Below are 72,089 nucleotides of genomic sequence, written 5' to 3'. Positions count from 1 at the left end.
ATTTAAGGCGATTCCCTTTGTGGTGCCAATAAATGAGCAGTGTCAAGGAGACCACAAGAACAGAATGAAACTGCGTCGAAAACCAGGTGGTTTGACAGCCGGCAGCGAGAATTGTGAAGGCCGTTGTGTGTGCAGTGGTCTTTGTGTCAAGTATATATATCTGCATGCAAAGCATTGGAGAAGCAAAGGAGCTCACTATTCTTTTGTTCTCGCTACACCTTCTTGGAGAAGGGTAGGTTTCTGGCAACTTCCAATGAACCAAGAAACAAAATCAAACTGCCATGCAAAACTTACTACTAGAGCATTGTTTCTCATACTGGATTTTGAGAAAGGTTTCGCTTCCTTCTAGTGCCAGAAATGCCTACTGAAAATTGACTTCATCATTCTCAGCAATACACACCTACCAATTTCAGCTAAAAACTCTCAAATGATCAAAAATGATTTGAAAACTAAGCCAAGCTAGAAACAATCGCCACAAGAAAAGCATAGGAACAAATTTTAACATTTATTCCTGTGCTCAGACTCGAAGCCATGATCGATGGATTCTTGACATGTAGAGAATATATTTGACGCTGAGCTCAGGCCTGGGTACCTTACATATTTCTGCCAATGGTATTTCTTACGTCGCTATGAAACACCCTGATGGCGCAGTGATCACGAATGAAAAAGTGTTACACAACAAAGTAGCAATTGATTCCCAGAAAATTACACCAAAATCCGAATGCTGATGGGCCCATTATCGTGTGATCGTTGTGAAGAATGATTCTTGAATATTTATGTGCCCCACACTGCATCCTAGACTAAAAACGCAGCGCCCGCCAACATTACCATGAACCATCACGTTGGCATGCCTCACTTTTGCTTATTGCACCATCTCTCTTGATATAATCCTTGCCAGTCATCTGGACCGCCCACCGCACTCTGACCCTCACCAGTATAACTTCGTGATCCTAGTAGATTTACGACAATGCTGAGGCGTGCTGCCGGCTACTTCTTTCATCACCTAAGCGACGTCTGACCACCACTTACGCGACACAGCCTCATCATCGGAAGCCACAAACCGCGCATCATTTGCCCACAACTGACCGGCTTTACAACCTACCAACAATACCGTCGGCCCAAAAGCATCCATGAGATCAGCACTCATTTGGATGGCTTCGAGAGGAGTTTGTCGAATAGTCCCGTAAAAATACTCAACATTTCCAGCCTGCCGGTAAACAATATTTCCCATTTGTTTACCGCTACTGCGATGAAGCTCCCGGCCTCTGGTTTCGCGTTCACGTATAATAGTTCTTAACCGTAGAAACACACTTCAAATGGAAGGAGAAGTGTGTCCCTGCTAAAGTGGCTGCACATCGCTCTTCAGAAAAACCTCGCCATCCTCGTAAATACGTGCCCTATTTGAAGATAGCTGCATCCTCGCCTTCTGAGGAAGCTCCGGACGTCCTCCCACCGTCTGAGGCTCCTGAAAACCGTGTATGAGTGCAGCTCAGCTGGGCACTGGCGCTAGGCTTAGTGCCTCCGCTGCCAGGCTGGCGTAGGTGGCTCTGCCGGCGTCTCTCGTGGCAGCACCTGCCAAGCAGTCGACACCTGCTCCGCGGCGCCAGGTCCAGCTTTGTGCTCCCGGTTCGTCAGCAGATGAACCCCTCCTGCCTTCCCGAAATGCCGGACTGCTCGTTTGTGTACTGCCACCAGGGCACATGGCCATCAACTCTACACCATCGGATGGGCCTCAAACCGCACGGCATGATGAACCGGGAATTCCAATGAACTTATCGGCACCTATACCATTACAAAAGTGCCCTCGTGCAACTTACAAGCGTTCTCAAACGACAGCCAACCGATACCATCTTCGGCAAGCGATGGCGTCAAAGGTAAGCGCACTTGTCTTACGATCGAGAACTCGGTGGAGCCTACACCCAGATCGTCTTCTTACAAAGTGACTATTAAATCACTGGCCAACAAAATCCTCACGGATATAGTAAACAAGATTTTACAAGCCAACTTGGACGCTTTCTTCGGAACCAAAGGTTTTCGGGGGTTCACATCCAGGACAAAGTCCAACACCATTGCATTGGGGTTTCCGACTCTGCCGTAGAACGGCTGCAAACGATCACCAGTATTTCACTTACAAGCGCAATCTCAGTGCCAGTACAAGTATATTTAGTTGAACGCTCCGACTTGCAGCGCTGCGTCGTCTACAACGTCGATATCACTGAGGATCAAACTGCCCTCCAGCGTCAGCTGTACTGTCCCACGCACCGTGTCATCCAGGCCCGACGCATGGGAAAGGCGCGCTTTTGCATAGTCACCTTGCAAGGCCCTCTGACACTACCAGCCCGTCTGTACTATTATGGCCGTATTTTACAGCCTCGGCCATATAAACAGAGTGCAGTATGTTGCTTTAACTGCGCCCGTACTGGGCACATGTGCAAATCCTGCCCCTTCACTGCTGCCGGTGGAAGTACATTGGAAGAGAAAGTGGCTTATCGATGCGGTCTTTGTAAATCACACGACCACGAGATGACATCTCCAAACTGCCCGACAAAACAAAAGACAACACAAATGGCTCGTCGTCGTATGACTAAGCATCGGCCAATACATGACAGCATAACTTGATTGCAGACATCCAATCGGTTCGCAGCTCTCCAGTGGTATGACAACGAGTGGCCGGAGATCCCTGAGCACACCTCGCATGATCCTTCAGGTCAGCAGCCTTCTAACGATACTGTGCGAAAAAACGCATCCGAAAACAGCCAAAAAAGCAGCGCAGTGTGCCGGAACTACCGCAGGACGATATGGCCGCAGTCGACGAACAAATCGCACGTCTCTTAGCGGAGGTCACCAAGCTCCGGCAACACCGTGAACTGCTCGCTCGACGTCGACGGGCAGCGGAATCATCCGCCACATCTGTCAATGGCGCAGCAACATCGCCTTCCTGCTGCCTCTTCCCAGATTACCGCAATGCCACTGGACAACTCTGCGACTTCTTTGCTCCGGTTTATGGTTAACCAGTTGTCCAACCTGACGTCCGTGATTCCACAGCGCTTAGGCTAGTAACTAAAAATTGCAAGTTCCTGTCGTGCTGGTCTGCTGCAGTGGCACTGCAGAAGCATTTCCACGAAGGTGGGAGAGCTCAAGACCCGACTACAAATTCACAAGCTCCAGGTATGGGTCATGTTGCTACAGGAAAAAAACGCCTTGCCATCGATTCCAGGCTTCAGTGCCTACATGTCTCCTTCAATGATAGACCGTCGTGTACAAACTGCTGCTCCCTCGGGAAAGGCGGCGGTGTATATGGACTCACGTTTTCCGCATGTACGCCTTGCTCTCGAAAACTGGTGCACATCGTATCAAGAGGTAGTGGCAGTGGCTGCGAAATTTAAGAAGGGAAATGTTGTGGTCGTTTCATTTTATGTTAGACCATCCGGTGGTGTTTCCTCCTGCATTAATCTTGGCTGGTTAGCAAGTGTCCGTCGGCAGTATCCCGGGTGTCCGATTTTAGTCGGAGGCGACTTTAACGCCCCTCACCAGGATTGGGGGTGCCCCATTTCGAGCCCTCGTGGCAGGCGTGTGCAGGACGCCTTCACGGATGCCTAATTTGTGCTGCTCAACTATCCTGGGACAGCAACACAGCCAGTGCGTTAAACTCGCAGTGCTTCCTATGTTCCAGACCTGACGTGGTGGTCGGGTCCGGGTGCTCCGTCCTGGCACATAGAGCCAGACTACTGGGGAAGTGATCACCATCCTATAATCATCAGCCTTCACACCTCACATTTACGACACTTACGCTACAAATGTTCTGTAATCAACTGGGACAGTTTTCGCTCCTGTATGGACAATCTCTTCTCAGACTCTTCGCCAATCGTTGTTGTGTGCATACAAACAGCGCTCAACAGTGCTACAACTACCACCTGGACTGATTTTGGTCGACCGGCACCAGACCTCGACCTTCTTAACTTGTGGGCGGCACGCCGTCAAGCCAAGCTGGCTGCTACGCGAGACCCTTCTTCGTCGCGGGCACGCACGCGATTGCACTATCTTACAGCTAAGGCACGCAAATACGAACGCGACCTCTCTCGACGGCAGTGGCATGCATGGTGCAAAGTTTTCTGCAAAATTCTCGAATGCCTCTCTCTGGCGAACATTCCGTACAATGGAACGCGGTCGCCGTTCGACCGACGCAGCAGCAACCGTATGCTTCGCGGCTAACTTGTCGCCGGAAGACTTCGCCAAAGAAGCTGCGCGAAAGGTTTCCCAAATTACGATGTTGTGCCTTCTTCAACCTCTAGTTTAAATATGGCAGGCATTCCAGCGCATGTATATCAAATGCCGTCTGATGTCGACGTAGATAGAATTGCGTGTCCATTCTCTATGCCTGAGTTGCTGGCTGGAATAGAAGCGAAACAGAAAACAGCGCCTGGACCGGACAATATTCAGTACGAGGTGTACAAGAACCTGAGTAGCGCTGCACTCCCTCCACTACTAGAAACCATAAACAAAGTATGGTTGGATGGCGTAGTGCCCCAGAGCTGGAAATCCGCTTTCGTGATTCCTATCCCGAAACCAGCAAAGCCTCTGACGGACCTTGCCAACTTGCGACCTATGTCCTTAACTCCTACGCTGGTCAAGCAGGCGGAGAAAATGCTAGCCACACGATTGTCACGGTGGCTAGAGCAGCACGGTTTTTTATCACCCAGCACAAATCGGCTTCCGTACATATAATGGTACAAACTACGGGTTGGCTGTCTCAGCATCTGCAGTTTTGTCATCTAACCGCAGCCGCAGTGCGCGTACTGTTTTAGCAATGGACGTTGAAAAGTCATATGACAATATCAGTCATGCAGCCATTTTCAACTCCAATGACATGCTTCATCTCCCTCCTAGAGTGCGTAGTTTTGTCGAATCGTTTTTGGAAGGCAGAAAATTTGCAATACGCCTGAGCGGCGAAGCGGTCGGATCATTTGTTTCTCTCTGCGGCGTGCCCCACAGATCAGTTTTTTCGCCGACGTTATTTAATATTGCCTTCATCCCACTGGCTTGGCGCTTGCATGACATCAGTGACATAAAATTTCTTCAGTACGCTGACCACATCATGGTGTGGAGTACTCACCAAGAGCTCCGCACTCAGGAGGCTGCCCTTCAATCTGCCTTGGATGTTACCTGTAATTACGCATCATCCATCGGACTTCAACTATCCGTGCATAAAACAACTTACACGTCAGTCGCTAACCGCTGGGTACGCCGTACACTTGCTGTTAGTCCAATCCGTCTTTGTCTATCAGGCACCCCACTACAGGAAAGTCGGAGTGTAAAAATCCTTGGCTTAACGATTCACCAATCAGGATCAGCGACCGCATGGCTTTCTCAGGCAAAAAGGTAAGCTATTCAGACTTTGGATTTGATTAGAAGAATTGCTCCTAAATCTGGTGGCGCAGACTTGTTCGTTGCACGGCAATTGGAGGGGGCAGTTATGCAGCCACGTATTGTTTATCAATCCCAGTTTCAACATCTTACAAGAGCCCAATGGCATCGCCTTGAAGCCGTGAATCGAGAGGCTATGAGAACCAATACATGCCTTCCACGCATCACAGCGGTCATAGCATTACAAGGGAATGCGCAGCTCAATACCATTGATCAGCTGGTGCAGCAGCGCCGTGAGCGCGCAGCCTTAAGGCCAGTCTATCGCACTCCACGCATGCACTGAGGGCTTATGTAAACTCGCACTCCATTCTTCAGCCGCCAACGCGAGTTCTTCCCCCATGGAAATTTATACAGCTCAACGACAACAAGTCCACAGATAATCGCCGGCCAACATCTGCTAATTCGGCATCGTTGCTTCGCAAGAAATTTGAGGAACAAGGTGCTCGCCTGCCTGAAGGATCCATTGTTGTCTACGTAGACGCAAGCATACAAGACTCCAAAGCAACAACAGCTATCTACTGCCCGTGCAGACCTGCCCTGAATCAAACCTCTTGGTTTCAGCTTACGGAACCCCCTTCGTCCTTTTGAGCTGAGCTCGTTGCAGTTCAAGGAGCACTCTGCTCCGTGGCCGACATAACTATGCTCCCTGCGGCCCGCGTTGTCATCCGCACTGACACTCTTCAAGTTGTCCGATTGCTACGGCGTGTTAGCCGCTGTCCAACGATATATCAGGATATCCACCGGCTCGCGGCACGCATTCCGCAGCCAGAACGTATTGAGTGGGTCCCACGGGATCTGGTGACCTATCAAAGACAGGCAGACTTAGCGACTCGCCTTGCAAATACAAACTCATCACCGCCTGGGCTCCTACATTTGGACAATTTTACCCTCCTTTCATCAAGAAAGGAACTCCTCCGGCGCTGCACACGTGCTCTCATCCCTCCGTGTGCGGTAACCCTCCCTCGCGGTCTTACCCGTGCAGAGGAGGTTGCGTTGAGGAGGATCCGGGTCGGGGTTGCCCTCACACCAGCCGTCACTCGGAAGTGGCCTCAGTACCGAGATTTGTTTCCTCGGCCAGAGTGTCCGATATGTGAACACGAGGACATTGAAGCCGACATACATCACTTACTTTGGGACTGCCCAGCTCTCAAGCCTACTAGGATCCGGCACCTGATGTTAGCAGGTCTTTCACCAAGCAACCCTGCTTCATACATTGCCTGGACGCAGGGACCATACCATCGTTTTCTACTGCACTTCATAAAATCAGCTAACCTTTTTCCATTCATTTAATCTCTACTACATCATTCATAACACCTTCACTCATCATTGATGCCCTGGGGCAATAAATTTCGCTTAAAAAAACAAAAAAATTGTATTTGGTTCCTATAGCAGCAAATACGAGGGTGGTTAGAGTAGAAGAAGAAGGATATTTATAAAGCGGAGAAATGCCAAATCTGAGGGTAATTACCACCTCAACTACCCAGGGGGCGGTTACTGTGGGAGGAGGATGGTATCATAAGAGCAAAGAACGTGTAAACGAAGGGCGGCTGGAAGCGGTACCAACCGCAGGATGACGTAGATGGAAGAGGGTTAGTATAGAAAGAGCAGAAGAGCGTCGCATTCTGCATCTGTGGGAGCTGCTGACAAAAAGGCGCCTGAGGAGAGGCTCAGTGGCGGAGGCACCACGCGTCTGAGGCGGACAGGAGCGGGTTGTTTGAACTCATATTTTCTGGTGCTTAGTGAACACAAGGGACAAGAACACAAATACACAGGACGTATTGATGTTGATGTTTATTTGCAAAAAACTGTTACATAATAAAACCTGTCCGCACAAACATTGGTGCTTTTTGCGAAACAGGACAGTACAGCAAAGTGGCAAGAGGCGATATACTACACATTTAAAACGCACGCATAACTATATTCTCACAGCACTTGAGACAATTGCTGAATAAAAACAAACAAACAACCATAGATAAAGAAAACACACAGCCAATTTTAGAATAGATGTTCAGTAGTTTTACAAGTGGCTTTCACAAACTTGCAGTTTGGCGAAAAGGATACCCAGATTTATTTAAATTTTTTTCACCTTATGTCCAGTCTACAGAACGCTGAATAGTTAAGAACATAACGCGCAGTCACAACACGCGCAAAGGTTTAAATTATTAGGCTCTGAACCCATTGCTGAACTGGACTCCTTGCCTTCCATACAGACACTCGTGCAACTTCTACAGGCAAGTGATTAAAATAGAATGGAATGTAAGATGCTCTGGTCCTTTTCCGTATCAAGACACGCTTTGTAAAACAATCATTCCACTACGCGTAAGTCGCGTTGTATAGACTAATTTTTAAAGAAAAAGAGAAGTTTTTGTTTACAGCTATCGACACAAGAAACATATATATGTAAATAGAAAAAGCCTAATCTTTTCATTATTCCTGTTAAAGTGTTACTTGTTCCCAGCAATTCTTTGCAGTATCCTCATATAGACATTCAGCCTAGATCTAGAGGTCCAACTCTACACTGTTGTCTGTGGAAACTAAAAAGAGTGCCCTGTTACTGCACATAACTTCACGTTCCTACACAGTCGCTGAGTGGATATATCATGAAATAAAAATACTTTAACAGTTATCGTTCACTTACGCACTTCTGCTACCGCAATACAAAGCAAACATCACTTGAATGTAGAAAGCACAAGCTGTCCTGAACATCGCGTTCATCACCATTAGCCTCACTACACCCACAGCAGGGCAATAACCCTTTCTATATCTCTCTAATTCATCTTTTTCTACGCCAGATGCGGCCAGCCTATCGCCGAAAACTTTATTTCTTCCGCCGACGTAACTTCCTGCCCCGCTTCTACGTTTCTCCTGAAATCCAGTCCATTACTCTCAAGGACCAGCGGTTATCTCGTCTTCGCAATCATTCCCTGCCCTCGCGCATTTCTTCCTCTCCTCTTGATTTCAAATAGCATGTCGTCTACCCGCGTTTGTTTCCTGAGCCACTCTGCGTTCTTCCTGTGTCTTAACGTCACGCCCATTATTTTCCTTTCCGTAGCTCGATGCGTTGACCTCATTAACGTGATAGCGTTAAAGGCCCCGTAACTCAGAATATACGGCGTCGGCGTTGTCGGCGTTGTGAGCGAAAAATCACGAGCATGACTCTGACAGGTGGTCCTGCAGAGACCATCCTAGGAGGCAGGAGGGTCACCTATAGTCTGTAATACATGAAAACTAAAAACAAAGCAACTTAGAGGCAGAGACGAAGAACAGACGGACACAACAGCGCTGTTTTTAACTCACTCTCACTGGTGCTTCAACTTGTAGCTGTCTGAAAGCTATACAACCTGTTTATAGGGTTTATAGGGGTGGGCTATGTTACGCACATTTCTTTATCTCTTCTTTCATACTGTGAATACGGTATATTGCCGACTGCCCTATACGCAAGCCTGGCTGATCATTTCGCTTATTGAAGTGTAAGCGGTAACGTTGTCATGACCCTATAAACGAGTACGTTAGTAACAGCCTTATCGGCAGCGTACTGTAAGATAACCGATTTGTAATTATTCACTTCCTTGACGTCTGCGTTCTTATGGATTACGATGATGTTAACGTTCTTTCAAGCTTATGGTATGTTTGAGGTCATAATGAATTGCGTTTATAGGGGGGCTAGTTTTTGTAGCACAGTCTCCCCTCCGCCCTTCAACTGATCTGCTGTTACCTGATCCTCACCAGCTGCGTTTTCTCTTTCGATTGCTCCTAAGGCATTATTTATTTCCTCTCCCTTTACTGGCAGGATGTGCTGTAGCAGTGTGATACTGCCTATCTCATTTACGTCTTTATTACATTGGCCATCGTACAGAATTGTGTACAATTCTTCAGCTACTTGAACTATGTTATCCATGTAGATGATGACATTGTCCTGTTTGGCTCTACACGCATATATTTGATTTTTCCTTGGCCTAGTTCTCTCGTAATAACTTTTCGGCTACCTTCGCTATTTAACGAGTGCTCGATTACCTCCATCACAAACTTTCTTATGTAGGTTAATTTGGGCTCATGGATTAACCTTGATACTTCTGCCAGTTATAATCCGTCTGTGGGGTTTCTCACTTTTATGCCTTGGCGTTTCTTAATCTGATATTTCGCCTTCCGAGAGAGCTTCCCGGTATCCTGTCTAACCATGCTACCGCGAGGATCTACTGCGCACTCCGTAATGACAGCTGTGAAGTTATCGTTCATGGCTTGAACATTAGCTTCATCGTTTTCAGTTAAAGCGGAATATCTGTTCCGAAGCAATATATTCCAGTCTTCTAATTTCTTTTTTACCGCTAAATCACCAAATGGCTTCCCCTTTAGTGGTTTCCTTCGTTCTGTCTTCATGTCTAGGCCAATTAAATCATTATCATACCGTGCTCGCTTCAACGCCCCTTTCCAAGGACCTCCACAATTTGCACGATCCCAGGTCCACCGAAGAGCATGAAGTCCATACACTTTTAGCCTCATGTTTTAGGTTTTTCTTCGTCTACTTCCTGTTTTCTGAGCCAGATATATTTTGCACCCTCTGCTGCGCCACAGGTCTAACTGCTACCTTAGTCAGTTGGTCTGCAGCTCTGGGCCGAAGCTGGTCTGGTGAAGGTTAACTAGCTTAGTCGTATAGGAGGCCGTAGCCAAGTAATAAGCCACGGTGGCCAAATCCTGTTCTGGTGAGGAAGTGCGTTGCCGGTTCTGGTCAGCGAGATCAGACTGCACCTCAGCCATGGTGCGGTGAGTGTGCTTTTTTTACAAACCATACTCACCATCCCTGCCCAACTATGCGAATGAGCCCTCTCTTCTCTGCTGCTCACTTCTCTGATTGCTCAACCTTTTACGGTTGTCGGTGACATTCAGTAAAATCTTGGCTCTCCGACCCGTTGTGGGGGTGCGATACTAACAGTGAACACTTACTGTATTTGCAGAGAACTCGAGATCGAAGCTGCGAATTTCCCTCAAAGGAGGCCGTCCAGCCAATGGATTCAGGCGATTGCCATGACGTCGGGGCCGGCTACATTGCACTCACGGCTAACTGTTTGAGCAATGTTTGCGTTCTCGCATATAGCTTGTAATGAGTGCTATTTCCAGCAACAATTAACATGTTTGGGCCTCAAGTGATGTGCGCGCTGGAGTTCCACACAGAAAGTAGGGACTTATTTAGAACGAGATTAACGTGTTTGAAAAGAACAAGCAATGCAAGTGCGAATGAATGGATGATGCTCCGGCAGATCAGCTTAAAGCACACACCGGAGCCTGTGCGAGAGATAGAATTACTAGCAATGCAAGAGTGGGGCAAGTTGTTGCTTCGCGCAGAAAATAACAAAGCAACAAAGTAATTTTTATTCCCACAGAGTTCGTATGCGACGCGCATTTATTGCGTGCAGTTATCGACACCCGACAGCGGATAGGGAAGTTGAGAAATGCGAGAGACTGCCTGAGCAACTCGTTGTCGCAATACCGTCTCCCTCGACGTCCTTTATCCTCGCTGCTGCGTGCCAGCACAGTGCTGCAAGCATTCAAAGGAACGGCCGGTAACTATATTGATGCTTGGACTCGTGACGTCGTAGAGTGACATCCTCGTTGAACTCACCGTCTTCTATGTGCGATGTCTTCACTTGTTCACGCACTACGGCCGCTTTTAACAACGCATTGTGTACCATCCAGAATCAGCGCAGAAACATACACAGACGGGTTTTCGCCCAATGGCGCAAGTAAGGCTTGCGCCTTCGTAAGGCGTAAACCCGTCTGTGTGTGTGGGAGCGCTGATTTTGGATGGTGCCAGTAAAAGACGGCGCCTTCATGCACCAGGCAGGCGGCTGTTCATTTAATGATTGGTGGCACGAGGTTGGTCGGAAAAGGCAAACTGGATCGCACAGGTCCTACCAGGGGCAGCAAATGCTCTCTCAGGGCGCTGCAATTTGGAGGTTTTACTTAATGATTGACTGCCTCAGGTTGCTCAGGACCATCTGGATAGCACAAGTCCCACCGGTGGCAGCCCCTGCTATCAAAGGGCACTGCGCACGCCTCAGCTGCTGCACCACTGCGCCCGGAGTGGGATGAGGCTACCAGGAATCTATGAATGTTAAGAAGAAAAAGACCAGTTCTGTATATATGGGCATTAACCACTTAGACATCGCAGCATACACCTAAGACGGAGCGTGGGCCGGGGAACGGCGGGGACTGTCTTCCCGAAGTGAGAGCGCAGATGAAAACCGGTGCGGCGGCCTCGCGGCGGCGGCCATGTAGAGACATGCACAGGTAGAATTGCCAGCTGCGTAGCATCGAGTAGCATCGCGGCGCTACGCGCGGTGGTTGCGTGTACAAAGTGAGAGGCGGACTTACGCCTTCTTACTTGTAAGCAGCCTTAAGCGTCTCTGCCAACTTTATTTCATAGGCCACCCAAGCGAGCTGCCTTCATCGATGCTTAGTGGTTCTTTGCTTGAAGTGGGTATTGATTTGTGTTCGCAAGTTGAGATGCCGTACACGCTACAAATGTATATTTTGATAGTGTCGAAATATAGGGCAAATTTCAATGCTCCTGCATGCGTGCAATCCCGTTAAGGGAGTGTGATATCTGGTAATACCGGACGAGAAAGGTCGGTATACCACGTCTACGAAGACACTAATGACAAGGAGACGGCTTCATTTGTGTATAACAAAAATAGGTGCTCCAGAGTTCGCGTATAAAACGTTAACGGCGAGCCATGTGCGTGCTGTGAACCATGTTACATCACGAAATCTGCATGCATACATCTTAGCTATAATCACGAGAGGTAGTACACCAGCATGTTGTGCCAAGTTTTCTAACATGCTGCATTTTCTTCTGCAAGACCATTCAGGACTGCGCTCTGATAATCTAACATAAAGCCTGTCTCCGGCATGATAACGTCAAGAGTATTGTGTGTTTCAGATGTGACCTACTAGCTTCATACACATGTGCAAGCTTTGTAGCAGTTCTGCAACCTTGCGTGACAAAGAAGCCCTGCCGATACCATTCTGAGCATGAGGTGAATGATTGGTCGTACGGATGGCATGCTTTTGACAGTTTTGTTTTTGCTAAAAATGGTTGACCCTTTTTACACCGCCTTCTTAAGTCGGACTTGTCAAAAAAATGTGAAAGATTATTTCCCCATGCTTAAAGTTGGTCGGTCAATTTCTGTAGTGTTCAGAGTAATGCAGCGACCATGTGTGGATAAAAACGTTGATTTCATTCCCACTCGGTCAATTAAGACGCAGAAAGTGAACGAATAAAAAGTATTGGTCATGCTAACAGTATTTCAATAAATATCGCACAGGGAAAGCTATATCCAGCACAAATATTTCTGACTGCACAACGGTGATTCTCAAATCTTATCGCTTGCGGTTCATATGCATTGTAACCCCAACCATGCGTACACGACGTCACATTGTCAGGGCATATGGTTCGTTTATAAGCAATGCAAAGGAGCACTAAAACCACCCATGAAACTGTAAACTTGTTTAAGGCGAGAAAAATCCTCCTCCGAGCTTATGAAGGCCTTTTGGCCTTTAAGGTTGCCTGGAGCTCTCGACACTTGCTGAATAGCTTACCATGTGTAGCTAATGCTTCTGACCACGGCTGCACATAATTGTGGTCTGTATGCATCCCCTTCGTTCTAATCAAGTTAAAGCTAAGGATGTGCTCTCTTAATTGAAGGTAAGAATAAAGGGCATGCTGTTCGAAGTTTACCTATGACATGCAAGGGATGCAAACGAGTTCAGAAGCAAAATAATGCGAAAGTGTAGAGGCATGTTCTCGTAGCAAAGGTGTGCCGAATATTTGTCGTTTAATCATGATTCACATTTTTTTTCTGGCCAGCTCACACAGGCGAGGATATTCCGCCGCCAAGAATAGGCTACCTACAATCTAGACATTGGAACCATGCTTCAGTGGAAGTGAAATGCAAACTTGCCTCGGTACCGTGTGAAATTCATGCAAAGCAAAGACATACGGTAGTTGAAGTCAGTCTGCTTCCCATACGCCACCTCTCGCAGCAACAGTTCTGCTATAAGGTAATAAACCTCCATAAAATGCGGTAAGAACTTGTTAACCCACAGACGAACTTGGTCGGGCCAGGAGTCAAAGCACAGACCTGCATAACAGCGCCTCTCCTCAACCAGAACAAACACGAATGGGCAATTCAAAAGTCAGATGAAGGATAATCGTCTTCTTTGCCTCAAAGAGTGCGGTCCAAAGGTAGCTTGTGCCGACCGCACACTAGAAGGACTGAATTTTATGTCTAAGTACTTTTTAGGGAAAGGGTTTATTGTGGGAAATAAGCCTGAGCCCGCCAATAGCTGTATTTTCTCCTGCAAATATGTGCCGACACAAAAGCTCTTGCAATAAGGGACTTTCTGGCGAAGCACTACGCGCATTGCCTCGGCCTTTCTAACGTTGCGACTTGGCATCACCCAAATTTTTTAACATCTCTCGGAAGAAACATTGTCTGAAAAGACACCATTATATGACGATGAAGAGATTGCTAACGTATAGATGTGTAGACACTTTTAAACAAATGGCAATCGAAATACAGAACTTAATCGAACAACAGTGATGTCAAAAACAGGTCAGACAGCTATTTGGCCTGTCCACCTCACGGGACAATATGTGGAGGGTTTCTTTTAGAGCAGCCATGATTAGGATCATCTCTCAGCGCTAGTCAGATCTTTATGATATGATACATGTTCTTAGTTTTTTTAAGACATACGTCTCATTTCCTTTTAATTGCAGCTACTATTTTTTTTCACCTCATATAACGAATACCGCCCTATGGTTTCAATTCAGCAAAGGAACGAAAGAACCTGGTTAGTATTGCATTGCTATGTTTTTTTAATGCGCTAATTAGTGACAAACACGAAACGACGCCAAGGGCACCACGTCCGGTAGCTGTCTGTTTTCGTCCTTCTCTCCAGTCAGCTTATTCATGGAAGAAAGCTGTTGGAATTCATAGAAATTTCTACACAAAGGAAATACCAAGAAACTGTTCCATTTTAATGCAATGCAAAATAATTTCGCAGCGTCTTCGCATTCCATTTCGCAAAAGCTACGGATAAGGCTGCTTTATTGCTTTCTCGAACAATGACTTTTATCCGCAGTCAGACGAGGTTGTCGGCCGCGGATGCCTCATTCATTTATGTTCATCACATCGATTCGTGCCCTGTCAGTGCTGCGTAAAATTTTTTTACAGGAGTACTTGCATCGCACTTTGCCTTCTTCCAGCGGCTCAGCTAGAACGCAATGCCGTGGCCCGACAGGAGATCGACGGTAATTATGCGATAAGGCTATTGAAAATGCCTCTTAAAAAAGCCCCGTGAGCAGTGCTGCACAATTGTGTATTTATTTCATTCCTCAGAAATTTTTTCTATATTTGAAATGACATAACTCTTGTCCATAGGAGCCATATATATGATTAGTTTGCCTCAAAATTAGCGTAACATAAACACATTGTTTACCGTACTTTTCGCATATTTTTCTCCCTTTCTACATTTATATCACTAGAGCTGCGCTGCATATTTCAACTCTCCATACTTTAACATCAAATATGTCCTGGAGAAACCATGCACTGCAGAAAGCTCCATAGGCGATCCATGGCTACATCAACGTGTGGTACCGAGATGTCGTGGAAGTTTCAAAGGTTGCTGTTGGATGATCCATAAGTTGTCTTACCACATATTCAACCTCTCAGAGCCAGGAACACTCTAATCTAGCTGCCGAAAGTAGAGCAATCCTTTTACAGCGAGAGCAATATATGAAACGCCTTCCTCCGCTGACCACGCGCAGCTGTTCCCTGAGATTAGCGAATCATCGCGTGTACGCGAGCCGGGCCTCGGGCAACATTTGTTGTTATCGAGTGTGATGCGTGCTCTTAAGGTTCTGCTCAGTGCTCCGAAATCCCCCTCGGGCCCACTGCTCGTGTCTGTGTAGGTGTATTAAGTATAAGCACGCAAAGCCATGTTTGCATTGATAAAGTCAAGTAACGAAGGAGCTTGATCTTTCGCAGCATAATCTCCCCGAAACAAAAGCGCACTACTCTACAAAAGCGGCAACCACCCGGTTGGCAGGCGTCACACCAGCTCGTCTTCCGGGCCACCACAACATGAACGCCACGATTTAGTTCCACGCGACACTGACTAGGACGTTTCAATATGGCTTGTAGCGTGGTGTTGCATTAGTTGTGTTTACAGCACGGGTTCACTGATGCTTGCGAAAGCGCTGTTGTGTAGACTGATGTGAACTCTGTAATATAAAGTACGGGCTTGCGCTGGCGCAACCTTTGTCTTCATTTTACTGAGACAGAAAAATCTTATGACAATACGCGAAAGGCTGGACATTGGATGAAGCTTCCTTTCGCAAAGCAGTGCAGTCCAATATGAGTCGGCAGTCATGATGAACTTGTTGAAAACTTCGATAAAAGTCCAGTGTTTTGTTTGACAAACATACCCACGGTAACAACTCCACGGTTGACAAACGTGAACTACTGCCCACACTTATATATATATATATATATATATATATATATATATATATATATATATATATATATATATATATATATATATATATATATATATATATATATGTGTGTGTGTGTGTGTTGCTGTCGGCGATAGCGACAAATGAAGATTTGAGAAAAGACGCACAATACGTCGCCGAATATGATACACCGTAGACACAATTGCTGCCAGGTACAATTACCCCAGAAAAATCTGACCGGCTTTCGCGTGGGAACCAAAACATAGAGCGCACCTCGTTAGCTTGTAATAATAGTTACAATTTCGAAACGCTAAAAAACAGTGCGGCATAATATTGGGCACTGCAAGTCGAAACAGCTCAGAAATTTTCACTACATGTGAAGCTCTTCGGTCTTCAAACCTTGATCTCCAATCTTATGCCCTGTGCTACTGGCCTCAACCATGGGCAGCTTTAAGAGTATGGGCCTAGGAAGGCCCACCGCTTTTTTTCTATTTACTTCATTTGTGGTGCTGTTCTTTACCTTCGCTCCTAGAACTTTCGTTTCAATTGGTAATAAATAAATAGCGCCATAGAAACCCCAAGAACTGGCAGTCGCTGTCCCCAACACTGGACACTTTTGATCGCCGTCAACAATGCGATGTCAACGAGGTTGAGTGCTGAGCATAGCTCACATTTTTGCGCAGACGACACAAGGGAATGCATCCAGCTCACGATCGATTATTTCGCAGCAGCCAGAGCAAAGGCACTCGTTCTGAATGTATGACAATAAGAACCGGTTCTTGAATGCAACGCGCTGCCTCAGTCGATTGCGAAAACCTGCGAGACGCAGTGGCAGGCGTAACGGAGAACGCCGCTTTAGTCCATAGTTCAGAAAAGGCGGGCGTGAATTGAGAAACTCATTTCAAAATAGAGAGGAGGTGTTTTCATCGACAAGGCGTACGACAGGACAATCTATTGAGCTTGTTTAATTAAGGCCAATCAAGCATCTTTATCTCATGGCGCGGGAGTGACATAGCTTTAGGAGCAATATTTTTTGGACATCATCGTCAAAATGTTATATTGAAAATCTTTTGGTGCGTTAGTAGTGTATGAAATGCAGCGACATTTCATGGTACACTGTGCACGAAAATAGCAGAGCCGGCACTTTTATTTTACAGCGAAGAAAAGCTGCGTGAAACATTTGTGAACAATTGGAGGACGCTTAAAATTCGCCTTTACTAGTGGAGCGCTAAATCGTATTGTAGCGCTGCGAAGGTATTACTCAAGTATGCATCAGTACAAAAGAACACTTCATGATGTCAAACATCACAGCACATTCATCAGGTCCGCTTTTATTCCGTTAAAACCAACCAGTCTTCGTAGTGTAATTCAAAAAGTACTGATGGCGAAAAACTGCGCTCAATGGAGGGATATAACCCATGACTTTGGAAAATTTATCTAGAACTTTGTAAAATCGCCTACAATTCGCAATGCCGGTTCTCATTAGCACTCATCAAACAGGTGGTTTAAGAGGCCGCTCAATTCAAAATAGTGTACACGTTGCGCGTACAATTCACCAAACTTGCTCCTACTCTAATGATCAGCTTCTTTTGCTTCAGATCAATCTTGCGAAGGCGTTTGACCATGTTCGCCATTTATTCCTGTTTTCCCTTTTAGAGCGAGCAAATCTTGGGTCTACTGTACTTAAAGGGGTGCAGCTTCGCAACAGCAATTGTTCCGCTCGCTTAATTGTAAACGGTCACTTATAAATCCCTGTGCCAATGCGCTGTTTTGTGATAGAAGGCTGTCCGATGTCTCCTCTGATTTTTTCCCTTTAAGTGGATTCGCATTATTTAAGTCTTGTGAGTAACAGTAATATTCGTGGCTTCTCTGTTTTGGGCTATGAAATCAAAGTGGTTGCATATGATGACAATCTTGCTTTTTCTGTCTTGTCAAGCACAGCATTGATCAAGTTGTAACGAGAATGTATCAATTTGGCATCTTCTCTTGCGCTCAGATGAATCGCTCCAAAATTTCTGGCCTGTGGTTCGGTTTATGGAGCTCAATACCGCTCCGTTATGCAGGACCCGATTGGTCGTGTGTGCCGCCTAAATATCTTGGCGTTCCACTTCATGCATTTATGTCTAGTGCACATTATTGAAAGCTGCGAGTTCCGGTCATCGAGCGTTATCCTCAAAGTTTTGTGCCACATCGAGTTTCAATTTTCTGCAGTGCTCAGGCCCGCTGCACCTTTCTCGCAACAAAAATTAATTGCGTGTTGTAGGCCTTGCTCTGCTCTAGACGTTAAATCCAGCGTTTTAATCATATATAACGGGCTTTTATTGGGGCATCCAATTTCGAGCCGATGATATGTGATCTTTTCAGGCATGTTTGCGCCGGAGGATTGGGCTTAGTTCACCTGTACGTAAGACAGTTGCCCGTTTTTTCTTTCTTTTCCGATTGTCCCCATCTGATCATTATAACATTCTTGCAGATTAAATTCATGTCTCTGTTTTCCAACTTTGTGGTTTCTTCAAATTTTACTTCGCACCCCTATTTACTGGGCTTTATGCAGAAAGTTTTTGCATCTGGGGTTATTGACATTACGATTTTCTAACGAGTACTTATTTTCTGTTTCGCGTAAGAGTCTGTACAAATATTTTGTAGCGATCCTCTTTTCGCCGCGGTTGTATCGTTCTGAGTAATTTGGCCTCAAGGGACATGATGTGTTAACGCGAGTGTGCAAGATGCCGATTCCTCCTTTCACAGAAACGTTCTTCTACAAATTAAACACCGAAGCTCTACCTCTTAACACGTGGCTCCCTAGGAAAAACGGTTTTGTGCCTTCTGTTCACCTGAAACCATTGAACAGTGTTTTGTTAACTGCAAGGACGCTATTTTGTTTTGGGATGTGTTGCAGAGGATGCTAAGCAAAACTTTGTTTTAAATTCCTACACCGTTTGTTACATTGCGGCTACTCAAGCTGAATATGAACGACATGACATGTTTTTCCTGATAAGCCTTCATCGGCGGTGAAAAACGCGCATGCAGAACCGCAACGATGAACCTCTTTTTTCATCCAGAAGCCATTTCAGTAGAATGATGCTCCAACTCAGGGGCATTTATGATGAGAGCAACTTTCTACCGGACTGGTTTCCGCTGGTGATGCGGTGTCTAATTTTGCCGCCCTTTTAGCTGTCGTGTTTTTTGTCTAGCCAGCGGAGTGCCGTCACTATCTGTGTGCTTTGTAAATAATCTCTATATATCCCTTTTCGGTACATAAATAGCCTCTGTAGTAAATGCTATCTTGGAAAAAGAAAGTCTTCGTGGCCTATGAGTTGCGTGCCTCCCCGGCATTCAGATGTCATCGGTTCGAGTCACAATAGCGGCTATTTTTATTTATTTACTTTCACATTCTGATTTTTCTATATTCAGGAATTTTACCGACTTACGCAGAACAATAGCCGGCGCCGAATTTTCGGCAAAACGAGCTCCTTACGCTGTCGCGCATTATAAAATTTTTATTCTCGATCTCCACGTGAGGTTCACAAGAAGGGCTGTCGGCCTGATTGAAAGGCAGTAAGAAGTAGTAAACTTAACGCTCAGTGTCAAGAGCTGCAGATACCGGATAAACGCAGTGACAGCCGGGGTGACGAATGCATAATGAAGGCCAGGATGCAAGAAATACAGACGTGGATAGCGCAACTGAAAAAAAATACAAGAAATCTCACTTGTTTTATTTTCAACAAGAGGCACACCAAGAATATGTATGTGGCGAGCTTGGAAAAAAGCCCGGCGCGCTAATCATCAATCATAGCTGGTGCAAACGATCTAGCTTCATTTTTAATTTTTTTTCTGTCACGAAAATGACGTTCAAAGATTAATCTTACTTTTAATGTGTAACTCTGGAGACCAGAACTATGGTGTTTTTTTTTAAAGAAAGAGCGTAGTGAGGAGATGAGACCAACACCACTCTACAAAGCGAATTTCACTGAATTGTATGCAGAAAGAGAGAAAATGCCTTGATTAAAAAATTTGTCACAGACAAAACCGCTTGAGTACAATATGATCCAAGTCAAGGCAGCAGCCAATGGTAGGCTCACTAGAGAGTCCGGTGGCTCAACAAAGTGCTGTCTGCGCCGATCAGTTCCGGCGTCAAAGCGTGGTTCTAAGCCGAGTGTTGCCTTTTACCGCTACACCGTCTAGACACAATTAAAAATGGAAAGAGAACTAGCTGGCTGGCAACGCCCAAAGACCCAAGATACGAACTACGACCTTCGGACAATACGCACTATTAATGCAGCGGTCGTGACACTGGGTGTTGAGGAAGCTTTATATTTGTTGTGTTTCTGGCAACTCGAGCCTCCAGCCGCGACAAATGCGCGACTTGCGTCTCGCAGTTCGACCTCCAACTGCGCTCTGGGCTGCACGAGTGTGAATTCGCGACACCGCGGACGCATGGTGCCAGCTTCTTCTCTCGACTGCTGTTCTGCATCAAGCGACATCCGACCTCCGGCTCATGCTCCGCAGACCCATCTCCGGGATCGCCAAAGTGCTCGTCATTTTTCCGCATTCGATAGGCTCCCCCCCCCCCCCCCGCCCCCTTATCGACGGCTCATAACGCCTCCCCGAAATCAACGCTCACTTCACTTGCTTCGGCACGAACTCGTCGGACAATCCCATCAATATGCTTCACGTTTGCTTCCTGCATGCCGCTAAACAATGTTTACCCTCGTTTTTATAGCGGTTGCATTGGCAACAGCTCGGAGTTAGCTACTGTGGAAGGACTAAGGAACGCCGAGAGCAAACAAACGAGTATCCTCAGGGTGGTGGGCACTGAGGCCATCCGGAGGATTGTGACCACGGAAAGAGGACGCTTCGTGTGCGGCGACTGCTGGAAAGCGGAGTGCTCGAGGACAGGCTCAGGAACAATGGCGCCATGAGCCTGGGGTAGGCTGGAGCGTCTTGTTTGTCGAAAAATGTCTGTGTGTGGAAACCTAGAACCTGCAGCTACACATATATGGAAGTCTGCAAAATCTTTTCTTGGATATATCATGAAATGAAGACCTCTACAGCTGATGCTGAATGTCGAGTTCCTCAGAGGTAACCGTCCAGCGAGTCATTTTTTCCAATGCATACTCACCACGTTGGCCCAACTTTACGACTAGGCGCACGCTCCTTTGTTGATCTGTGAAGCGGCTGAGTAATTATGTGAGGTGCCTCAAAGAAGCCGGCCCGCTAATTTCTAAAGCTGAGGGTTTTTGAGATTTAAGACGTCGGCAGGCGGCAGAATATTTCCAGCGTCAACGAACATCAGAAAAAAGGTGAATAAAGTTATCGAGCTAGCCGTTTGACTCATATCTGATAAACCAATTTTTTAAATATCACAATTGGAAAAGTGGTAGAAATGAGATGTTTGTAGCTTGTCGTCAGTAATTATTGCACCGGTTTTGAGGAATTCGAAAACGCGATTACCCTCGGCGCTGTGGCCTGACATCTTTTGTCTACATCGTGCCTAAATTCATATGCTTTGGAAAGGCATGCAGGCAAACCAATGCCTCTAATGCACGTAACTATTCGATATAGTCAAATTTTTTTGAGCCACATCGTCAATGGTAATGGCTTTTTGGAAATAATAAAACCTTTTATGGCTATTAGTGACGTCCAGCTACAAGTATTTATTTGCAATCAGCTTTATAATAGTAAAGAGGTCAAACATTAATTATATCAAATTACTTAAAGGCTCACTGGCAAGATTCTGCTACAGACGCCATATTTATAACACAAAAGCCTACTTTTCAAAATCAATCGCGGGCTTCTGTGAAACATACTTTGCCTTTGTTGTCTTACTTTCTTCTCGCTTTCAAGGGGTCATGCGAGCTCTGAGCATTGTTTGTGAAGGTATGAATTTTTGTTTTATGGTACACACTTTAGTACCTTTCGCGTTGGTTATACAGAGTTTTTGCTAATTTGTCAGTGCTTAATTACTGATGAGTCAGACTTGTCGTTTAATGGTTTTACCCGCATAACGTGTGGTTATTTCGCACTTGTGCATTTCTCATTTTCATTCTTCGTTTGCTCGAGGTGACGTGATTATTGCGTTGAATATTTATTTTCTGGTTCTGGTGCGAATGTTGTGGTGCGAGCTCGTGTGAGTTGCGCACAAACATCAGTTTCTTTTTAAAGCTTTGTGAAAGGCGGGCTCTTTGTGAGGTGCGCCATCACAAACAAAGCGCCAGTGCGATGCGTCAAAAGCGTTGAAGCAAACATTCATGCACAAATTGCGGAACTGACATGCCTCTTATATACTGAGCTCTTCTGAGGATACGAATGCGATCATGGGATGACAAAAAATTAATATATATGCACATGGGTCTCTCAAAATAAAGTCATGCGTCCCCGAATGTCAAGCTGAATTTTTTTTTTGTTTTCTTGAGTAGTATGTATCATGTTGAGCAGTGTCAGAGCACTCTCCTACAAAAGCGAAAAGCGCAGACCAATTTTCCTCTTGCAACCGTGCAATGAGGTTTCCAGAAACATTTGAAAATTTTACAATGCCTACTGGCTTCATTCGTTTGAAGTCAACAATTTTGCATCCGGCAAGTGATGTCGGCGGTTAGTGATGCCTCTGTCCTTTTCTTCAATGATGCCATATTTACCACCACTTTTACAACAGCTAGAGGCGATGTTGTTGAGAACTCAGTAATAAGCTGGCGAGGCACTCAAGAAGTGTTGCTTGTTGGGCGAGTTGGTGATCCATGAAAATAGAGCAGCGCGTAACAAAACCGGACACAAAGGAGAGACACGGAGAGCCTTTGGCAGAAATTGGTAACTGTTCAATGGCTAAGGCGTTCGTCTACTGAGCCGGAGTACCCGGGTTCGAACCCGACCGCGGCGGCCGCGTTTCGATGGAAGCGAAACCCAGGTGGTCGAAATTAATCCGAAGTCCTCTACTACGGTACCTCCTTTTCTTTCTCTACCTCCTTTATTCCTTCTCTTAACGCGCGGGTCGCGTGACTACCGAGATATGTGAGACAGTTACTGCGCCATTTCCTTTCCTCAAATAACAACGAATTTCACTTCGGCGAAATGGTGCCTTTCGTGGGTTACGAAGGCGAAATAACTGCTCACACGAGAAGGTCTTAAGCCCGGAATACATGGAGCGTTTTTGAGGCGATTTTCTCCAGAGGGCGCAGACACCCGGCGTCGAGAAAAACGACCGCCGCCGCCGATCAGGAGCGGCTAGATTTTGACGCGGCGCGCGCGCGTGTGACGCTACCGGAAGTGCCTGCCGGACTCACTTCCGTCTGTCTTCGGTGGCAGCGGCCAGCCGTCTCACCGTCCCTTGACCACCGCGCGCGTGCGCTGGGGGGGCAGCACCATGGCGACGTCGGCTAAAGCATCGCACGTGGAATTTAACGATAAGCTTGCAGGCGCAATACAAAAGCGTCCCATATTGTGGGACAGCATATAAGCATTGTTCGCTCATTTAGTGGCGGCCAAAACGTTTTTGCCTTGTCTGGCCACACTGCGGCGGCGTTCGCCGCTCGTACGCCTCATGTAGCCTGGCCGGCGTCCTACCGGCGCGTTTTTTTTTTTTTTACGCTCGATAATCGCAGGAGAAAAACGCCCCATGTAGCCCCCGCTTTAAAGCGTACTTTTCAACAAAGTGGCAGGGCTATGTAATTCATATTTTTTTAATACAACGAAATTACAAGAAGTAAACAAGGAGACGGATTAAATCTGCCTAAGTTAGAATGATGGAATGGAAGCGCCACGTTTTTAAGCGTTTGAAGTTCCCTAGAGGCACTGCTTATTTATCTTTGTTTAAGGGTTTTGGTAACAACTTACCCATCGAATTAAGGGAGTGAAACAGAGATAGCAGCGGCGAGCCTACTCGACAACCACAACCATTTTGTTATTTGTGTGTGAAATGTAATCAGGTTTTCCACATATGCGTGACAGTTTCGGCTGAGTACAAAACGGCGTTTAGTATTAAAATAGATGCAGTACAGGCTGCCGAGTAACTGGAAATATTACTTTCGCAAAGCCCTCCCCGGGACGTCAAAACGTAGAAGATTTGTATGTCCCATTGTTCACAAAGTCGTGTTCTGTGCAATAAATTAAGCTAGTTAAGCGAAAACTGACGCCAACCAATATATTAACTTTGCCAAACGTTTCGGGACGAACTCGTCCCTTTTTCAGGGGTTACTAAAGTGTGCCAGCAGCAGTGGGGTGCCGCTTTCGCTGTCCCTTTGTTAGCACGTGGTGCGGTGCACTAACGTAGGCGGAGGGGGGCGTTCGTGGTGTCCTATTCATCGCCGTCTTTGTGAGCCGGATGTGCCATGGCTCCACATGTCGGATCTTTAACAGGTTTGGATCCACGGCCAAGACGCTCACCTCATCGAAGACTATTCGGTGGTCGGCCCACTCGCAGTGTTAGGCGAGGGCGTTTGATTCTGAATTCATTAGCCGAAGGTCACTTTTTGTGTTGCCTTATTCTTGGGTGGAGGTTTTGCCGCCACTAATTTCAATTTGAAACTTAGAGAAAAAGGACAGAAATTTTTTATCTGATCCTTGAGAAGGCTGGCTAGGACGACCGTAAAACCATGCCAATACCCCTTCGTATAAATGTGTCATTAGGAAAAGTTCGGCAAAAACATAACTAGGTGACAGTAACTTTAAAATTTTCTTGCAATTTTTATTTCAACGGACGTTGTTTTTCTGCTTTTCGTTGATCTCTGAGGCTTTCAAATTATGTAATCTGACAAGCACTCTATCGCTAGCGGAACTTTATATTTTGGCCCCGCATGCTGTCTTAAGACCTTGAGACTTCCTCTAAAAAAACAATCTAGGGTGAAGAATTTACTGTCAAGGAAACACTTTTTTTCCTTGGCCTAATTCGTTCGTAGTAGCTTGCAATCGTGGTTCATGATTTACTCCTTTTCTTTTTCCCAGTTTCTGCCACACATTCATCGATTTTTATATTGACTGAAAAACGTTCTTTATGAAAGTCTCTCACGCGCACAAATACCACGCTCTCTCTGCGGGTATGTGGCCGCACAGTTGTCATGGCGGCCAGACGGATGGCGATTCTGTCGTCGCCGACTTCCATAAAGCTTGGTGCTAGGGCCTTCTGCCACAAATTCCTCGAGCTTTGCTCAGAGGAGAGAGACGCTCTGCTGTCGTGGGTGACTAGCAGGACCCAATCACCGAACGTGGCCAGGCTCAGGGCAAGCAGGAACTTCTGCGCGCTTCCATCTACGAAGCTCTGAATATTCATGGCATTTTATATTCAGCGCTCACGTCGTGTGTCTGCCCTCTTGTGTGTCCTCGTTTCTTCGCATTACGTTTCATAAAATGCTATTTCATGGCATTCCCAGACGATGTGCATTGCGGTCGCCGGACTACGGCAGCGACGGCACATCCCTTCGTCGGGGTCTTTCCTGTAAAAATTTTCTTTTAATGATGGACATAGCGTAGTGTCTGAGTACCTCTCAGTAGGCCCTGCGGCACAGGAGGAATAGTGCGCACCTCCGTGATCGAGCGTTCTTCAGTAAGCTCTTTTGATAGGCCCGTGTAGTTTTTTACCCTTTTAGCAACAGTAGCTCTGACTTCATTTGCGCCCTCCATGCGTTTATTGTAAGGTCTTCATCAAAGTGTAAGAAGTAGCTGGGGTGCGAGGGCGGCGGCGCAGGGCACACCGAGGTAAAGCTCTGCTTCTAAAGAGCGCCGACAGATGGTGCGAACAACTGCGCCGCTTAAGGTGCCTGGATGCCCGCTCGCCTACAGGTGTGCGCATGTCGGTTTCGAACGGCGGCGGCGTGGCGTTTGTTTCTAGTCGGCGGCGTCGGTGGCGCGGCGCCTGGTATGCATCGGCGGCGGCGCAAGGCCATTTTTCGACGGCGGCGGCGGCGCCGGTGGCGTGGAAGGCTAAACCACAAATTTAAAACGCTATTTCCCTGGAGCCCTCTTTGCTAATCTGGTTGAAATTTTAGGGCTTTTCGTGCAAAAGCCTCAGAACACAAAATACAGAGGGGTTGACGGGTGAGAGAAATGCAAAATTTTCGGTAAAACTTTTGTTTTTTTAGTCACCACATTAAGAGAATTAGGCACACAGCTCAAGCGCGCATGTTGATTGTGTTTATAGATTTCTTGCTTACGAACGTGCAGAACCTTTCTTTTTTTTTCTGCGCTTTGGTCACAATTGTTTTCTTTTTTTTTGTCCATCGGTTACACAGCCTAATGACATAGCCCTGCTTGTATCTTAATGCATAAACCTGGTTTTTACCTATGCCTAGTTTCCTCTTCACTGTTTTAGGCTACCTCCATTCTTTATAGCATGCTCGATTCTCTCCATATTAAACTTCCTTATGTCGGCTACCTTGCGCTTATTAAGTATGATAGCTCCTTTAGTTCTATTCGATCGGTAGGGTTAGATGCCCTCATGTTTTGGCGCTTCTTAATCAGATCTTTCGTTACCTGAGATAGCTTCCCGGTATCCTTTCGAACTGTCCTACAGCCTACTTCTACTGCGCACTCCGTAAATTTTGATGTCAGATTATCGTGCATTGAATGATCATCAAGATCATCTTCCTCAGTTAAAGCCGAATATCTGTTTTGCAGCGCTATCCTAAACTCCTGTGCTTTCCCTCTTACGGCTAACTCGTTAATGGTCTTCTTCTTCACTAGCTTCTTCCGTTCCCTCTTCAGGTCTAAGCTAATTCTAGACCTTACCATTCTGTGGTAGCTACAACGCACCTTTCCGAGGACGGCCACATCCTGAATGATGCCAGGTTTAGCGCATAGTATAAAGTCTATTTCAATTTTAATCTCACCATTGGGGCCCTTCCAGGTAAACTTCCTGTTTTCTCGTTTGCGGAAGAAGGTATTCATGATCCGTAAATTATTTCTATCCGCGAATTCGACTAATAACTCTCCCCTGCTATTTCTAGAGCCTATTCCATAGTCACCTCATGGATAAGATAGTTAACGTAGCCGAAGAGTTCTACACAGACCTGTACAGTAGCCAATGTAATCAGAGCGTTAATGAGAAAGACAGCAGTGCACAGCAATGCGTCATCCGGCCAGTAACGAAAGATGAAGTAAAGAAAGCCTTAGAAGCAATGAAAAGGGGAAAAGCAGCTGGGGAGGATCAGGTAACAGCAGATCTCTTGAAGGATGAAGGGGACATCGTGCTAGAAAAACTAGCCACCCTGTATACGCAACGCCTTATGACCTCCACTGTACCAAAAGCTTGGAGGAACGCAAACATTATCTTAATTCATAAGAAGGGAGACAGACGCCAAGGACTTGAAAAATTACAGACCGATCAGCTTACTATCCGTTGCCTACAAAGTATTTACTAAGGTAATCGCTAATAGAGTCAGGGCAACGTTAGACTTTAATCAACCAAATGATCAGGCAGGCTTTCGTAAAGGATATTCCACAATAGATCATATTCACACTATCAATCAGGTGATAGAGAAATGCACAGAATATAACCAACCTCTATATATAGCTTTCATTGATTACGAGAAAGCATTCGACTCAGTGGAAACCTCAGCAGTCATACAGGCATTGCGTAATCAGGGGGTAGAAGAGCCTTATGTCAAAATACTGGAAGATATATATAGCACCTGCACAGCTACTATAGTCCTCCATAAAGTCAGCAATAAAATTCCATTAAGGAAGGGTGTCAGGCAAGGAGACACGATCTCGCCAATGCTGTTCACCGCATGTTTACAGGAGGTATTTCGAGGCCTGAATTGGGAACAGTTGGGAATAAGAATAAATGAAGAATACCTAAATAATCTGCGATTTGCTGATGACATTGCCTTGTTGAGTCACTCAGGAGGTGAACTGCAAATCATGATCAATGAGTTAGACAGGAAGAGCAGATCGATGGGTCTAAAAATTAAAATGCAGAAAACCAAGGTAATGTTCAACAGCCTAGCAGGTGAACAAGAGTTCACAATTGGCAGCGAGAGCCTAGGAATTGTGACGGAATACATCCACTTAGGGCAGGTAGTGACAGCTGATACGGATCATGAGGGGGAGATAACTAGAAGGATAAGAATGGGGTGGAGCGCTTATGGCAAACTCTCGCAGATCATGAGTGGCAGTTTACCAATTTCCCTCAAGAGGAAAGTGTACAACAGCATAATCTTACCGGTACTCACGTACGGGGCAGAAACGTGGAGGCTAACGAAAAGAGTTCAGCTTAAGTTAAGGACAACGCAGCTAGCCATGGAAAGAAAAATGATAGGTGTAACGTTAAGAGATCGGAAGCGGGCAGAGTGGGTGAGGGAACAAACACGGGTTAATGACATCGTAGTAGAAATCAAAAGAACGAAATGGGCTTGGGCAGGGCATGTAATGCGAAGGCAAGATAACGCTGGTCCTTAAGGGTAACGGAGTGGATTCGAAGAGAAAATAAGCGGAGCAGGGGGCGGCAGGAGGTTAGATGGGATTAAGAAGTTTGCAACCAAAGGGTGGATGCAGCTGGCAAAGGATAGGGCTAATTGGAGAGACATGGGAGAGGCCTTTGCCCTGCAGTGGGTGTAGTAAAGCTGGTGATGGTGATGATGATGATGATGATGACACAGCCTAAAGGTATTTTTCCATTGCGCAGAGTCAGTGAGTTCGCTTTGAATTGTTAAGCCGGCACCGACGCACATGACACTCGATTTGTTAATCGTACTAACACTTGTTCTAAATGAGATTGTGGTTATACATTATTCTTTACGTAAAAATAAACAGACGTCTTCTATGACCAACTTTTGCTTGGTTCTGCCCTTTACCTGTCCACCAATCAGTAGATGTTACAACACAAACATTTCCGTCTGGACAGTTTGTGAAATCACTTGTTCTGAATATTAATCACAATTTGTTTAAAGTAACTGTTGTTATAAGGGCCTTTTCCTGGGATAAAAAAGAAATAAAATACTTTGTTTTGCAGCAGGTGAACATTTTTCTAGCTGAGATATGTTACGATGCGTTGACGCCGTTTTGGGACATATCGCTGATTTCACCCGCAGCCGCAGTGCCCACGACCCTCAAGTCGCGATTCAGACGTTCCGAAACCCTTGTCTCTTCTTGTTGGGCCATGTTGCGCTTTCGACGAAGTTTCGGAATGCCACGTTGCGTTGTATAGTGACGATACGCATGCGTAGACGCGCGGAGAGCACGGTTGCTTTTGTTTGTTTTGTGTTCATTCATTGCAACACTTTTCACACATTGACTCCTTGTCGTGAGTATATGCCTGAGGGAGGGAAAAGAATCAAACAAGAGAAAACCAAAACTCAAACGCAGCTTGATTTGCGGGGAAAAAGATATTCATATTTAGGGGGTGCGCCATCGCGCCAAGAGAAAACGTCGGCGGCGGCGGCGCGCCGATCAGTTTGCGTCGGCGGTGGCGGCGCAGCGAGGGCAGTCGGCGGCGGCGCGCTGATGTCTCGGCGCACACCTCTACGTTAGCCTCCGCTTACAGGGTGGGGACACCCTTTATACCAAAGAGTTTCTTTCTATTAACTAGAGGGAAAGCTGGCGCCCTGCCTATGGGAGTTTACATGGAGCTTCCTCGGGACCACCTGTACCACCATGGGCGCTGTAAGCATCATGGGGCGGAGAGCTACCGACTGCAGAACTACAACTTTTGGTCACAAATAATGAAAAAACAAACGTTGTTCGATAATCAACAATGTCATAGCATTCACCATCCTATCTATAAATTGCAACAAACTAGGAGAAAAGCATGTAAATGCAATAATTGCCCAAAATAAGGGATGGCTTGCGCTCCTATTGGCCAAGCATTGCAGAGCAGAAAAGCCAATATTTCGTGCTTAACAGGCGCACTTTCATAAAAGAAATATGTTTTTGAAAGAAATGTTGGCTCTTCAATATTTTAAAAGGTTTTTCCACAGCATTTCAGAAAACAAAAACCTTTTATTGGCGTCGTGTGCTGTTCCGTTCTCGCTACTATGGCTTTTGCGCACTGCTTCCACGCCGAAGTCGTCTGCGCGAGGAGCGCGCCGTGGATACGGAATCGGACATTTCTGTAACACCACTCTGTGTTCCTGAAAAAACCTTCTGTCCAGCACCAAATAGCTCATCGCCCCATGATGCTTTGCGCGCCCATGGAGGTTCAGGTTCAGCTCCGCTAGCTTTCTCTCTAGTTAATAGTAAGAAACTCTACGCATTGTACTACCACGTGCCACCGTTTTCCCCTCGCAGTGCCATGTTGGGTACCAAGCGTCAGTTGCGTGCAGTGCGCTATGCCTCTTGCGCGGTTTCTGTGGGGTCGCATGGCGATTGTATTAATGCCACTGATCTGGAAATAGACAGTACATACTGTTTTACTCATGGCAGTAGCGATTTTGCAGTTCTCAGCGTATTTTTTGCATGATGCACTCGCTCCGACTACACGATGATCGAAAATTTATGACGGACTGCACTTTAAAAGAACAGCAGTTAATTGTGATCCTTGCTGGTGATAATATGGACTATATTAGTGTCACCGAACTCCATACAATTAGGCTGATTTTGTTGTTTTGAACGTAAAGACTGTTCACAATGCCCCAAGTTTCTCTTGTATACAAGTAGCACGGAGGATGCACCTCCTGCCATTTATTGGCAGTTACTTGGCAGCAGGAGACAGTGAAGAACGCATCTCTTGACGCACCTTTCTTGTTGCCACAGAAAAATGCCCCGGAATCTAGCTGATCTGCATCTGTGCAAGCTCCACGTGGCTGCGCCCGGAATCGTGATATCAGCCTTCGCTGACGTCACGGCACTGCAACACCACCAGGGGCTCGGCCTACAAATACGGGACGTTCTCATGGGCAAGGCCACTTGGCAGCAGGGGACAGCGAAGAACGCACCTCTTGACGCACCTTTCTGTTTGCCACAGGTTGGAAACTGTTTTTTATTTGTAATTTTTTTTTGCTGTCTTGCTGCTGCCATAATTGAGTGTTCTGTGTGTTTGTGCGTGAGAGCTTGATAACAAGAGCAAGCTAAGCGATTGCAAAGAGCAGCTAAAGAAAGAAATGAAAAAATTCAAAAAACAGATTGAGGAGCAGCTGAAAACGGAGCTGAAAGAAGTGAAAGAGAGCTCTGCATTTATAAACGAACAGTATGAGCAGACGAAAAACCAAAATGAGCTGCTAGAGAAGGAAAATAAAGCACTGAAGAAAGAAAACGATGCTTTGAAAAGTGAGTACCGAAATGCAAAGAAACAACTTGATGACCATGAGACCACTACCCTCTCAAGTGAACAGTACTCTCAAAAACCGCAACTTAGAAATTAAAGGGATTAAGGAAGAAAAAGATTAGAATATTGTCGCATTACTAATTCACATTGGCACTGCTTTGAATGAGCCCGTGACTGCAAATGATGTTGAAGTCTGCCGCAGGGTTAAAACTCGAAATGGAAATGCAGTTCCTAGCATAATTGTGCAATTCAAGCACCGATCAAAACGTGACTCAGTGCTCCAGAGGGCAAAAAAGGTTAGGCTTTCCACTACTGACATTGGGTGGTCAGATGCAAACCCTATATATCTAAATGAACATCTTTGCCCGACGCTGAAGAAGCTGATGTTTAAAGCTGTCGAAAAAAAGAAAGCCTGTGGTTGGAAATTTGTGTGGGCAAGGGACGGAAATATTTTCGCCCGCCTAGAAGAAGCGTCAACAGCAATCCACATCAGAAATGACCGCATCAATATGCAGCCTAGATCTTTGCCGTCATCAGGAATGGCGATGGAACCTCATGAAGTAAATCACATTACTGTCTCTTAGAGGATAAACGGAATTAAGTGCTTTCACCTGAATATATGATCAGTGTGCAATAAACAAGATTTACTTAATATTCTACTAGAAAAATTTAACTTCGATTTTGATGTAACAATACTTACAGAAACTTGGCTGTATTCAGAGTATGATAATATCACTGATGACAGGTACAATACATTTTGTCTGAATCGAACTCGGAAAGGTGGTGGCCGTCTGTTGTTACACGTAAAACAATGTATAGAGTGTGATGTGCTTGATCAGTTTTCTATTGTTTCCGATGATGTAGAGTGCCTTACTGCCATAAGTCAAAGGTATCTTATAGCTGTCATGTATCGTCCTCCTAATGAAGTAGTTGACTCTTTTCTTAGTCACCTTGAAGGCATCCTTAATTATGCCAGCAATAACAACCTCGACTTGTTTTTGGGTGGTGATTTCAATATTGACCTGATGGCTAAATCCAACACTCAGCAGCTCTTAGAAACCACACTCCTATCACACTCCTGTCACAATGTTATCAAAGACGCTACAAACGACGTCGCTACAAACAAAAACAACGTCGTGTACCTTGTTGGACGCTTTTGTCACAAACATACCTGAACACGAAGTTTTCGGTGGGCTTATCACGTCTGCCATAAGTGACCACTTTCCTGTTTTCTTACTCTGTAAAAAAACGCTAAGGAAACATAGGGACGGAGCCGATATAATTAAAGCATTTTAAGCGATTAATGAAAAAACATTGAACACATTTCGCAGAAACCTTTGTGCAGTAAACTGGGAACCAGTGTATAGCTCCCCGACCGCTGATGGTGCTTATGAAGTATTTTTGAGATTGTTCATTGATGCATACTCAAGTTCATTTCCAATGAAAACTTGCAAAAAAGAAGAAAAGTTCGAAAACCTAACCTAGGATCGATAACGATTGTTTGCAACTAATAAGAAAAAAAGAAAGGCTATTTACTAGGTTCTTGAACACTCGCAATCTGAAAGAATGGGAAATTTTTAAAAGGCCTAGAAACAAAACAAATGCCAGGCTACGGAAGCCAAAACAGGTTTATTTATGCAACTACTTTGAAGTTGGTAGTGCCCCAAAATCTGAACATATATGGAAAAAAATTGATGTGCTGCTAAATAGAGCTCCTGTGAAGGCAAATATTAATGAAATCATATTGAACAATAAAGTCATTAAGGGAGCTATGCTACAGAGTAATTTAGTACCTTTTTTGTAAACTAGGTCACCAGCACACATTCCTCGGAGGCAACAAATGAAATGATTAGAAATCCACAAAGTCTTTACATTGACCCTACAAGCGAGACTGAGGTCTGTGCCGTGTACCATTCACTGGAAAACAGCTTTGCTTGTGATATTGATAATATCCAAATCAGACCGGTAAAATATGCACTAGACCTGATTTTGTCGCCGCTCACATACTTATACAATATTTCTCTCTCAACAGGCACTTTCCCCAGGAAGATGCAAATCGCTAAGGTAGTCGCTATATATAAAAAAGGGGACAAAAATAATTTGTCAAACTATCGGCCAATTTCCATCTTGCCAGTTTTCTCGAAAGGGCTAGAAAAACTCATTCACGCACGAATTACCAAGTTTCCAACTAAACATTATTTAATCAATCCCACTCAGTTTGGGTTTAGAAATGCAAGGTCCACAGAATATGGTCTTTTGGCTCAAAAAGAAATAATTTTGACAGCAATAGAAGAAAAATATGTAATTTCAGGTGTCTATATAGACTTATCGAAGGCAGTCGATAGCATAAACCATGTTACTTTGTTAAAAAAAAACACTGGAAGTATATAGAATACGTGGAATACCTCTCGAACTCTTAAAGTCTTACCTCGAAAACAGAACGCAGTGCGTTTCCATGCAGGAAATTTTATCCACTTGCCAAACAATCAAAGCAGGTGTCCCCCAAGGAAGCATACTTGGCCCCCTATTATTTAACTTGTACATAAATGATGTTACGAGTATTAGTTGCAACGCAGAATATGTAACATATGCAGACGATACGAGAATATTTTTTCGCAGTCGTTCCTATCAATCTCTTCAACCCGAAAGAAACAACACTCTTGAAAAACTGGCCACCTGGAGCGCAATAAATTCTTTACAGATTAATGTTAATAAAACAAAGGTTATTATTTTCACTACCAGACAAGCAGCCAGCGCTCCAGAGATGACGTTCACCTTAGGCGACGCAGATATAGAAATCGTAGATTCTGTCAAATGTCTTGGTGTCCACTTTCACAAAAATAAGTACTGGGACACGCACGTTGACCACGTGACCACACAGATAGCAAAAGCTGCTGGGGTCATAACTAAATATAAATCGTACTTCCTGACGGCTGTTAAATTACACATTTACAATTCACTTTTCATTTCACATGTTAACTGCTGTCTTTTAGTGTGGGGCAAAACAACAATTGGTAATTTAATCGCATACATGTCCTACAGAAACGTGCGATCCACAGCATAGCAAATGTTCATTATCGTGAACACACGCCCGAAATTTTCATTAAATTTGACATTCTTTCCATTCATCATGCCTACTCATTCTACCTTTCAAAGCGATATAAGCATGACTCGCATGAAATTCTCCGTACACTTGCAAACTGGACCCCTCAAACATGACACTACAATACACGCACTAATCTAGTTTGGAAAATTCCTTACTCACGTTTAAAACTTTCTGAACAAATGCTCCGTCATGCCCTACCGACCCTACTAAACCACCTTCATTGTCAGGGAATAAACATAAGCACCACAAACAACAATATACTTTGGTCCTTCTTTGTAACTCGAGAGTGAGCGTGTATTGAATCATTTCATGTATTTAGAAATTCTGTTTCCATTGTAAATTTGGTGTGCTACCATGGCTGCCTTGTATATATTGACTTTTATTTGTGGCTCGAAAATGAGTGTATATTATTTTGTATTGCATATTATATGTACTGACTGTCACACTTTCTAATGTATAAAGATGTATATTTCTAAATCTTCCACTGTATATGCCTTGTATAGCCTCTAGCCACTGTATAGCCTCTACCACCTTGTATGCAAACTCTGATTTACCTAAAAGCAGTGAACACAACTGCACTGCAGTATAGGCGGTTTTATGAAGCGCGATTATATCTAGTGAAGGTGGAACCAGCCTGTTGTCTAGGCTGGTAACAATGGATGCACTGGTATGCGCAGTCGCATCCACGGAGCAGGACGCAGGTGTCTCAGATCGGTGTTTCGAAGCGTCTGCATTAATCTTTTTGCGCTATGAAGCATCTTGCCAGAGAGGTGAAGCTTCAGGCAGCACTGAAGCCATTCGTTCAGAAAATTACTGAAACCTTAGCGAATGATGGAGCCAGATATGCCTCCACCGCCGTGCCGACGACCCGCATTAGGAAGTACAATCTGACTGAATTGCGTGTAACTTAGACATGCCGGGCAAAGCAGCGGTGGTGTACCGCCGACCGCGACGACTTTCAAGCGAGTGACGCAAGGCAGCCCCGTATCTACCTTTTATGGTAGTTAACTGAGTTCTCTAAATGACTAGGATAACAGTGCGGGAAATTGGTAGCTAGCGAATGTAGTGAGATAATTACGTCAGTTTCAAGTACACTTTTAGTCGCAAGACATTTTCTTCGTACACCAAGTATGCATACGCTCAAAGTTACTGTTTAAATCGCTAAGGCGTGAAGTTCCCATGCATTCCATGCTAGTTCCCATGAAAGGTAGAGCATGAGCGAAAGTTGCCATTATGAACTATTAATTTCTAGCACATCTGATGTCTCAAATTCTTGAATATTTGTAGAAAGGAGTGCTGTTCACATAGCCGCATTCACACGTACTATCGGAAGAAAAACTTTACAGGATGCGTGTTTACCGCGTTTAGCATTTACGCTTTCACCCCGCATCAGGCTTCAGTCAATTTTTTACCCAAATGCCTTTAGGGTTAATGACTTAAGGTAAAGGCCTTTGGAATGAATGCCTTTTTGGTAAGTGCTTTCCGGGTGAAGTATTAAGGTAGAAGGTCTTTAAGGTAAACGCTGCCTCACGATATTCAGCGCTTAGCCATTCTAAACTGTCTGCTAATTTTTGCTCGCTAGTAACTGGCAACCACTAAGCAGTACGGATTTAATTCTTTAGGCACACCCAAGGAAAATGTCCTGATTATACCGTTCGAACTGTCGATGTGAGAGTGACATAGCCGAAAAGAGATTATGCTCAGCAGAAACCGCACTATTTCAATGACAGTGAATTTATGGTTGTCAGAGCCTTAGCATTTAGAAAAGCCTGATTTCCATCCCTGCACGCTTTGTTTAGTGTTTAGGGCTTTAATATGGCAATATTAAAAAAGATTAGCGTGATCGTTTCTTTGAATTCGTTAGACCAAGGCGTTGCCTGCCTTTTTTTACCGCTACAAGAGTTTTTATAAGCAAAAGTGGTTTGTTTAGGCAGATATATTACAAAAAAATATGCACTGCAATAAATTATCTGACACTCAAAAAGGTACTGAATATTGTGAACAATATGGAGAGCACCGATAGCGTCCGTGTATTTCTTAATTAGGGACATCGTTTTGAGTTACGAAGCAAAACAAAGGAATATGCCTCTTGCAGAGGATAGGCTAAATCGAATACGTTCGCAGCGTGAAACAACCTGGAGTCAAACAATCTTTTATGATGAGCGGAAGAGACATGGTTTCACGAATATAATGCCTGATACATATTTATGGACCTTTTTACACATTTATTTGATAGGTATTTCGCACTTCTGGTAACACGAATGAGGTGATGAGATGAAGGGAGAAAATTAAGGTATATCTGTGTGCGTTCTGGTAACAAAATAATATATCTAGAATTGCAAAAGTGCGCTTTCTTATTTTCATGAGCGGAATATATTATGCTCTGGTTTGTCAAAAATCATAAGCACACGGCCGCTTTTCATCTTATTACGGTGCAGTGATGTTTCTTCACTTTTTAGAAAACAAAGTAAAGCCTGCATCATTCGGCACTAAAGTTTTACGGCGTAGCAGCCGGCAAGTTAGTTGACTGCCAGAATAGACGGTTGTTAGCCTCAAAAACATATTGCACATAGCAGTGACAAGAGGCAGCGGCCCTGACTAGAGAACTAAGAGGGAGGTCGCCGTCGCGCACAAAATAACTGTTCAATTGGCGAGCCTTTATCTCAGACAATGGAACCACTCGGTGGCGGGGAGAACAACTGCACTCAGCGGTCATGGCACAGCAGAAAGGTGCTGTTCTCAGCTGCGCTCAATAAAAAATCACAGTAAAATTTTTAGTTAAAGCTCCTGAAATGCAGACAGAATTGCAGAATATTTTAGGAGGTGTCAATCTAAGAATAAAAACATTGTTAGAAAAGTAGAGATTTTTTTGTAACCATGAATTTTATTCTTTTAAGTATCAAGGTGGTTCCTTTGAGAGTAGTACACTTCTGCATTTACTCAGAGATGGAGACTGCTTCCAGTCTTTATAGTGGATCTGAAACGTTCTGTTGGAATACGCTTTAGCACGTCTATTGCACTCTTCTGGATATTATCCAGAGTACGAAAGTTATGCCCTTTCTAGTGGGTTTTCAATCGAGAGAAAATTAAAAAATGACACAAAGAGTGATATCCGGTGAATATAGAGGCTAAAAAATCACAGGAAAACTATTTCGTCTCAAAATATCATTGATGGACATTGCCATGAGAAAGAGTGCATTGTCGTGGTGAAGCATTCATGTCCATGCAATATGTGGTCGCACACGTGCCACCTGATTCTTGAATCTTTCTAGGGCTGCACAATAAGAAGTTCTAGAGTTTGTCCTGGAGGCACAAATTCCTTGGGAACGATCGCCCAGTAACGTATGTTGGCACGCTAGTTGGTTTTGTGTTTTTTTATTGCGACTGTGTGCCTGCTGGCATAAAATATTGTTTACAAAAATTGAAGAACATGAATTTATAACATCGAGGTACCCCCACGTTCATACTTTCTGTGCCTATCGTTGCTGTCAATTATCGCAATGCGTTCTCGTGTCAACGTAGAAATTCAAACTCTGCCGCGTATAAGTTGGTCGCAGCATCGCTTAGACACAGCGCTGTTTTTTCTATATCTGTTAGCACTTACACGTGCTACCAAGCACGACTGAGGCTGGGGAGCGCTAAATTCGACACAAATTGAAAACACCACATAGGAACACCGCGAGACACGAGGGTTTGTGTCTCGTATTGTTCCTATGCGGTGTTGTCCCTTTGTCTTGAATTTATCGCTCCCCAGTCTCATTATGCACGACTAACTAGCCCCCTACAAAGCTTTACTAACATGTACGACCAAATTAGCATATTTATCTTGAATAACTTCAAGCTTTTCGCCGTGGTCCCCAAAACGGTAGATGATGCATCGCCCCGTTTGCCCTGTATAGGATAGCCTACAGGAGAGAGGTATCTCTTATATCACTCCTTCCACGCAGCGGACGTAGGCTGGCTGATACTTTATCGTGCAGTAGTGGTTTTGAACCCCACAAATCCTGGGTAAAGGTTTCGGCAACCTGTTAGGAGCTGAACCCCCCCCCCCCCCCTTCCCCGACGATTCTCAAACTGTCAAATTAAAATGCATAATTTTTATTTTTGATTTCCTCTTTCTCGCTTTCCTTGGACGGAGGGAGTTTGTAGCACGCCCCTCCTTACTTTAGCGTTTTTGCTGGGAATTCTACTGAAGAATTTACGATTTGTCGCCTATTATAACTTGACTAAATAATTCTTGCTCTCTTTTAAGGCACTCTGGAAGAATCGGCTCAGTCGTGGGGTTCTTTGGAACCATATTTGCGCACATTTTTCTCACACCTACATATTCTGTTCAAATTTAACTCATGAGTCGTCGTTCTCACCGTCAGTCGACAATCTACCTTAACAAGACACTTCACTCTTTCCACACTCTCATCCGTTCCAGAAGTTGAAGGTCATTCCGCATGAGCTTCGTCAATCAATTCTCAGCCTCCTCAAAACCACTTGTGCCATCTGAATCCTTCTGCCCTGGATAGGGAATGTTCTCCATAAGCCTCTTTCAAGATTTCGCAGATGACAGTGGCAATTTCCGGAAGTTTCACACAAAATTTGATGGTTGTATGCTGCTGATACTTTTTCAGGTCCGCATTCATAACGTTTTTGACACACACATCTTCACTTCAGAGGCTCTGAACACTCGTGTGCAACTGCAGCAAGTTCAAACTGGGGCTGAGTCATGGGCACGATCCAGCCTAACTACCATTTGAAGGGGGTGACCGCATCGTTTTCGGTTGACGCACAAAGTTGCCAGTCTCATTACTTTCGTAACACACCTCAAGGACCTCTCTTTCGTCATCAGGCCGTGGCTTGCGTGCAAACAGAAAGAGATAATGAGAGCTCTAATAGAAGAAATTAAAAAATGATTTTTGCAGCGCCATTTCCGTATAGTGCTGTTGGCAGGATATCGATCTCCAACAGAGATCAGAAGGCTTGCACAGGACTTGAACACTCTTTACTTTAACGAAGTTTGGGCCCGGTGCAACACATTTAGTCCCAGTGCAACAGGCTGGCCCTGAACACTAAGTGTAAAGCGTATTGTCCGCCTTGCAAACTTCCAATTTATTGTAAGCTAACCTTTTCTACTTTCCAGCTAGGCAGTCGAAATACTGGACTTACTTGGAACACCGAGTTTTTTTTGATCGCTGAATGAAGTGTACTAAGCATATAGCCATTAACAAAAAAAATAGCTAGAAGTGGCATCCTTGCCCTTCCATCTTATGACATCCCATGTTCAAATAATTATCTATTATTCATTGTTTTCAGTCATACATTCACTAGTGCCACTTTTTTTAGAGTTTTTTCGGGAGTCATTTGAACTTCTCGCACAGCAAAATATTTTCTGCAACACAAAATTCACTTTGTCATTGTCTTCCCTGATTACTGTTTAGAATAGTGCACTAGGTTTTCCTTATTTCAATTCGTACTACACCTGCACTAATTTCGAAAAACAGCCTTGAGTTCCTTACACCTGATGTTCTGAATAACAGGAGCATGCGCCAAACTAATATATTATGCCTTCCTTGGAATGCTTTCAGATTACAGTTCGTAAACAGAGCTGATTAGTTTGTTTGTATGTTTACAAATGCATGTGCAAATTCCTCTTTGCTGTACCCTTCTTTTGCCGTCATTCTGGATGGGGTTTGTTTGCACCTTTATTTATTCAAATTCTGTCATGAAGTGCTTGTGCACGCGTTTCCTCTGTTTTCATTCCGCATTCCTGATGTAATGTGTGTGAGACCTTAAATGTCCATTAAATTGAATTCACGGCTTTTCTTAACTTGAAGATAGGGTCACTTACCGTGTCAAAAATGAAAATGACGTTTCGGGTCCCAAATGGGGCCCTTGTTCACAAGAAGACTGTCTCGAAAAAGGTAATATAGGCTTCAGCATCCTTTGTAATCTTTTTCCGTATATATGATGAAGCGTGCCCTGCTTCTTGTTCAACGTGTTGGCCGCGGCGGCTGCCAATAAAATGTGAAATATTCCCAACCAGGATTTATAGCAAACCATAACAGCCGAAGAACAGTACGTACACAGCGAGCGAGATGCATCATTTTGTCGATGTATGAAGCGCTGTGGGTTGGGTATGCATGAATTACTAAGTGCAGACATACCTGCACATACTTTAACACATCTAGCTTGAAAGGCTATTTTACTATAGGATGTTGGAACGATTTGGTGGCTGCTATTGTTAAGTGTCAGTGAAAGTCTAAAAGTGGTCGCTTTGAGAATAAGGGGAAATACCTGCCTTCTTCTTGGGAAGTTATAAGCATGTCAAGGGTTTCAGTCACCGCACATTTCGGGATACACTTGAACATTCACTATGGGTCTTTGACGTATTGCCTAACTTTTATTAGAATTCATGTAGTACAGGGCTCGAAATAACTTCGACCGCTTATCCTTTATTTCACATACCAAAATCTCAGCACAAAAACCTTTTTTCTTGTGCCCTAAATCGAAATTTATTCCTGGCCCCTGGATCAGACCCGTTCAACCTTTGCTCAGCAGAAGAACGCCGCCGTCATTGAGCTAACCTGGAGGACGCACTGATTCCCTAAGAGAACTGTTCAACAGGAGAACACGTTTCTTATAAAGCCTAAGCTGGAGCGCTTTTTTCAGTTTCTAGCTGGAGCTCTGCGGCGCACCATGATACTCGCAAAGACGACGGCTTTAGCTATTAGTTAAACAAGACCATTATTGCGGAATTACTTGCTGCGCTAAAAGAATTGCGAACCGTGAATTCCAATGATGGTGCACCCACTTTTTTGAAACAGGCATCAAGCAAAATTTTCGTTAAAGCACGTTCACAGTCTACAATTTATATCGGCAAAAAAGTCCCGTCCCCAACACGCGACACGGCACATGTGCTATTACTATTGCAGTTTCTTTCATCGCTATGGTACTTCGATCAGCAGTTTTAAGAGAGAGGGTGCGCTATATTTGTACTGACTATCGCAGCGCGCTCATCCATAAATACAAGATGTGCAGTGTCGCTCATTACTGGAGCGTAATGTGGCGGGAGGGATTGCACTACAAAATTATGGTCCGCGGTTTTAGGCAACTTGCTTTAGAAATACTTATCCTGTATCACTCAAGTTTTTATAGTATTTATGCTTCTACATGCATAGGCGAAATCAGCAGTGGAATAATGTCGACGGCTATATTTCACGCCTGCGTGCCAAAAAGCAGGCGATTCGCGTCTACTACCACGTTTATGCAAAAAAATATTCCGATGAATGGAGCCTAGCGCATGGTATATATATCGTCACAGCGGTCAGAGGAACCGATGCGTGTTAGCGCATCAAAGTTGTTGGTACTTTTAGTGTGAAAGCACTCATAAGCTCACCAACAAAAACAGTCTTGTCGTCTTTGGACCTTGAATCTTTTCATCTTTGGATGTTGTGTCGTTGCATAGCAACAGCGACGACACGTTACGTTAAAAGAAAAATTATAATAATATTCATCACGGAGTCGAAACCGTGGCGGCGCGATGAGATCAGCTTCGCAGGACGCTGTGCGAGAGCACTAGGATATCACCGCATCCGCACACACCTCGTGTTTAAGTGATGATGGTGATGATGTTGATGTCTTCAGGCTAAATGCCACGCACCCACGGCGGGGGATTGGCCAGGGTTCATTGCTGATACAAACGCACAGATGGATAATGAGTGGAGTAATTGGATAATTTTTTGAAGACCCGAATTCGGATTAAAATGTGATAAAAAAACGAAAGTGAAAAAGCTGTAAATTGACATTATAGCATAAGGATCTATTTCATGCAACTATCTATCCGTGAATAAAATCGCACACAGGTTTCAAGGAATATCCTTGCGGACAGTGTTAAAGTACAATACACTTTCGCGTTTTGCATTGCAAACCGCTTTTTTCTTCGACTAATACTGGTTCGGGCGTCGCGGTCGCGTGTGTTGGCGCTATGAAGTTAAACCCCTGATAGTTTTGCTAATGCACAAATTCCTGTCATTGTTAAGCCCCAGTGTACATATTTAAAGCAATAACGCACTCCTTGAGCGTGTTAGCTTGTGGCGTAGCGGTAAGCGTGCTCGCTTTACACGATCTACCCCGAGTTCTAATTTGAATTGCGGTTATGCACGTGTTTGTTGTCGTTGATATTGTGTATTGATAAGCGTATGTGAGCAGTGTGTCTGTAAACAGCGATACTGTGCAGCGAGAAGTCCCGGAAATGTAAAAAATCGATTTTATTTCCTGAAAAAAATTCGCCGGTGGCCCGCCTAGGCAGGGTACCGCTGACACTGCGCACGACATTGATAAGCAGGAAAAATTTGACATTTTTCTGCCGCATTGACTATCCGCCACAAAGCAACTGCGCCGTTTAAAAATGACCGCTTTCATTGGGCGCCACACGCAAGAACTGCTTATAGGCGTCCTAAATTTAACCCCGAATCGCTCGGCGACGGCGTACTCCATATGCCAGAATTCACTAAGTGTGAACACAGATTTTTGGCTGCTAACAAACAGCACTACATGAATGAGGTGCCATCCCGGATAGTGTCTGAAGTTTAACGCCCCTTAGTGTTGATAAACTGCTGTTTATAGCTGGTAATTCAAGACGAGTCGCAGGGGATGGCCTTGGATTAATTTCCACCTCCTGGAGTTCCTTATCTTGCACTGAAATCACAACAGCGTGCTTAGCGTTATTCCTCCTTCCAAATGCCAACGCGGCGGCGGAGACTTCATCCCACACCCTCTCGAGCTAAGCAGCTGAACGCGCTAACCACATAAACACCGCAGAGGTCTGGTCTTAAGGCGCGTTCATTATGGCGATTCGCGGAGGTCGCACGAGAGGTCTAAGCGAATTCGCCTTAGCCGGAGAATAAAAACCAACACAAAAGCGCCTTGTTTAGGGTAGTCGTCTGCTGATCGACTTCTTTCGACACGGTATGAAGTCGCAGAACCTCAGCCAATGCGGTGCGCGGAAGGATGTGCGTGACGGTATACGACATGACTACTCGTGAGGTTTATATCCGGGTTGTTCGTGCGCAGGGGCATTCAAGCTACAGCATGTGGAAGGCGCTTTTCGTGCGCCATGGCTTGAATTTTAGTTCTTTAACACGGCTTACCTAGTTTTGATCACGGTTTAGGCAGCTGCTTTGAAACATATCCCCTACTACGGCTGCATGTGTGCCTGTGCTGCGCGCGCTGTTCATATTTTATTCGACGCGAAGCGTCTCTTCTTCGTTATGAGATGTTCCGGTGAGGTACTTAACTACACTGTAGAATATCTGCTATTCGTATCTGTAAGCAGAACCTGAATCTCGTGGACAACAACAAAAAAAACACATGAAACGAAACGGGAAAAGCGATTGCCGTTTGGTTCAACATAGTATGCAGACGACGTGTCATGTACGCGCTAACACGCTGTCTTTCACGCTGTAGAGACGATGACTACGAATAATTTTTCCTGGTTCACGATTATCGGTATTCATTTTCGTTTTTATATTACGCTCACAGTGCATCTTTCGGTCAGACGTCTGCATACTTTCCCTGTTTTCTACGCGTGGTAGTAAAGACGCAGTGTGTTCCAAGGCCAGATGCACACGTTACGGGGCCCAGAAGAACGAAACTAATTTTCGGTAGCACCATTCGTCGCTTGTGTGCATGCGTGGTCAACTACATCACTCGACCGCAAGCACGGGCGGTCAAACAACAGCGCTGGCCTCGTACTTGCTTCACTACAGCCTGGAATGCGCCGTATTGAAGATATGTTTCTTCTTTACTGTTTTTCGATTAATTTTGTGTATTCGTTTTAGGTATACCGCTAATAGGTAAAATCGAAAGTATCGGACAATCAGTGTCGAAAACACATATTTAGTGTATATTATACCTTAACGGTACCCAATAATTAAAAAAAAGAAGCATGCTGCAGATTTCGAGGCTGTTGCGAGTCAGAGTTCGAGCTGGTGGCGTTCGTTAAGCTGGTAGCGCATAGAAGAAAGAGAAGAATTAGAAGGAAACGATGTCAATACAGTCTGCCTGGTCAGTGATCCTTCCTACTTTCGTTGTTTGGCAGACATATGACATATATGTCGCGCTTCTGCACACTCGTCGGCGGCAGGGATGGCAGAAACTAATCGTTATGGTAGAAACTCCACTTAATGACAATCTCACGTCGCAGTGGTTGCAGACAAAAATAGAAGACAACCGTTCATGCTCAAGAGCGCACAGAACATTTGTTGTTTACTTTGTAAGCATGATGAATGTCACACACTCCTCCACACGCTGTTCAATGGGGTCATCAGCGCCGGCAACGTCAAATGCATCAGCTTATGCATTTATTGCATTTCGAGCAACAACGCTACAACAAGCCATAGCTGTCAACAAGCACTAGTGAAAGTTGAGTTTCATAACTGTACATCGAGGATCATTTATTCGACGGAGTTATGCTTCACTCTTATCATTTGTTTCTATGGAGGCGAAATGCAAAGGCGCCCGTGTGCTGTGCGATTCGGCGCACGTTAAAGATCTCCAGGTGGTTGAAATTATTCCGGAACTCTCCAGTACGGCATCTCTTTCCTTCGTTTTCTTCCTTCACTGCTTCCAGTATCCCTTCCCTTACGGCGCTGTTGGGGTGTCTACTGATATATGTGAGGAAGTTAATGCCTCAAAAGCCAGTTTTTTGGTTGTCAGTGTTCAAAATTCAGGAGACACCTAAGCTCCGATTCAAGAAAAAAATATGATAGCGACAACGGTTTTATTTATCGGTATATTTCGTTCTTTTATTTTCATCCAAGTCGAACAACAGCTTAAAAGAAACCGTGATGTGAGGAAGGACAGAGTCTGCGGGGATGAATTTGTATATCTATTTCGATATCTAACACAACTCAAAAAGTTGGAATGATAATACTCTATAAGATTGTTTATGGCTTATGAGGGTTTAACGTCCCAAAGCGACTCGGGCTATATTAGACGCCGTAGTGGAGGGCCCTAGAATACTTTCGTCCAAGTGCGCTGACATCGCACTGTACACGGGCCTCTCGAATTTCGCCTAATTCGAAATTCGACCGCCGCAGACGGGATAGAACCCACGTGTTTCTGGTCTGCACCCGAGCACCATATCCACTCAGCCACCTAGGTGGCTCGATCAAGATGCGTGAATGGGGCCGATTACATAGTGCTCATGTGGACTGCAATACGGAGTCGCCGTTCCAAGCCTTCTGATCTGATGGAAAGTGGGGAGTGCACTTGACCTCTGCTCCTAATGTGAAATTTTTGCTTCTCAGTTCGCGATGATGTGTGTTTTTTTTTGTCGTATGGCTGCTGTTAGGCTGCCAAGCTGCCTTGCAGAAGACCGGTCATTCTCCACACCATTTGCTTTTTCTTTGGCTTTTTTACAGCGACCGATAGTTCACGTCTCTCCCCGTGCCACTGGCATGATCCTTTATTTCCTTTTTTTTAGTAGGCACTGGAAAACACGGTCTAGCTTTGGTCGGCCAGAAGCATATGACTTGTGACGAGTGCATTCTCCCCTCGAACAAGAAATTATACACGGACGCTACTGATTTAGGTTTGTATCTGTGGCAGTTCGGCAGCTCACCGCTAGAGTAATACCAGATGCCCCAGAGACACACTGCAACACACATAGGAAGCGCGTCCACAGTGATGTGAGCGGTGCCTCAATTTTACGTGATCGTCTCCTTTATGTTGACGGTTACTTTTTTGTGTGAATATGCAGTAACTTTGTTCTTTCCATAGCTCGCTGCGTTGTCCGTAACTTGAGCTGAACCCTTTTCGTTAGCGTCCACAATTATGCCCCAAATGTGAGGACTGTTAAGATACAGCTGTTATATACTTTTCTCTTGAGGTGTATTAGTAAACTGCCGTTCATGATCTGAGAGAATCTGCCATATGCAGTCCACTCCATTCAAAATGTTCTAGTTATTTCCCTCTCATGATTCGGATCGGTTGTCTCTAGCTGCCCTAAGTACACGTACTAGTTTTACCACTTCAAGCACCTCGCTTCCAATTTTGAACTGCTGTTCCCTTGTTAGGCTGTTGAGCATTACTTTGGTTTTCGGCATGTTAACTTTTAGACTCGCCGTTCTGCACTGCCTGCCTAATTCATTCATTATGCTTTGCATTTCATCTCCTTAGTTACCTATCTAGGCGATGTCGTTAACGAATCGTAGATAAATTAGGTAGTCTCCATTATCTATTATGCCCAACTGTTCCCAATCCAAGCGTCGGAACATCTCCTCTAAACAGGCGGCCAATAGCATTGGCTAGATCGTGTTTCCTACCTGTAGACCGTCCTTATTGTAATTTTATTACTAACTTCACTGATTTATTAGTCATTTGTTGGAATTTTATTACTACCGTTGCCCCTGTCCTCCTATGCCTCATTTCTCGGACTTCTACAGCTCAGCGGTTCGTGACCTTTTATGGCTTTTTCCGCGTTGGCTTTGTTGCAGCATATCACGTGACCAACGCCACCAACGCGACCCCGTGCCGTGACAGTACCGCGACCATACCGCGAAAAGTCCACAATGAGACCAGTAGGAGTGCCCAGGTTCGTGAATCATCTGTCGCTCTCGAAAGACATTGCTCTTCTTGTAGCTCTTGGATTCGCATCTGATGCTTTTTTGAGAGTAGTGACCGGTGTGGTTGATACGTAGGCATGCTTCACACAACAGTGCTTGCATTGTGGGTGGAAGGGCTCATATTCAGCCAGGCATTCCACTCGTTCGGGGGAACTGCGAGGCGACCAACGATAGCCCGTTGTACGTGTTCCCGAGTCACGTGTGCAGCGACAGCGCAACAAACGTAATTTCGTACGAGTCGCCCAGGTAAAGCGAAGTGACGACGCCAGCTAGAAAATCCTTCCTTGCAAGCCACGCTCTTCATACACGATAGTTCAGTTTGTTCTACCACTTACCGCCCTTCATTTTCACTTAATGCCCTTTGAGGACAGGGTATAAAACCCCCCGCTCAATGACAGACTTTCAAAGCAGAGGAAACACGAATGGTGCGAGTGTACTCTACGATGTCAGTGCAAGTTAACCCTTTAATAACCAATAATTTAAAATGACGGATATAATTTATGAGCTAGAAGGACTTCGTCACGAATAGCCTGTTCAATGAACCTTGTAGGGCTAGTTGGTTCAATAATAAACTCGCAGAAATAAGACATCTTAAAAATGCACAGAATTCAGACACTTGTTCAGAATGCGTTGATTATACAATAAAAAAAACACTTTTGCTGAACATCGAATGGCTAAGTATGACAAAAAACAGCGCTTAAATAGCGGATGACTGGAGCAAACTTAGAGGAAATGCACTCTAAAGCGCTCCATGCCTTGCTAGTGCAGCAGTACGAATATTGGCACCTCACAATTTGGCTTTGTGTTGAATGATATGCTGCAAAAGACTGTCGGCCAGTAAGTTAGCAATCTATGTCCGGTGTGCTCGACTGCTGAGCCTTAGGATGTTTGTTCAATTCCGGCCGCGTTCGCCGTCTTTTGGTGGACAAAAATGCGTTGTGTTGCGTTGCTTTTGTTTTAATTGTACATAGGGAGCTAAGGCTTTCATGCGCCACGCTCAAGTCATGAGAAAATGGAGTCGTTTAGATTTTTATTAGTACGTGAACAAACATGGTGGAGCAGATGACTTAAAAAGTTATTTTTAATAGTAACGAGAGAGGAAAAAATTTTAGATATGGCTCATACATAAAGTTTTAAAGGTCTTGTAACCTCAGCAGCCATCCTTTTCTGCGCAATGATCTTGGGACTTCCAACCAATAAAGTAAAGACCTAGGCTTTCTTATTTGAAATGTGAAAATGCCTGAAGTGTATCATATAATAAAGCAAAGCAGAGGATCAAACTTCACTGTATCTCGAGAACACCTGCTTCTTTTACAAAGCTAAAAACACGAGATATGTTAACAATGCCATTTTCACCTAAAAGCAGCTCTGGGTGTAAAGTAATGCATTCATTATAAAGTTTACTAAAGTGCTTCTTTCTTAGTTTTTGCGAGTTCTGAACAAAAAAATAAAATATGGTTTAGTGTCAGCTCGTCTGCACATGTTTCACGAACAGGTTAGTCTTGTTTCGTCAGAAAGAAATGGTGTGTAATGTGTGTAATGTAATATCCAATGCGGACACAACATTATTATATGTTTATAAATCCTTCCTGGTGCCTACGGGTGTCCCATTCACCCAAGACAGGCTCTACAAAGTGCAGCTTGTGGTTAACCTCGTTGTCCTATGAAGACTTCTAATTTTGTCTGAGTTTATTCTGGATTAACTTGATGCGGTGCTTATGCGGAATGGTTACTGATTTTACTTTACCATTTCGGGCAAGTGCGGAGCATGCATCAGTGTTCTCGTTCCCGCTGATGCCCACGTAACCAGGAACCCAGCAAAACTTCCTTGTACGTCTTTGTGCATCAGATCTTACTAAATCATGTATTATGTTTCCTTTTATGGGTTCGACTGCATTTCTGGAGTTTTTTTGCGGTAATTACGCTTTGGGAGTCAGTGTAGAGAACAATCTTTGCGTTTTTTTCTTAGTTGTCCTACAGCTACAGAAATGCCGAAGCATTTTGCTCTAAAATTGAAGAATATTGAGGCAGCCTGACTATTTCTCCCATTCTCTTGTGTTATCGCATTCCCTATATAGAGCGTTGTTTTAGAACCGTCTGTGTAGAAATCGGTGTAATTCTTGTACTTTTCACCTACTCCAAGAAACCCTTGCTGTATATATTCCTGTGGGGTTTGCCTTTTGTGAATGGGTGTCAGTGCGAAATCGGATACCGCAGGAAACATTTACCAAGGTGGCGACTGATCGGGTCTCCGGGCAACGTCGGAAAGTGCATTTAGTATGTTTATTTTCTGGCATTTTTTTTGAAGCAGAGGAGAAGTGGTTTGACCGCTTGAGGTTTGTTGGTGAAGAGCGTTCTCAATGGGCATTTAGTGACTATGAGGAAACAGAAATGTTTTGGTAGCGACCTTATTTTAAGTACGTATGAACAGGTAAGCACTGTTCTGCTCTCGGTGAGGGGCGCTTCATTTGCTTCTAGGTGAAAACTATTCACGGCAGATCTTCTGTAAGCACCAACTGAAATGCGCAAACCAAACTTTTGTACTGAATCCAGCATTTTAAGGTAGATCCATACCTTAAAAGACCCATACACTATGCATCCATAGTTTAGAACTTCTATCTGGGCTAGATGGTTCATTTCGATTCACAAAAGAAAACAGTAGAGCCGAAAAAACATACACACTGTAGAAGAACGACGTCCTTATCCTACTTCGTTCTTCTACTGTGTGTGCGTGTTTTTCGGTGCTATATACTGTTTTCCTTTCTGGATGTGCATCCATAGTTTAAGAAAGAGCGTATTACTCTGCGATAGATCTGCAATAGGCACATTCTATCGGTCCCCCCGTGCTTCCTTGACAGTACTTTGAGAACATGCAGGGATTTGGTTGCTTTCTTGTTTAGGGTGTATATGTGATGTGCAGTAGGAATGTGAGTTTTTTCATTACGGTCTCATTCAAGTGGAGGGTGGGATCAATATGCTGTGTTCAAATAGATGGAACAGATCTAATTCATACTGAAGTTCATTTGGGCATGGTACAGTTGGCGTATATTGAGAGAATGCTGTCAGAATTTCTTAAACCGTAATCGAATTAATTTGAGGCTAGATTTTGCTGCCTGCTGTTGGAGTCTGTTTTTCTCGGGCTGTGTTTTTGTATTTTAAGAACGACTGTGTGTAGTGTGATGAACTAAAAACTATAAAAATGTTGACCTAAAATATCTGCTTTTTTTAATGTTTGTCTGTATACAACGGTCTGTCAGCAGAGAAAGTGTGAATGGGGAGCAGCTGCCTTTTATTTTTCCGACCTGTTCCCACACATTTCCTTTAACGTTACTGCGCTGTTTATGAAAGACAAATAATATTTGCCAAGTCCTTTTTTCGGCACTCCGGGGTATGTAGAGGTATTTAGCTTTTGCTTTTCTGAAAATTATGAGATTCTGAAGAGCAGGGTACCTACGAAATGCATCCCAGACTTTATTTTTCTTGGCTTTCCGACATTCTCGCGTCCACCATACGTTGTGGTTCTGGCGCACCACTTGTGAACGAGGGAATAGCTAGGCGTGCAGCGTCGATGATACACTTCGTGAAAATTTCATTCAGTTCATCTATGCTAAGTGTTTCTGAGATGCTTTCTAAACTGGCATTTTCTCTAAGCAATGCCCAGTCAGCTGAATTGTCGCTTCCACCGTTGTGGTTTAGTTGGGATGACTGGAGGTGAGGATAATAGGCTGGTAATAACTGGCAGATGATCACTCTCATACGGGTTGTCTCAAACAACCTATTTATAATCGCTAAAACAGACGGCGAACAAAAACGGGGTATAAACATCTCATTTTTCCGAGTTTCAGGAATTGTATGTGGCCTTTACCGTATTTAAAAAAAACATACATTATTTCTGACGATAAAATTTGTATTCAATCATATGGCCTCTCGAGTCACAGCGTTCACTTACCCGAAAAGGGAGCGAGCGCCAAAATCCCCAACAAACAGATATGGCTCCGGGAGTTCATTGATCAGTTCTTGTAGATCATGGACTGCTAATGGTGAATTTAGAGGAATGCATGCAGAACACATTGTTAGTTATTTGTAGCTGGCGATGCTGCCTGCGGATGCCTCCAGTTTTGTTTGGTTTGATTTCTTGAGCAGGGACGCCGGTTTGAACGATAATCGTGACGCCTCCCGAGAATCTATTTGCCTGCTCGCGATCGTGTCTAAACGTTTTAAAATGTTTCAGGATATGCATATGTTGTGGAGCTGGATTGGTTTACTGAAGACATAAATCTACGGGCAACATTGACCCTGAAATATGTCTTATGTCACTGCAATTTTTGGACAGTCCTCTACAGTTCCACTGAAATAGAAAAACCCAGGTTTATGTTTGGGGTTTATGTTTGCTGAGTCACTCAGCAGGTGAACTGCAAATCATGATCAACGAGTTAGACAGGCAGAGCAGATCGATGGGTCTAAAAATTAACATGCAGAAAACCAAGGTAATGTTCAACAACCTAGCAAGGGAACAACAGTTCACAATTGGCAGCGAGACCCTAGAAATTGAGCCGGAATACGTCTACTTAGGGCAGGTAGTGACAGCTGATCTGGATCATGAGAGGGAGATAACTAGAAGCATAAGAATGGGGTGGAGCGCATATGGCAAATTCTCGCAGATCATGAGTGGCAGTTTACCAATTTCCCTCAAGAGGAAAGTGTACAACAGCATAATCTTACCGGTACTCACCTACGGGGCAGAAACGTGGAGGCTAACGAAAAGAGTTCAGCTTAAGTTAAGGACAACGCAGCGAGCCATGGAAAGAAAAATGATAGGTGTAACGTTAAGAGATCGGAAGCGGGCAGAGTGGGTGAGGGAACAAACACGGGTTAATGACATCCTAGACGAAATCAAGAGAAAGAAATGGGCTTGGGCAGGGCATGTAATGCGAAGACAAGATAACCGCTGGTCTTTTAGGGTAACGGAGTGGGTTCCAGGAGAAAGTAAGCGTAGCAGGGGGCGGCAGAAGGTTAGATGGGCGGAGGAGATTAAGAAGTTTGCAGGCAAAGGGTGGATGCAGCTGGCAAAGGAAAGGGTTAATTGGAGAGACATGGGAGAGGCCTTTGCCCTGCAGTGGGTGTAGTAAGGCTGATGATGATGATGATGATGTTTGGGGGTGGGAATGAATGAAAGGGGGTTTACTTATGTTCTGTGACCGTTATCAGGGCTCTCTATTTTTCGCTCAAGAGAGCTGTTCCGCAGCTGCAAAGCAGGCGGACTGGGAGTTACGTCTATCACCACACACAGACACTGAAGGACCGCGGGGAAGCCGCGGGTGTGCTGTATTCAGACCTCCCCCAAAGGGGGAAAGTCCTGCGGGATGCCGACCGATGGACCGGCGCTCCCTGCTTTTCAGATGGCACAGCAGCCTTCGCTGCCCTGTCTGGGGCGTGGATTGCCCTGCCATAGGCTTGGTGAAAGTGGACTCGGCAGGTGCCGGAGTTCTGTGTGGTCCACAGCACCTGCGCACCACATCAGCGAAAGTTGTTCTTGCAGTTATGGAGAAAGAGTTTTATTAGAGCGCAAATCGCTTTCGTGCTTCCCTGAATGATTTGTTTTCTTTGGTTTTTATAGTTATGATTTGTTTTTCCAGGATGGACATGCCCCGGAATACGCCGGGTAGTCCCCTTGAGTGCTTTCACAATATGGTGTAGCTTCACTATTGTCTGATTGATGTTCTTTTGATGCACATTTGGCGCATGTTTCGTGGGTGCGACTGCTCAGTGATCCATGACCATATCCCTGGCACTTGAATCATCTCTTGGGATTTGGCATGAAGGGGCGTACATGAAGTTTGATGTACCCCACTCCTAATGTTTCAGGCAGTGAGCTCGATTTCAATGTCAGGGTAAAGCGTTTGATAGAGATTTCCTTGCCATCTTTCCGGATCTTAATTCTGGGGACTCTGATTACTTCTTGGTCTTTGAGCCCTTCCTACAGTTCCTCCTCCGTCAAATGAAGGAAGTCACTTTCAGATATGACACCAGGGATTGCGTTAAGGGATCCGTGGGCTGTGATGGAAACTGGGATTTCCCCTCTGACCACAACGTTCGGCAGATTTGAGGGCTGTACGTTTTTCTAAAGTTCAAGTAGCAAATCACCACTCGCCATTTTCTTTACTTTGTAACCTGGGCCCGAGGGATCTGTCAATGTCTTCGATATTATGAATGTGGTCGAAATTCCTGCTGGTTTTTCATCTACTTTCACGTTTACAACGTCATATTTAGGAAACGTTACCTTCTTTTTCAGAACAAAATTCTGCTTCCTGAGGGCGATCTTTTTGTGGAAAAGGAGGAGCCATAAATCATAAGTAATGTTTGGTTGTCGTGCCAGCTACCCGCCACGGAGCCCAACGAGGGGACGGAAGAGGAACTTGTAAGCAAGTCCTGCCCACGCCAGATGTACATCACGACTGTAACCAAATATGACGCAAGTCAGGGTAGTTCATAACACAAGGTTAACCCTCACCGCCACGAAAAAAGAAAAACCAAGAAGGGAATAGGAGACAGGAGAATTGTGAGAAAGAAGATAGGAAAGTGAAAGACTAAGGGGAGGATAGGAAAAGGTGACTGCCGAGCTCACCCGGTCGGGTAAGGCCGGATGTGCCGTCTACAGGAAGCGGGGGTCAAAGTCGTGTGTTTCCTCCATCGAGGCGCCTTAAGCCCGGGATGCATGGAGCGTTTTTGCCGGCGATTGTCGCCCGACGGCGTGCATTTGACGCCCGGCCTCGAAAAAACGCCCGCCGCTGCCGATCTGGCCCCGCCTGATAATGGTGGGCGGCGTCCGGCGAGACCGGAAGCGGCAGTCGGAGCAAGCCAATAGAAGCGCAGAAGCCCGCTCTTCCGGTTTGGCTGCCTCCGCCGCCGCCAACATGGCTGCTATGGCCGACGAGAACTGCTGTGTTTATTGCTCGGAAATGTTGTTATCGTGGAAATAAACGCTTCACCAGAGATGAAATGTCACTTTTTCTGGAGAACACGACCGAATATTGGATTGAAATGCCCGCCTTTCCTCCCTGAGGCGAAGGTGCCGAAGAAAACCGCAGCGGATGGTAGCCACGGCTGAGCGTGCATCGAAAGGTACGCGACCGCATGCATTCGAGCACGCAAAACCTTGTAGATATCTATGCACGCATGCTGCAATCAGTACAGTGGTGTCTAAAAGAACAATTTCGTTATTCTAACAGAGGGGTCAGTGTCGCTGCCCTCAAAAAGCTTCTCGCTCAATGGTATTTGCTACTTGTTGATCACATTGCTTTCGCGCTGAGAGATACGCGGCGGCGGGCTGCCGCTTATTCGCTCCATGTATCTCTGGCCGGGCGTGGCGCCGCCACGACATTTTCTGCCGAGCGAACATGGTCGATAAAAACGTCGCATGTATCCCGGGCTTTAAAGGTCCAAACGCTCGACATCGGCTCAACCACTAGCATCCCCTTTTTTCCGCACACGGCGATGCCACGCACTGCTGAGCTCGGGTGCTCGCGTCCGTGGTAACGCACTGCTCACGATCATTCTCCTGCGGGGATGTCCCTCCGGATGCTCAGGAATCCGTGGTGTCACCACTCACCAACGTCTACATGTAGCACACGCCCTCCTTCGGGTAGGAGGAGAAATGCAGGTGTCCGGGCTCTTTGCTGTGCCAGTGCATGTTAAAGAACACAATGTGGTCAAAATTACTCCCAGTTATTCACTACGAGACCTTATCACCTCGTTCTTCGTTCAATCCCTCATGCATTCTCTTCCGCACGTCGTTGTCGATGTGTCTACTCCGCAAGTAGTCGAAATTGTTCTGGAGCCCTCCACTCCAGCACCTCAATTTTCTCTTTCCTCTTTAAATTTCGTCTTCCTTCCTTCCCTCATAACGCGGATGAGGTGTGCACTGAGAAGTTAGGCAGTTATTGTGCCATTTCTTTTCCTTAGAATCCATGTAGCCTTAGTGTAGCAACTACCTGCATAAAAATCGGTTTTCGGTAAAGGAGGAGCTTAGTAAAGACGTCGAACTAGGTGGCCATCTCAATCGTTCCGTAGTGAAATGGTTCAGAAAGGAAGAGAAAGAAGAAGAATTTAATTTGCTAGCCTCACAGAACGCCTGTCCTTCCGTCTTTCAATCTATCAGACTACATACTATTACCACTCCTTTTCCCGTCAAAACTTTCCTGTATCCAGCAATTATCCGCCTGTGTCTTGGCCACTCCCCCGTAGTGGGTGTGTGCCAGCAACGTCTGAGGCCTTCCTTCCTTACTTCCTCATTGGCCGCGTTGAGCGATTGCAGCGATATCTGTGTGGTCCTTCTGCGTCGCACAAACAGAAAGAAAAACTAGAAAAAGAAGTTCCACAAGTCGATATCGAATTCGGAATTTATCGTGGGAAGCGAGTACCATACCTAATATTAACGAATGCTTTTTTCTTTATTTCATGCTAATGATTCCCGCTGAGCTTCGAAATGATTAGGTAAATACACACTATTCCCCGATGCAGACATTCTAATGTCTTCGTACACTGTACCCCACCTGCACATCAAAATTGCGGGAGACATACACATGCGTCAAGAACCTGCAACCATTCAGGCGGCCGGTCCTGCGAAGCATACGCCCCCCACACCAAGGCACACTGTTCACTGAACAGAGGCACAAATGAATGAGGTGGCTGTGCGTGTCGATCCATCGTGCGGCTCTTTACAGGCTAGAAAGTTCAGTCAGTATTAACCGATCACACGGAATCCCGGAGTCATCAAGGACAGGCAAGAACCTTATATTGTAAGGCGATATCTCAATCTCCATTTCTATTGTCTTTTGAAGTATGTCCCAGAAAAACACTGCATCACGGCGCAACACAAAAGCAATGATCGATCGTCTCTAGGTGGCGGGACAGGCCACAGTTCACCTACCATGGCACAAAAGTCTCCCTGGCCCGAAACCATGCTTTAGAGAGTAGAGTCGAATTTTGGAGTTTTAAAAGAAGGTTTTTGGAGCTTATTGAATTTTTAGTTGCTGAACTGGTTAAAACAGGCTAGAATCTATAAAACCAAGGTGAGGCTGCCGATGCTGGGGCAGAGAGAATAGATTCTTTAAGTACTTTTGTAATCTGCCTTCTTGACAGATCGAATAAATATTGCAAAGAGAAGCGAACAGCCAGGAAATCAAAGGTATCAGCAATCTACTTCAAAAAAACACACAAAGCTTCCTGATGGCCGTAACCAGTCGAAACAAGCATAAAAATCAGACAACTCTGTCACATTCTAAGCACCGCTAGCAGAAAAAGGTGGCTGCAAGCCACGATGAGTGGCGTGTTCATTGATGGATAGAGGTGAAGATAATCTGTGCGGGAAGGCAGCAGTAGTGGCGACTGAACTTTCAATGGCGTCATCCGAGGTGGCCTGAGCGCAAGAGAAGGTTGATGACATATACAAACTCCGCCTCTGGTGACGATATGGAAAGCTACCGTGCGCTCGCCTGCAAAACCTCCAGGCGTCGACTAGTAGCATCGGCCTCGCGCTAGACTGGAAATCTAAAAACCAATAAAAATTAAAACAAGACAAACAAAAGAGTAACATGTTTTCTATGTTTAAAAAAAGGTGTTTGCAGTGGTTTGAAAACCAGCTAAGCAGTCGTTTGTGTGGTTATAACTGCTTGCTAGCGCATTCATTGGTCTAGCAGATAATGGCCTGAAATTTTTTGATGTGCGCTAATATCTCGGTGTGTCACGGTCGCCTTTAGAATTTCTCCTTCGTCGAGATGCAGCCGTACTGGCCGGGTTTGCAATCTGCCGACACGTATTTTGCAGCCCATTTATTCCATTTCGCAAAGGTCAAGTTGTGATGCAGGCGAGCCCCTTAAGGCACCCATGTGCTGCGCAATGTCACAACATGCTAAAGAACCTCTTTCAATCGGAATTATTCGACAGATCTCCAATAGAGCACCTAAATCATGATTCCATCTCGACCACCCTAGCACACCAATTACGACCAAGCACCGCAGCACAAGATACCTTTGTGTCATAGGGTAGGGAGAGGGCTTACTTCGAGTAGGCTAGGAGAGGTCGATTGACTTACGAAACGCTGCTCTCTGATGACGATGAAAATCGACCGACTAAAAGTTGCTTCTGCACCTGCAACCTCACTCCTAATCCCCCAATAGCGGCTGAGAGCCATTCCTTCCTAATAATAAAGGTTTCATTCATTTATATTTAACTCCCTCTTCAACCTTTCCTTTACGGCGCGGTGGACGGGTCCACCGAGAAGTAAGACAGCCACTAAGTCTTTCTTTTTCTCAAGGCCACTTACCAGCAGCCGAAGACCATAAAATGCGCTGACCCGGTGACGAAGCAGGATAGAGCGAATACATTCTTGTGAGGCGTCATTCCTCTTTTTTTTTAATGGACTGTTAGGAATGGTCTGTCTTTCGGCGGATGCCCAGTTTTTCCGAGGGCGTGGATTTTACGGCATGTCGCCGTGGGCAGTGCCTTCTCGAGGTAGTAAAAGTGGCCCCTCAAATAAACGCTTCGATGTAAGCCTTCGCAGCAATATCTGCCTTTGAATTTCCGACTTTGCCAGCACGATGAACAAAATAACAAGGCAAGAGATATGGGTGCCACCTTTACTCGACTTAGTGAACCACATCGTTCAAGCAGAGCCTTCTCAGGCGCTTCATGTTTCCAGACTCCTTCGACTCTTCAGGAGCTCTTACTGAGTTCAAGGCAATGCCCGTTCAAAAGTTTTGAGCCCTAAGAAATAGTAAGCTTTTACACTACACGAACTAGAAGATTATTGATGTGCCGGCAGAAAACAATTGAGACGAAGAAAAACTGCCAGTTCATTGAAAGAGAAATTCGCAGGTATTATTGTAGAGTCGTGCTTGCAGAGATGTATTTCAGCATTTCATCACTTGGTGCAGTATCCAGCGCACCATGGATTAGAGCCTGTGCAGCCTGTGCATCCTGATACCTTGCATACGCCTCGGTCGCAGTCCTGAAAATAAACCATGGCAAGCATTAATTCACAGCGAAATCGATCTGTTTACAGAATTCTGCGAAACAATACTGATTGAACACGCAGAAGGAGGAGGAAAAATTATTAGCTCAAATGAAAGAAAACCAGAACCTGAGATTACGCTAGATGATCACAATACGTTGCGTCAGCGGCTCGCTCGAGGGCCCGGCGTTGGACAACCAGCGGTTCTAGCTGAGCAGCGCCGCTTCCCACTGCTCAGAAATACTCAGCTGCAGCATTGGTATAGAGAAATCAGCGGGGCGAGTCCACAAGATGTGGGGTCTATCGGCACATGGACCCTAGAAGGTTAAGTGGAGGCAATAGCTACACAGAAACGTGGCGGCATACGGGGTTGGCATAGGAAGTGACAGCGTTTGAAGCTGTTCCCAAAACACCGCTTCAGATTTTCCAAGACATTTATCACGCAGTGTGAACAATTATTCGGGTCGATAATGTGCTGTGTTGTCGAGGTACGTGATCAAGCGGTTCTTAGCGGAAAATACCGGGTGGGAGTCGGCCAAAGGCCTTACTCGGTGGGTGAGACTTCGGGCAGCGTCGTGCGTGACCCTTTATCCAGGTGCGAGTGAAGTCTGAGCGGGGATCCAGATGATGGAAATGATGTGGCAATTGATTTGATCTATCCTCAGGACGGTAATAGCGGCGAGGAAACCGGGCCTTTGGCAAAGCTACTACGTAGAGTAGAGTGAGAGTAATTAAGAATGGTAGTGAATGATGTTGAAGTTATGGCCATGGCTAGCGCACATTTCCCTGCCTGTTCCTGGGTGAAAGCACGAACCATCAAGGATGCAAGGCGAGAGCCAGTAGAGGATGCAGCTGCCTTAGCTAAAGCTGCCTGCTGAGATATTCAGTCGTGTCGGCGTACGTGGTGTGTTCGCTATCCTGCTATTTCTTGTGGAGAACCCTGGAGATCCCTTGTAGCCCGTCAGTGTATTGAGTCGCATACATGCTCTTAGGTATCGGAGGAATAGATAGCCTACTGTGAATATGCCTGAGCGTGAAGACTCATTTGAGAAAGTGAATTCATATACTTGAAGTAAAATGCGGTAAGTGAAGATCAGTAGGGATGTCCGCAAGGCGTTCGTACTGCACTCTCAAGTGCTATTCGACTACTTATCTGGTTTTTCAAGTACTACTGCGAGGAGCCGTTCCGCTGGCGTTTCGGTATGAAGGTAGACCTATAACAATTTGCAGGCTCAGCGGACGAGGGTGTCTTTTTTATTCCTTTCTCCCTTCGAAAGGCGGAGGTATTGGAGACTCTACGAGATCATGGAGATTAGGAAAGCTTGTAGGGTACACTTCCTTTCTTTATCCCTTTAGGAAGACTGGTAATATGTCTGATGAGGCGAATTATTTCTGAGACCAGGCTATAGAGCTCAGCTGAAGTTGTGAAATTCTGTTCATTACTTCGGATAAAAAAACCGAAATCTAAGATGGCAGAAACTTGAGAGGTAAGCTCTTTTTGTTGGGTATGTTCGATGTCTGCGCCAATGTCTAGCGTGGTTTAAATGGGTGATATCATCGCGGAAAATATTTAGTGTAGGTTATGAACCCATTTAAGTTTATTTTTATTGCCATCAGTGCCAAATTGAAATGTGTGGTCACCAGTATTGAGGGTGTTTAAAATATCCAAATTTGATGTCGAGTTATGTCGAGAACGAGTTTTGCCCTCGTTCCTGCTCTAGGTAAAGTTTGTTCACGCTCAAAATTTCTGGCACGCGGCTTTATCATTTTGTTTGTGGAACGAGATGTGACGAGATTTATTTCTAATAATCGCAGCCACGTGCAAGCGATTCCGCATTGTTGGAGATTTTTGTAATTGTTTTGGGCTCCTTATCTCGAAGGTTCCTTGCCAGCTTTGAATTGAGCGCGGCCGAGAGCAGCCGAAATTCTGTACCTCAACGAACGCTGTGTATTTTTTGTAGCGATAGGTATATTACGGTAGCATTTCGAGCCTTCAGCATGGCGTTGGGGGCGCTGCCACCGTGTGGCTCTGCCGCAACCCAATGGCAGCGCCACCACGCTGACAAGTGGTTTGTCACGTGGTGCGGAGCAGCTGCCGGCGGCGCGGCGCCGTGGCTGATCACGTGGTTCGTCACGTGGTTGGTCACGTGACCATGTTCCACTCGGCCAGCTGCAGCTATCGCCTGACTCCAGTTATAACCTGAGCTAAACAAAATCTTTTTTTTTTTGCTTTCGCCGCCGCCTAATAGTAATATTTGCGGACGCAAGTTAGCCTGATAAAGAGCCCATTTACAATTCACTTCAGTGTCCTGGTCCGTGTGCATGGAGTCGTCACCACGAGATACATGTGGAGGTGCTAGGTTGAGGATGCCCTTCGTGCCCACCCCAACTGGCAGCAGCCGTAGCAGCTCGAGCCTTTACGAAGAAGCGGACACCGGGAAAGCCACCGCAGCGGCCTCGATTTAGACGAACTGTGAAGCAGCTACCGTCGCCAGAGGTAGCCACCCGTACACGGACTGCTTTCGGACCGCACCTGAGAACAGAACGACGACCTAGCTCCGAAGTGAGCAATAACTACGACAAAAACCGCAATTATTCTCAAAAATCCCCGACTGCCGCCCATTTTCTATCACTCACCAGGCAAGGATTCTGGAGAATGGCTGGACCACTTGAAGATGTGGCTGTATTCAATAAATAGGATGACTAGAGGAAAATCAAGCACGTTTTCTTCGCCTTTGGAAGGCCACGCTAAAATTTCGTACTAAGATCACAAAGCTCCTCCGGCGACGTGGGAATTGTTCAGGAGCGAATTTTGTAAGACCTTCATATCCAGCCCCCAAACGAGGCAGTAAGGGGCTAAGTGGAAGAAATTGAGTGCCTTTTTATTTGAACTGAACCTGACATGAGAGATTAATGTTGAGCTTTTGATGCGAGGCGCTAAGAAGGCATTTTTCGCCGATCTGACCCACTCTTCACAAAGCCTGTCATTGAATTCATTAGTAAAGGAGGCACGATTGAGAAAACTGCGCAATCATAGCAACGCATTATCCCCGACAGCTCCATGTCACCACGGCAATCATTTCTGATGACACAGAAATTGGGGATAACCTGCGGGATACGACACACAGCATTGTCCAAGAGCTGCGTCGCCTGCTACAGTCTTCCTAACAGCCTCAAGTAGCCACTCTGTCGGAAATTGTCAGCGGAGAAATGGAGCATGCGCTTGGCTCCGTGTCACCGACGGTTCCAACAGAAACTGAACTCCCGGCCTACGCCGCTGTAGCCTTCAGTCCCCGGCCCGATGAGACCTACGCAGTGCACTTCGACGTAGACGAGGCGTTTGAAAACATTACTCCATAGCCCCCGCCCCCACCCAGCCTACGAGGTACCCTGAAACTGCCGGGAACAGAACGCCTGGAGGGCTTCAGACGAGCGCCCACTCTGATTCTATGGCGGTGATTCCAGCGTTATTCTTCGTCTCTCAGTGTACCGACGTGTCCGTCTTCGGGGTTTTATCATCACTGCATCATGACCATGCTCAGGTCAACGCGCGCAAGCAATCGAGGACCCGCTCCCTCGAGCGTAGCCAAACCACGTTTCCCACTAACCATCGACGTCAACCTCGAGATACACGTGCCACGACACAGGTACGCAGTAAAGAGAAAAGCTTTAGGAGGCTGGGTTGCTTACAATAGAAACGCCGAAGATCCTCCACCGACCATACCGCATAAAAATGCCGAATCTACTATGCCCACACCGCGTACAAAGTTCGTTGACGGCTCGTCCGCGCTTTGAAATGACGCGGCCATCCAAACAATCGTAACGCGGTCCGCCGCAATGATCACAGCGCCCGAAAAAAGCCGAGACCGAAGTTTGAAGCCAACTTGCAACACGAAGATACGAACCACCGGCTTTTAAGTGGCATTTGACAGTCACACAGTAAGTGCGCTGTGGACGCAGGAATGGACCGTTTGCGGCTGAGGTCAAGAAAGTACTATCACTTGGAGCGGCCCGCGAATCCGCACCGCTGGAGGCCACCTGATTTCCCCATTGGCATGATCCACCAAACGAGTGAGCATAAGCCGGCAGGCTTATTCGGTGGCTTTCTTAATGTTGCAGCATTGTCACTGAGACGATATCCTAGCCATGCACTTTTTTGAGTGAGCATGAAGCAATCATGGAACGTCAATGTTAGTAGATCACGTTTTCTAAGTATGAGGCCATACCTCCGATTTCGACCCCATAAGGTCAAACAGCCCTCAATATAATGAAGGAGCAAGTAGCCGTCCTCACTCCTGTCAAGCGTTGTGGAATCTGTGGGAGTAGAGAATGCGAAGAAAATTTATGGTGTTCTCGACAAGAGCACGCAGTTGCTCCTAGACCGAGAGATTCGCAGCGCAAGAGGAATTCCACGCTTCCAGGATGGAGACAGGCCGAGTTGCTGCTGACAAACTCCAGCGCAGATTCCGCATATCAACACAGGAACAATGATACCTTTTTAGACGAACTATCCGAGATTAGAGACGCCTCTGCCCATTCAGATCGACTCCAGAAAATTTACCCAAGGTGGTCATACGCCCTTCTTCGAAACAAACACAGCCTAGCCCCTGAACAGGTAAGACCAAATTCACAATCTTCTTCGAAGGTCCGACAAACGCCTATTTGCAAACATTGCACTGTAACCGACCAGCACATGCAACCTTTCCGCCATTTTCCGTATCATGTGTCGCCACGGGAACGAGGAGCTGTCCGGGACCAAGTAGCGGAAATGCTTTGCGACGACGTCACCGAGCCGTGCCTCCTAAGGATCCACGATACGCTAGACCGACTCTGCCAAGCCATGTGCTTTTTGTCGATGAATCTGAAGAGCGGGCACTGGCAGACTTAAGTCGACGAACGAGACCGAGAAAAGAGCCTTCGTCGCTCCAGGTGGGTTATACTAGTTAAAAGGCATGCCAATCGGGAATTATTCCGGTCCTGCAACATTTTAACGAGTAATGGATATTGTGTTGGCTGGCCTCTAGTGGTAAACCTACCTGGGTACCTTGACGGCTTCTTAGTCTACACGATGAAATTTGACAGATCCCAGCGCGGGCTGACGGCAGTAATGGGCGCAATCAAGTTTTCCATTTTTACCCTGAAGCCTGAGAAGTGGTGCCTGTTTGCCTACTAGAAGCTGTTAGTTCCGACAGCCTGACGACAAGAAAGCCATCAGCAGACTTTTGGGTTCAGGCGCATTATAGAGACGCTTCACCAAGAGCTTTTTACTCATCGCCGAACCCCTGACTCAAATTACAAAGGAAGTCCTGCCATTCAAATCGAAAGCGAAGCAAGCTGAAGCCTTCAAGAAGGTTCAGCGTCATTTACACTCCCTTGAACATTTAGCACACTTTGACAAAGACGCTGAGACGGGCATTTATACCTACGGACGCAGCGTGGGCATAGGCGCCATACCAGTTCAGATAAATGACCGTCTGGTTAATATAATACCACGCGCCAGCTGTTTTCTGCTGAATTCCGTGGCTAACTATTCGACAACCGAGAAGGAATGCCTCATCATCATCTGGGTTACATCGAAATTTCCTCATTACCTGCACATCTCACCATTCCGCTCTAGCTATCGCCTGGCGCTGTGCGGCAGTTTGAAAGACGCATGCGGCCGCCTCGCTCGATGAGCCTCCGCCTCCTTATGCTCGATATTAGCGTCGTCTACAAGTCTGCATGTGAGCACACCGATGCAGATTGCCTATGGCGAGCTTCTGTGGAAACGCCGCCGGAAAGAGATGATACAGGCGCCTTTTTGTAGCGTAAGCTACACTGCCCGAGGTTGAGCTGTTTCGCGTGGCTCCTGGAGAGCCGTGCTACGCATGCGCGAGGAACAGTGACGTCACACGGAGCACAGCTGGCGCGCCGGAGCCGCCGCCGTCATGCGTGCCTGGCCGGTGCGCATCTTCTGAAAACCGCACCACGTGACCAATCACGCGACTGGTCACGTGACCACCCGCGTGAAGAACCACGTGACGAGCCACAAGCTGCGCCGCCGGCAGCTTCTCCGCACCAGGCCACCAACCACGTGGCCAATCACATGTTCAACCCCCCGCACACTTACTGACTAAAAAAAAACCCTGTGTCAAGGCTGGGAACCGAACCAGAGCCTTTGGCGTTCGAGGCGGGGGCGCTACCACTCCGCCGCAACTGCTCAGGGTTTCAGCGTGAATAAACCTGCATATAGTGAATGCGCGCCTTTAATATATTAACTCTTCGGACCAGATGTCGATGCGCTTTCGTTACTTATATCCTGGCCTAGCTCTGCTAGGCCATCATCAATTTTTTGTAACTGATAACTACCAGCGACTTCGCGCGATAACAACTCTCCGACTCTAGCTGCAGCGCCTCAGCGCATACCTAGAATGCAAGTCACGTTCAGCCCACAGTGTTCAAAAGTTGATAAGCCTCGTTTTGTCTTGAGAAATCAGTCCTCGCGAACAAAAACATCGCGCTTAACAAAACTCCATCGTTTTTTTCGTCCATGGGAAACTTCGTCGATAATTCTACAGGCTTCGCACGGTGAGCCAACAGCTAGCACTCCGGCTTTAGTCGTACTCTCCTTGGAATTCCGGCCAAGTGTTACCAGTCCCATCGGTCCGGTGATGTCAGACACAACTTCGACAGTTAACTGCCAACGCCGCAAAAGGCTGCCAACATGACCAGCCGGATTTATAAAGTAGTTCAACAACCAGCGAGAGGAACTACTTGCTCCCTTACCCCGTCGACTACAAGCAATAAACGGGTACTAGCAGCAACCCACGATTTTACCCGCTATGCCGAAACACAGCTCCACACCGTGGCTGCAGCGCCGATGCTGCCAAATTAATAATTGTAAACACCCTCTATCGCCATGGTACCCCTGAAGTTCTCATCACGGAGAGAGGAATTCCACTTACTTTCGAGTTCACCAATGCAATTCTGGAGTACAGTCACACAAGACCTCAGAGGACAACCGCATGTCATGCGCATGCAAACAGCCTCGCTTTCAACGAAAGAGGCAGTAAAGAATGGCTTAGAAGCAATGCAAATGGAGTAAAGCTGCTCAGGATCGTGTAACTGCCAATCCGTTCAAAAGACGAAGTGAATTCTCCTAAAATAATTGTCCACTCTGTATAAGCAAAACTTCACCACCTCGTAAGTACCGAATCTTGGAAGAATGGTAATTCTATGTTAATATATAAGGAAGGGGACAAGAACTTCAGAAAATACAGGCTGGTAAGCTTACTGCATCTATCCTGCAAGGTAATTATGAAAGTACTCGCAATAGAATCAGACAGCCTTACACTTCAGTCAACCAAGGGAGTATTCTGGCGTTCATAATTGGCACTCAACGATACTTCATATTATCACACTGTTTATCAGGTCATAGAGACGTGCAGCCAATGAGACCCCTTACAAAAATGGTCTATAGACAGTCTATAGACTTCTTATAGACTCTATTGGCTTCCTATAGATTTTTATTTCTGCCTATATATAGTCTATAGACTGTCTATAGACAGAAGTCTACTAAAAGTATACGGCCATAAATCTATAGATTTCATGTAGACTGTCTATAGGATTTGTATTGCCTATAGACTGTTCCGTAGGGTTCATCTATAGAGAGTCTATAAACCTTATAGACAGAAATCTATGGACATTCCATAGACTATGTAAAGAAATTTTTGTAAGGGACCAACCCCTATATATAGCCATCGCAGATAGAAAGCATTTGACATTAGGCAAAGCCTGAGCAGCCATGCTGGTATTGCGAAACCAGGGTGTTGATGAGGCGAATGTAAAAGTTCTCGATAATACATCACCTATAAATTGAGAATACCTAGTAGTGATCATTATATAAATTATCGATTAAATGAATTTAACTAATACTCCTATTATATTTTAGGGGACAAGATTAAATTGCGAAATTGATGGCCATCATCAACGAAGCTAAGCTGTGTTTTTAAATTTTCTTAGTCATTGATGTGTTCAGAAACATAGAACGTCGGAAATACGCATTTGAAAGCTGTAAGAGTTGGAACTTCACTAAGACTTCTGTTGGGCCCAGTTGGTGCATGATAATACTACAGCAGATCGATGTGCTCAAAATATTAGAGTAGCCGCCGCGGTGGCTGAGAGGTTATGGCGTTTGGCTGTTGGCCCGAAAGACGCGGGTTCGATCCCGGCCGCGGCGGTCCAATTTCGATGGAGGCGAAATTCTAGAGGCCCGTGTACTCTGCAATGTCAGTGCACGTTGAAGAATCCCAGGTGGTCGGAATTCCCGGAGCCCTTCACTACTGCGTCCCTCATAGCCTGAGTCGCTTTGGGACGTTCAATCTCCACAAACCAAACGAAAACATTAGACAGTCCGCGTAACCGAGAGAAACACAATAACAGGCAGAACACTAAACCAACGCACATATACCTTTTGTCACAGCTGCGCAAGCGAACAAAAAAACTCAAGTCATCTGAGATTAACACAGAAACTTAAAATCTGCTGAATACAGAGATATGGAAGTATCGCTGATGCATCCTTTAGCTTTTTTTCTTAATACGAAATGCTTCCAGAGCCAGCCGCGCGTATTCATTTATGCTTCTGCCCAGAATCGCTATCTCTTCGAATAGTGATCCACAATTGCTGCAGTCATTAATGTGCGACACAAGATGTGCGGCTTTGCCAGGTTTATACCTTACATTTAGGGCATGCTCCCTGAGTCGCTCATTTATGCAGCGCCCTGTTTGCCCGATGTACGTCTTTCTAAACGAGAGTGGGAAAGCATACACGACTCCGGTGGTGCAAGGGACGAAGGTTGTCCCATGCCTGATTTTGCAGCCATGCCTTCCATCATCGCACGTGCGGGAGCACAGCTTGGAAAGCCTGTTCGGCGCAGAAAACGGCAGAGGGACTGCATGCCTGCTAGCCACTCTCCTGAGTTGGTGGGAGACCTTATGTAGGTACGGCATCACCACTGGCTTGTACGTTTTATATTCGGCCGCCAGGATCAGGGTCAGGATCAAGGGCCTCAGCCACAGCTGTCAAAAGCGGCAGAGGGTAACCTGCTGCCAAAAAACCGGCGCACCTGGTTGTCAAAACATGCTTTCATTTATGCACGCACGATTTTTTGAGGGCCGATTTCATGACTGAAGATGCTGTGCTCCTTTTTACTATATTTAAGTGTGCACGATTAAACGCCAAGAGTTCCTTCTTTGCTCGTGGGTGGTATTCCCTGCATACATGGCGTTCACAGACTTCGAGCTTAATTTACAAAAACTGCAGAATGTTCCTTTGGGGTAGTTCGTGGGTAAAATCAAGGCCTTATTCGTGTTGCTAGGAATTATTTAAAACTTTATTTATAGTATCTTGGTAGGAAGAGGTCAGTCTTTGAAATCAATAAAAATCGCCATCGTACTTAAAAATCTTCCCTGCTTTGAAAACGTGGTCTAAGGAATGGGCAGTACAACCTAAAAACATATCGCAGAAAACAGAAGCAACACACGAACCAATACAAATGCCAGTCTTCCGTAGAAATGGCTGGGTAATACAAAAAACAATAAAAGTGACCCTAAGGTAGTTTTTCAAAATATTTAAAATTCTCCACAGAATGTCCGGCAGCATTCTGGAACACAATGGCATCGTAATTTCAATGCCTGATTTTTTGGCACTCAAAAGTTCACGCTGTGGCACTGAATAGAAAATATCTTCTATATCTACTGAAAAAAACGTGACCAATATTTTCACTGTGGTGCAAAAACTGCACATCATCTGATTTTTTCGTTCCAAATAGTTCGTTCACCGCTAAAAAATTCAACTTCTGGAAGAATTGCCTTACGCAGTGTTGTCAACAGCCAGACTCGCTAACAATGGTCGTGAAAAGTAAGTCTTGCTTGTGCATTTTCGCTGTAAAAAATACTGATAAAAATCTACCCTTACGCAGGTATTGTTAAAGGTATGTATAAGCGTTGATTTAAGAAGCATAAAGTAGTAGTTAGTGTTGTGCCTGTCCTTGTGTTTCTCTCGTGTACATGAATTGTTATTGTTTTGCGCGCATCGGTCATCTGTAATATCATCTTCAGCTGCTTTATGCTCGTACGGGATTCGACGTCTCGTTGCAAACAGCGACATTGACGGTCTGGTCTCATGCAAACAGGTTAGATATTCCCGCGCATTCATACTTTCAGGCATTTCAAGTCATTACCTTGCGGGAATACACCGAAGTAAATTTTTTCCGCACACCCCCATCCCCTAAATTTCACTCTTGACTAAACACTAACAATTTATGAGAACACTGTGCATATTTGGATCACTTTGGACTCGTAATGTCCTACGAATGGGCATTAGGTTGCACCGTCAACGCATGTTTGGCAGAAAAAGGCGTTCTCATAGCAAAAAGTTGTAAAGTTTAAAATATATACCTCTCGCAAGTTAATAGGCTTGTAACGTTGATGAGGACGTTGAATATTTTAGGTTTGTTTCGTTTAGGCTTCGAAGTTTAGTATGACAGCACCGTTTTTAGGCGCCCGATCCTGTGCTGAGCGGCGCGACTCGGCGTGGCCGGGTGAACGAGCGGATCGAACGGTAAAAGAGAGAAAAAGCAGAGCGGAGAACCATGTCATGCGGCGGCAACCCGCGGCAAAAAAAAGAAAAGTAGGATAATAATGTTATCGAGCATGATTGAAGGCTCCGATTCCGTCTGGCGCACCTATGCTCACGGTTCCCGTCCTCCTCTCTTCGCGACCTTGAAGTAGCGGTGTGCGCGAACGTACGGTTCGGAATGGTTTGATCCTTCTCGAGAAGTCAGAGGAAGGCAGCCGCAGCTTGACGTGAGAAGTGGCGCCTACTCCCTTCTCGACGCCGCCGCCCGATTCCAGAGATTTCGTGCTTGGTTTTTCGATTACGCTCTACGGATCGTGCTCACGCGTCGATGGCCTGATGATGCGCTGCCACATTCGGCATGTGGTTACCATCTCGCCCTTCTTTCCTTAATGTGTCTGAATGGACTCCTTAGGAAAATATAACGTTGAAGGGCAACTGCGCCGACCGTTTCCCATGTCATTTTAATTAGCATGTGCATGTGTTTCCATTAGCATGTGCGGAATCGTCGTGCCGTTTGTGATCGTTTTTACTCAAACATTGATGTGTGATGTTTTGCGTTAAATGTTGAAGCGCCAGAGCAAAGGTTTGTAATTGATGTTTTACATGAGCAGCTTCGCGGGTGATTGATGATCAGTCAATCCAAATAAAATAATCTGGAGGAGAACAGGGAATACGACGGATAAGGCGCTGAATTGTGTTACAGAGATCATTCAATTCACAGCAACTGCATTAGCACCCTCTCAGGCGGCGACAATAATATCATTTCCCACGAATGACATTAGCCTGAGTTGAAATCCTTGTTTGTGACGTGGTCACGCGACTAAAGCTGCCATATAATTTGGAAATGCTTCCTGGGAGGACTCCCCAAGGAAAGGCTCCACTCGTAAGTTCAGCGGGGGCCGAACGCCGTGCGCGCCGCTGAAGCCTAAACAGCCTAAACCCATGGCCGCTTTTGATGGCACTGCGTGTTCTGTCTGCGGTCTGCTTATGGTTGAAATATCTCAGCAGTCGTGCTTAAAAATCGCGTTACCGAGAAGCGTAATGGCCGGTCAATTTTATGATTCCCTCTTCCTTCTGTAATGAACTACAGGAATAAGAGGGAAGCAAAATGTACTTAAATTTTGAAACACGCAATCCTTAAATATTTTCTGCATTCAACAGAAAAAAAAGTTCAAAGGGGCACTTTGTTGACGTAAAGTGCAGTGAGGGAAAAGCCTTTAGCGCGGTGTTGCTGCTTGTGTCGCTGATGTGTGGTGAATATGTTGATTAAACTACAAAGAGCGTTTAGGCGCCATCCTTCCAGATAGGCGTTCATTGGGCGTCTGGCAAAACTACCTGGGGTGCGCTCCTCTGGTACGATGGTGGTGCCACTCAATGACATCACACGGTTTTCAGCCACACTGCTTTATCATTTTCTTTGCGATGCCACCGGGCTCATCTCGATTGATAGCGCCTGCGCGCAAGTGCTTCCTCATGTTTCAGACTGTTGTAGCTGCTTCGGTGCCTTATCTGGATGGCGTCATCAGTTTGATTTACAGCTATAGTGTCAAACTTTTCTGCAAACATCCCCGCTGGCGAGTCCTGAGCTATAAAGGCTTTCGCCTTAAAATTGAATTGGTGTCACTCCAGTGTGCTTCCTGCAGCAGCCGACGCTGACGACGCCTGCCTTTCATCTGAGGTCAATTTATTTTGCGAAATGCAGCCTTTTTGGAAATGGCAGAGGTTAGTGATTAGACAACGGCATAGGCTATTTACTCGTAGCCCTCAACGTACCATTCATAATATCTTCGATTAACACGTCCAATCTTTCTAACGCATGCGCTGCTCATTTGTAGGGTTTGTAACAATTAAAAGCATGAAAAATTGAAACACATAGCCGCGAATTGACGCCAGCAGCAAAACCTCGGCGACAGCGCCTGACCGGTAAAAAATCAGGAGCATAAAGGAGCTTGCAACTTACCATCCCTGCACAAGGATTTTTCCGATTTTTTTTCCTTTTCGTCGGGTCGCAGGCATCCACGCTGAATGAAGTACAAAGTAAGGCTTTATAACCGTCATGTTTATAGTATTGCAATTTGGTGCTTACACAGCAGATGACGTGAATTATAGAAAGCCCTAAAAGTGTCGTTGCAACAGGACTCTGTAAATGGCTTTGGAAGCATGCCCCAAAAAATTATTTTACATTACAAGTAATTAAACGAAACATCTAGTATCTTCATCACCCAATATTAAAGAACACATATCTGCTGCTAATCAGCCGAGATTGTCCTGTGGTGGCTAGACCTGAATTAACAGGGTTGAGATCGTCATCAGATTGAAGTTCGACTTTCTGCAAGTGATCGTAACAGCAATTAACACACATTCTTCTAAATACCGCAAAAATCCCTACTCTCGAATGTGGAGTGCGCTGGAGCTATGTTATTTATTTTTGAGCTGTATAAAAAGAGATTTTTGATAGGCAGGAATGAAAAACACGTTTAGGCTGGCCCACTTAGACTGAGTGAAGCAGCTTTGGCGTAGAGGTAGAGAGTCCGCCTAACGGAAAGAGGACCGGGGCTCGAATTCCGGTGCCGCGAAATTCTCAATCCGGTTTGAAAAAAAAAAACTCCACGTGTCGATGAAATTGCATAACCAGGCCTGGGGTGCAGCCTGAACTCTGTGACCAGAACCGACAACGCGCTCCCTCACCAGAACAGGATTTGGCCTCCCTGTTGTAGTACTTGGCCACAGCCTTCTATGGACGAACCAATAACCCTCGGCCTTCAGTGCCCAGCGGCTGCGGAGCAACTGTCCAAGGCGGCAGTCATACCTGTGATGCTGCGAGGGTGCTAAGAATCTCTGGCTCCGGACAGGCCGCCATTGGAATCTGAATATGGCAATGTTTAAGGCTATAACCTCATCCAATGAGGCTAGACTAGCAGTGCTGTTCGATGAACTAGCGGGTATTCAATGGGATGTCATAGGTCTGATTGAGGTTAGCAGAACCGGCGAGCCACATACACTATTAAAGGACGGGCGCATACTGTGCTATCGCGGATTAGAGGATAGACAAGAACTAGGTGTCGGATTCGTCATCAGCAAGGATATAGCTTGTAACATAGAGGAGTTTTATAGTATTAAGGAGGGGGTGGTGGCAGGCCTACGAGCCTATATCGAGCTTCGGGATGCCATTCGGTAGAAGGACGAATCCCAACAAAAACGTAACAACTAGCGACGGCAGCGGACGAGCATACCCACGCTACGCTCGTCTCGGGTGGCGGAAGAAAAACAGTCGCTCCTGCCAGCCGGCCAGAATGTTTTTGTAGCCGCCTTGTTGACACAGCCATGATGACCAGATCATTGAAAGCGTCCATGAAAACGTGAAATCGACAATTGAAACACAATACCTTGTACTGATGGTCGACTTCAATGCGAGGGTAGGCAACAATTAGGCTGGCGACCAGACGATGGGCGAGTATATGATATGTTCTACGAATAGTAGGGAAGAAATATTAGTAGAGTTTTCAGGTTGAAATAATTTACGAATCTTGAATACCTACTTCCCAAACGAGAGAACAGGAAGTGGACGTGGAAGAGCCCCAGTGGTGAGACTAAAAATGAAATC

Source organism: Amblyomma americanum, chromosome 5 (genome assembly GCF_052857255.1).
Source record: "Amblyomma americanum isolate KBUSLIRL-KWMA chromosome 5, ASM5285725v1, whole genome shotgun sequence".
NCBI classification, from domain to species: domain Eukaryota; kingdom Metazoa; phylum Arthropoda; class Arachnida; order Ixodida; family Ixodidae; genus Amblyomma; species Amblyomma americanum.
Note: the sequence above shows the minus strand (reverse complement) of the source record.